This window comes from Mus caroli, unplaced genomic scaffold, assembly GCF_978045245.1.
Source record: "Mus caroli unplaced genomic scaffold, Mus_caroli_1 scaffold_13, whole genome shotgun sequence".
Taxonomy (NCBI): domain Eukaryota; kingdom Metazoa; phylum Chordata; class Mammalia; order Rodentia; family Muridae; genus Mus; species Mus caroli.
This window is the reverse complement of record NW_028227268.1, coordinates 94,317,935-94,390,023: the sequence shown is the minus strand read 5'-3', so window position 1 is coordinate 94,390,023 and position 72,089 is coordinate 94,317,935. Positions and strand designations below refer to the sequence as shown.

General features: G+C 40.1%; 1 pseudogene; it reads left to right on the top strand.

Moving 5' to 3' along the window:
* The first annotated feature begins 16,301 nt into the window (after positions 1 to 16,301).
* LOC110305690 (small ribosomal subunit protein uS2 pseudogene) lies at positions 16,302 to 17,181 on the top strand (annotated as a pseudogene).
* The last annotated feature ends 54,908 nt before the right edge of the window (positions 17,182 to 72,089 follow it).

Below are 72,089 nucleotides of genomic sequence, written 5' to 3'. Positions count from 1 at the left end.
GGCCTCTCATCCCATTGATGACCTATACTCTGCTATACTCTGCTACCTATGCAACTAGAGACACACGCTATGGGGGGTACTGGTTAGTTCATATTGTTTTTCCTCCTAAAGGGTTGCAGACCCCCTTAGCTCCTTGGGTACTTTCTCTAGCTCCTTCATTAAGGGCCTGTGTTCCATTCAATAGATGAGTGTGAACATCCACTTCTGTATTTGCCAGGCACTAGCATAGCCTCATAGAAATACCTATATCAGGGTCCTGTCAGCAAAAGCTTGCTGGCATATGCAATAGTGTCTGGGTTTGGTGGTTCATTATGTGATGTGGCAGTCTCTGGATGGTCCTTCCTTCTGTCTCAGTTCCAGACTTTGTCTCCACAACTCTTTCCATGGGTATTTTGTTCCCCATTCAAAGAAGGAACAAAGTATCCACACTTTGGTCTTCCTTCTTCTGAGTTTCGTGTGTTTTGCAAATTATATCGTGGGTATTCTAAGTTTCTGGGCTAATATCTACTTATTAGTGATATTAGTGACTGCATATAATGTGTGCTCTTTTGTGATTGAGTTACCACACTCAGGATGATATCCTCCAATCTGGATAAGATTCTTGCCTAAGAATTTCATGAATTAGTGAATTAGTTTTTAATAGCAGAGTAGTACTCCATTGTATAAATGTACCACATTTTCTGTATCCATTCCTCTGTTCATCTGGGTTCTTTCCAGCTCCTGGTTACTATAAATAAGGCTGCTATCAACATAGTTAAGCATGTGAGCTTATTACAAGTTGGAACTTCTTCTGGGTATATGCCTAGGAGCAGAATTGCTGGATCTTCCAGTAATACTATGTCCAATTTTCTGAGGAACTGACAAATTGGTTTCCAGAGTGGTTGTACAAGCTTGCAATCACACCAGCAATGGAGGAGTGTTCCTCTTTCTCCACATCCTTGCCAGCATCTGCTGTCACCTGAATTTTTGATCTTAGCCATTCTGCCTGGTGTGAGGTGGAATCTCAAGGTTATTTTGATTTGCATTTCCATGGTGATTAAGAATGTTGAATATTTTTTCAGGTGCTTCTCAGCCATTCAGTATTCCTCAGTTGAGAATTCTTTGTTTAGCTCTGTAACCCATTTTTTAATAGGGTTATTTGATTCTCTGGAGTCTAACTACTGAGTTCTTTGTATATATTGGATATTAGTCCCTTATCAGATTTAGGATTGGTAAAGATCCTTTTCCAATCTGTTGGTGGCTTTTTGTCTTATTGTCTTACAGAAGCTTTGCAATTTTATGAGGTCCCATTTGTATTAAGGAAAAATAATTTTTGCTTCTTGTTATTTTTGTTGTTAGAGTTGGGATTCTGTTCTTTCGGTTATCTTCTTTTAGGTTGGTTGAAGGATTACTTTCTTGCTTTTTCTAGGGCATAATTTCCCTCCTTGCATTGGAGCTTTCTATTTATTGTCCTTTGAAGGGCTGGATTTATGGAAAGATGTCGTATGAATTAGGGATTGTCATGGAATATTTTGGTTTCTCCATCTATAGTAATTGAGAGTTTTGCTGGGTATAGTAGCCTGGACTGACATTTGTGTTCACTTAGGGTCTGTATAACATCTGTCATAGTCTCTGGTGAGAAGTCTGGGGTAATTCTAGTAGGTCTGCCTTTATATGTTAGTTGACTTTTTTCCCTTACTGCTTTTAATATTCTATCTTTATTTAGTGCATTTGTTGTTCTGATTATTATGTGTCAGGAGGAATTTCTTTTTTGGACCAGTCTATTTGGAGTTCTATAGGCTTCTTGTGTGTTCATGGGCATCTTTCTTTAGGTTAGGGAAGTTTTCTTCTATAATTTTGTTGAACATATTTACTGGCCCTTTAAGTTGGAAATCTTCCTTCTCATCTATATCAAGTATCCTTAGGTTTGGTTTTCTCATTGTGTCCTGGATTTCCTGGGTGTATTGAGTTAGGATCTTTTTTTATTTTGCATTTTCTTTGATTGTTTTGTCCATGTTCTCTATGGAATCTTCTGCATCTGAGATTCTCTCTTCCATTTCTTGTACTCTGTTGGTGATGCTTGCGTCTTTGGTTCCTGATTTCTTCCCTAGGGTTTCTATTTCCAGCGTTGTCTCACTTTGGGTTTTCTTTATTGTTTCTACTTCCATTTTTAGATCTTGGATGGTTTTGTTCAATTCCATCACCTGTTTGGTTGTGTTTTCCTGTAATTCTTTAAGGGATTTTTGTGCTTCCTCTTTAAGTACTTCTACCTGTTTAGCAGTATTCTCCTGTATTTCTTTAAGTGAGTTATTAATGCTTTTTTTAATATCCCTTACCAGCATCATGAGGTATGATTTTAAAACCGAATATTGCTTTTCAGGTATGCTGTAGTATCCATGATTCGCTTTGGTGGGCGTACTGGGTTCCGATGATGCCTAGTGGTCTTGATTTCTGTTAGCAAGAGTCTTACGTTTGACTTTCACCATCTGGTAATCTCTGGTGTTAGGTGTTCTAGCTGTTTCTGACTGCAGCTAGTTCCTCCTGTGATTCTTTTCGCCTCTGTCAGCACTCCTGGGAGTCCAACTCTCTCATGAATCCCAGTGGTCAGAGCCCTCTCTGCAGGCATGCTCTCCTCTGGCAGGGAAGGTGTACAGAGGTCTGGAGGTCAGCTCTGCCTCCTGGCTGAAGATGAAAGCCCAAGGGACCCTGTCCAAGAAGCTCTGTTGCTTCTGCGGCCCGCATGCTCTCATGGGAGGACTGGTCTGACAGACGCGGGATACAAGATCTGACTCTTTAACTTTCTCCCATCTTCTTTTGTGGCTTTCCACTCTCTTTCTCTTCTTCTACGAAATTTTCTTCTCCTCCAAGTGTCAACTAGCAAATTAGGCACCATCATGTTCAAGATGATGCCCTGAATTGGGCACAAATGTACCTAAGCAGAAAGTGTAGTGTCATGTGGTATACATGGCATCTATCTTACCTTGAATTCATCCTTAATCCGTGCCATAGAAGAAAAGGGTACTCTTAGATATCAGCTTCAGGGGAGCAAACAACACTGAAGTATTAATAGCACTTGTACTGTCAGCCCTTCCCAGGAAGCTGGAAATGACCCTATCTCTATGTTCACCTGGTCACATGCTCATGGAAATTTGGTAGAAGAAACATACTATAGCTGATTTGTGGCAAGCACTTTTTCTTTTAGATCTGTGTAACATTTCTCTCATGTTACATGGCACTGGGATAGGTCACAAGCATTTTGGGCACAGTTGAAGTAGTAAGAAACATTCAGTATTGTTGTAGGAGGGAGCATTTATATAGTCAACAGTCGTGACAATATACACTAAATGGAGCTCTAATCTGGGTACACATAGTTCCTAGAATATTTATATCTCCTCTTCTGATTATATACTTTATGTAGTATGCACAGTTTTAAATGTACCTCAGGATAAAAATATTGTTCATGTTTTTATAAGATTCCCAGAAACTATTCTGACAATGAAGAATGAACTGCAGTTAAAGAAAGGGAGACAAAAAGAAAAAACAGAGGAAGAGATAGACAGACAAGAAGAAGGAAGGAAGGAAGGAAAGAAGGAAGGAAGGAAGGAAGGAAGGAAGGAAGGAAGGAAGGAAGGAAGGAAGAAAGAAAGAAAGAAAGAAAGAAAGAAAGAAAGAAAGAAAGAAAGAAAGAAAGAAAAGAAAGAAAGAAAAGAAAGAAAGAAAGAAAGAAAGAAAGAAAGAAAGAAAGAAAGAAAGAAGGAAAGAAAGAAAGATTCAGATAATGCCAAATACCAAAAGCTGAAGTTCACTGAAAAAGGAAATAGAGTTTTAAAAAGAAGTCATGACCAGATTCTCGAGTTATCCAACAGTAAAAACTGATGGAGTAGCAAAGGAGAATGGACCAATGGGGACAGCATTTGCTATGCAAGAATTAGGACCTAAGTTTGATCTCTAGCACCTATAAAAAAGGAAGGCCAGGAATGTTGTCTACTGTTGTCAGAGACAGGATGTTAGCTGGTATTTGCTGGCTAGCCAGACTAGTCACATTGGTGAGCCCCAGGTTGCCCCCAAAATCCTGACTCTTGAAGAATAACATCCAAGGTTGGCTTTTGGTTTTGGCCTTCAGATACAGGCATACACACACACACACACACACACACACACACACACTCACACAATATTAATAAAGAGGAATGAATCATGAAACAAGTTGGTGGACAATTTTCAAAATATTTTCTGGATGTCATACCCACTGCATAAGGTATATCATGACTGCATGTTAGGAATCAGATGCTGCTCTAATGTAGACATTAACAAAAGTAAATAGTGACCTAAGACAAAGAACTTGCAGCACTCACCACTAACAAGCCTTGCTATTTCAGAGTGTTCATACGAATTCCTATACAATTAAGTTCACTGTGACTCAAACTCATAGATCATACAAGATAGAAATTTGACAGAGGCATCCCAAATTAGGCAGTATGAAAAAAATGCATGACCTGGGGGCTGGTTAGATGGCTCAGTGGGTAAGAGCACCCGACTGCTCTTCCAAAGGTCCAGAGTTCAAATCCCAGCAACCACATGGTGGCTCACAACCATCCGTAACGAGATCTGGCGCCCTCTTCTGGAGTATCTGAGGACAGCTACAGTGTACTTACATATAATAAATAAATAAATTAAAAAAAAATGCATGACCTGGTAATAACTATTAATGAAGATAAGGAAACTTCTATAAGTATCAATTTAAGAAAATCCCAACCACATGAGAAGCAAGACTTGAGTATCTTGCTATTCTCCTTATACAAATTAACACAAAACTCTGTTCAGATAAAAGTGTTGGGAAACATGTTACAAGAAAGTGCTCAGCTGTTAGCTAGGGAATAGAAGGTATTTTTGCAGACCTTGTGATTTTTGCTATATTTGGCAAATTTTTCATTTGTAATTTCTTTTGTCATTTTAAATAAAAAATCTGTACTTCTTTTACCCTCATGCCCTCATAATGAGCCCCAGATGTGCACACTTTGCTCAAAACTTGAACGCATCCTTGGTAATGAGAGTACAAATCTGTCCTTGTGTTACAGTCATGGGAATTTTATGAGGACTATAAGATATTTCCTTAGTCCATTTTGTTGTTGCTGAAACAAAATTCCTAAGGTTGGACACTTCACAGTAAAAAGAGATCTTTCCCTTTTTTTTTTTTTTTTTTTTTTTTCTGTTTCAGTGGTTCTCAACCTTCCTAATGCTGCTACAAATTTTTAATATAGTTCCTCATATTGTGGTTACTCCCACCCCCAACTATAAATTTATTTTATTGCTACTTCACAACTATAATTTTGCTGCTGTTATTAATCATAATGTGTTTTCTGATTGTCTTAAGTAACTCCTGTGAAAGGGTCATTTGACCACCCCCAAAAGGGGTTACTACCCACAGCTTAAAAACTACTGTCTTAAATTTATAATTTTGGAGGCTGGAAATCTACAACTAGGTAGATCTATCTTTTCAGTATCTGGTGATGGCATTCTATGTCCTAGCATGGCTCGAATATCATATAACATGTATGAATGCAAGAATAATATGGAAGAGGTCATATAGCCAACGAGTTATGGGATCAAGGTGGGACCATGCTTTGCACTCCTATAACAACCTCTCTCTCAGGAACTAATTGATTTCTTCAAAATTCTATGAGTCCAAATTAATCTCTTTATGAGGATGGTTTTTATCCAGTAAACTTCCTCTGTTATTGACTTCTTAATGGCTCAGTACCATTCAATACCCACTATTACTTTTGAAAACATTGTTGTGAGGAGCTTTCAATATTATTATTTTGAGAACCAAGCTTCCATGTAAGTTTTGAGAAGAACTACTTCTAAAACACAAAAGACATTTAATCTGGGTCTTAGAACACTTGAATAAACAGAGAAAGGCACAAGATAAGACCTTCAATTTCAGCCATGCTGACTCCACCTATCAGTGTTATTTAATCTTCTTGGTAACAATTGAAGATTGAAATGTATTCAGCTTTAACTAAAATTCAAAAGTTTAAGATATATTTCGGGGTCTGAGAGATGGCTCAGCAGTTAAGAGCACTGGCTGTTCTTTCAAAGGACTTAGGTTTGATTCTCAGCACCCACATGGAAGTTCACAGCTGTCTGGAACTCCAATCTTGAGTTTCTCTTATGGCCTCCTTAGGAACCAAGAATTAACATTGTGCACAGAAATTCATGCAAGCAGATATGAATGTGTAAGTAGTGTATGCATGAATGTGTATATTGCATAAGTGCAGTGTGTGTGTTACGTGTTTATGTGCATTTGTATGTGTGTATATGTGAGTGCATATGTGTTTGTATGTGTATATGTGTTTGCATGTATGTTTCTATGTGTGTGTATGTGTGTACATGTGTTTGTATGTGTGTATGTGTTTATTTTGTGTGTATGTATGTTTATATGTGTGGATATGTGTTGTGGATATGGTTTAATGCTTATATTATGTTAATTGGGTTCCCAAAATTGCATGAGAATCCCACATGTAAAACACTGAGGGTCTCTGCCCCAGTTTGTTTTGCTTGGTAAATAAAATTTCCTGTGGCTAATGACTGAACAGGGAGACAGAGGTGGGACTTTAGGATTTGCCAGCAAGGGGACTGAGAGAGGAAGGAGGATTTAGAACTGCCATGCCAGGAAAGCAGAAAGATCAGGCCTGAAAAGAGCAGGAAGAGAGAACATACCAAGAAAGAGAGAGAGAAAAGAATTATTAGTAGTAATAATTCAGAAATATAGGAGGAGAGATTGTATTAGCCATGTGGATGTTTGGGAATGGCCCAGCTATTAAGCTGATTAAGGCATATTAAATATAAGGCTGTGTGTGTGTGTGTGTGTGTGTGTGTGTCTTTAATTCAGAAATCAAGAATATTGGGGCAGATACTGAAGAACTCACACTCCTGCCAGGAGGGTTTGAGTAGCATTAATCACCTACTGTAACATATATGTGTGTGCATTTGTGTGTGCTTCTGTTTGTATCTGTTTGTGTGTGTGTGTGTGTGTGCTTGTATGTGCATATATGTGCGCGCATGTGTATGTTAGTGTTTCTGTATGTATGTTTTATGTGCTTATATGTGTGTACATGTGCATGTTTCTATGTGTGTGTATGTGTATACATGTGTGTTTGTATGTATGCATATGTTTGTGTGTATATGTGTGTGTGAGTTTCTGTAGATGGATTCCTTTGAGTATCAATATTCTGTTCACTTGTGTTTTTCCAATGATTAACTGTCTTTGTTTCTTTCTTAATTTTATAAACCAGTTGTTAATGAGAAAGAAAAAGCTTCCAGGCTACATATACTTGGATTATATTTCACCTCTGGATCTTGCCTTATAGTGCTAACATCTTTCACTGGACAAACATCATACATTTCAAACTGGACTAAGTATTAAGGAAGCATATTGCAAATGACATGTAAACACTGGACACAATAAACATAAGATTTGCTTACACAATTGAAGAGAAAATTTTGAGTCTAACATTTTAAAGGGGCTATCATTTCCTGCACACTCATTAATTGACAGGATCTTTCAACTTGCTATTTCAGGCCGTGGGAAGTAATTCACCATTGGAGGGTGTTGGGTGCTTGATTTCACTAATAAAAGGGCAGCTCCAACGATTTGGTTACAGCCAAATATCAGGCATGATAGAAATGGAAACAAGAACCATCTTTCTTCAGAACCTGAATATTAGCCAAGGCAACACAGCTGAGGGCAGCTAATCCAGAGCACAGAGAAAGCCCTTCTGTGCTTTTGAAGATGTTAGAATTGGGTTTCTTCAGGAAAAGGCTGTTTGAGCACAAGGAAGCTTACACAAGACAGCAGAACACAAACACAAGTTAAGAAGCCTCATAAACCTGTGGTTCATAACTCTCAACTAAGGTTCTGACTCCTCCTGCTGACTCATGTGACAGATCCCTCTCCAAACAGCTGTTTAGTCCCCTGCTTTTCTTATTGTTTGCTTATTGTTTTCTCCTGTTTCATTGGTTACATAAGCAGACATCATTCCTAATTTTTTTTTCAAAAATGTATCATTTGTGTGGGTAGGAAAAACATACTAATGAAATAATCTCAAAAATGAATATAATTTGTAAATTGCAGCTGTGCCAACTTCTAAAAAATGTTATGAGATATTACACAAGTCTATAATTGGGAAACATCTTAAAATCTTCTCAGGCCTCCCTAGCAACATGTCTCTTCTTAAACGATTAGTAAGAATTAAGTGAATTTTTAAGGATAATATTTAGAGCAGGATATACATATTCAAATGCCTTTGGGAGGAAAGAATATTTTCTGGAACAAAATAAAAGAAAATAAAATAAAACTGGAACCCCGAGGTGGCTGAATCTAAGAGGTGAAGCCCAAGATACACATAGAATCCACTGAGCTTCTAGCTTTGTTCTTAAAGAAATGAGAAACTATTCAACCATTTTAAAGAGATAAGAATGTCATCAAGGTTCTAATTGAAAATGTTGCAAAGAGGTAGGAGTGGGTGCAGGTAGGATATCCACTGAGAGCACATGGAGCATGGGCAAAGATCATAAAGAGAGGGCAACAGAGTCCACATACCCATGACACAAAATCAAAGACACGATGATGGATCAGTCATTGAGAGTGTAGGAAGATGGGCATGTCAATAATAAATGTGGGTTTCTGGCTTTGTAATCCAACAGCCATTTCTGTGATCATATGTGTGGAATTGTTCATTGGAGCCTGGTAAGCTCACACATGAGTGAAGAGAATTCCTTCTCCCTCCCCCCGCCCCGCCCAAATCTACCTGTTTATTGGGGACTGGGAGGCTTTGTGGACCTATGCAATATCCATGTTTAACTGACAACAGGCCCAGTCATGCACAGACTTAGGAAATCACTCTCTTAATACTATCTCCTTCAATAGACATCCAAGTGTCTACTGTTGTCATGGACTAATTATAGACAACATACAGAGGAAGGACAGAAGCAAAGATAGTCATATTTCTAATATTTATTGAGTTCATTTTAACAAACAAGTAAAAATATAAAAATCATGCATATCAGTGGCAAGCCTAACTAGGCCTGTGAAGTCAGTACCCACAAAGCTAAGCCTACAGCAGTCAAGACCAACCTGAGTAACTTAGTAATATTTACAAACTATATGATTTATAATTAAATACAAAATGATGATGATTTATAATTAAATACAAAACACAATATGTGCCTGTTACTTCCTTGGATTATTGACATGTACTCTTTGGACCAATCAGAGACATTATTAACATAAATATATGTTCTGAAAATTCCTATGCAGGCACACTTTTGTAAGCCCAGCACTAAGGTGGCAAGAGTAGGATGACTATAAGTTTGACGCTAGCCATTGACCATTCATAAATAAAAATAAATAAAATAAAATAAAATATCCTTTATCAGCCAAAAGTTAGCAAGAAATAAAAACAGTGAATACTCTTTTGCTTTGGGATTGATGTAAAACTGTTAAATACCACTTGCCACTGTGTGTGTGTGTGTGTGTGTGTGTGTGTGTGTGTGTGTGTGTGTGTTTTAATTGCTCATGATTTGGCACATTTCTTCTACTGAAAGAGAATTCATGCAATTAACTGTGAAGAGAGCTACAGACATACTAGGACCATTTCACCTTCCCAGAAGTAACTGTTCATGTATTACCAGTTGCTTATTTTCCCGAATTCTAAATCTGTAAAACAACCATAGGGGACAAATATATAGCATTCACTCTTTGTTCCAAGAAACAATAAAGAAAACAGATCTTGAAATGTTATTCCCTTAAGCAGTAGTTCATATAACCACTCTATGATAAAATTAGAGAAAAGGAACAAAGAGATGTCATGGCTATCACTAAATAGCAGTGAGAAGCCTCAAAGTGGCCCATAATCACATTGGAGGAAGGTAAAATTAGACATCTGCTCCAAGACATCACCAAAATTGTGTGGTTCATTTTGCCTTTCAATTGTCTGAGTGCCAGTCAAAAGATCTGGTTTCCAAGTCAATGAAGTCATATGCAGACTCTATTCTTATTTAGTGTAAGTGTTCAAAGGTAGGTAATACAAGTCCATTACAAATTAATTAAAGTAGATGATACATAAGAAGTAAGAAACAAAATAAAGTGACACAGATCTAATTGGTTTTGCAATATGCTTCTGTAGCAAAGGAATCCCAACAAATCAGACATATGGCTTGTTATTGTCCCAGAAATTTCATTAACAAGTTCAAGTCTCAGCTCTTGACAATTTTATAGACCATGGTGAAGCTTTTCAGCAGTGTCTGGGGCAGGCTAGACTATACAAACTAACTTACCACTTGCAGATACATGATACTTACATTTTAGAGTGAGCCACTGAGCTCTCTGACCAATTAGGCCACAGATTCTTTGGGTCTCAGCAAAAGTTGATATGTAAAAGACTGGATGCAAACCACTCAGAACCTATTGGCTAAAAAACTGCCAATGACCAGTAGTCTACTTCATCACAGTTACATGGGAAGGCACAGAGTGCTCTAAGTGGAGAGCTCACCTGTATGGGTTTATGGAGACCTACACACTGGCAATCAATGGGACATTCTTTAGAAGCAGAGGCAGAATTGTGCCAAAGCCTCCTAAATTCCTGTACCCTCCTCATCACTTAACCTGTCATTCAAGCTCATCCACAATTAATAGTTTGGCTCTTTAAAGCAGGCTATCCTTAAATGAGCAGATCTATCCATAGGCATGTGTTGCCCTTCAGTTCCTAATGCCAGAGCCATCATCCTCACATTTCAGCTGGGCCACTAGCTTTGGCCTCTCCTTTCAGATGTCTCACCTTCAGTCACCAGAACTTGTGAATCTGGCATTACTGTATCTCTTGTACCACACAACTTTTCCATTTCCACTGCCAGCATCCTTGCTTAGGCCTTTATTTCCTTGCCTGCACTGTTTTAAAAGTCTCCCACTGGCCTTTCTGAGTCTAGTTTCCCCTCCTCCAATCCAATCCAAACATCCCAACTAGATTAATCTTCCCAATACACTCTGACTCACATTACTTCTCAAAGTAAACACTGGCTATAGTATTCCATAGCCTATCAAATAAAGTATAAATTGCTCATTCTGGCATAAACTAGGCCCAAGGTAATGAATGCTGTGGTATTTTCCTCCTCCCCTTCACACCACGATATTTATTCCCCTTGATGTCAGCAATTCTGGCTACTGACAGGTCACAGTTGAATCCCTTTCCAGAAATTTCCTTTGGCAATAGGAGCTGTTTGTCTCCAGTTCTATCTTCTCCCATGAGGCAGTTTACATGCAATGCTGGCTGTGAGGAACACAAAGGCTAAACTCCCTTGCCTCAATCTCAGACAACTTTGTAGTGCTTTGCCAGCTTCACAGAGGACCAGCTGAAGTTCCTTTTCCAACTGTATCTAGCTCAATGTTTCCTTTGCCCTATCCTGTTTCTTTCATTCCTTCACAGCTATTAATCCCAAGGGAATTCCCCAATAAAAATCCGACATTGGCCTCTTCCTTACAGAACTCGTCTTCAGAAGCTACAACTTCACAACCTCAAATCCTTTCTTTCACAGGGCTTGATTTTATTGTTTCCACAGCCTATGCTCCAGTCACACTGTCTGAGCTACCATTCCAGAAGGATACTTCATGTTCTCGACTGATTTGTTCACCAAAAAGGGAATCTTACTGGCTGTCTAACATGTTACAGAACTTTAAAAAGATTGGTATAATGGGATATAAGAAAGCAAGCAGCCAGCAGAATATAATATGAGCAGTTACTGTGGTTCAAATGTGGTTTCAGTGTCTACTAAAGGTTTCTGCATTGGAAGCATGGTTTCTAATGCGGCAGCATGAAGTAATGAACCATGTAGGATGTGGGGGCTTGCTGCAGGGTAAGTGGATCACTAGAAACAGAGATGACTAAGCTTCTTATGGGATTGCAGTAAGTGTACAGTGAGTGGGTCATTTTTTTGTTCCCAATCTCTATACTATTGTGTTTCTGTGACTTATCCCTCTCAGTTCAACACTCAGCATATTGTGTCAGGACATACCATAAGCTGTCATGACTGAGCTACACAGTCTTGAATTTCCATCCTCAAAACTGAGCATTAAATACGATAACTAAAATTAGTCTTTATAAGTTTCTAACTGTACGTGTTTGTTACAGCGACAGATAATGAATTAATAAAGCATTAATTCTCCAGCCGATTATAGAAAGAACATAGAAGAGTATGCTAAGTAGGGAAGAGCATATCCAGAATTCCAGAAATATGAAAAGTCATCACAAAAACATTCCAGAGTGAGTGAAGCTCAAGGGGTTGAGAATTGGTAGCAGGAGAAGAGGCAAGAGAAATCAACAGAGCCAGAACAAGAAAAGAACAAGCCTTGTAGAGGGATGTAGACATTATCCTTACAACAAGGGGAATGCCACATGACCTGAAGGAAAAAACAACTGAAAATAATATTTGATCTTTTGGGGAAACCTTCTAGGTGCTGTGCAGTGAAAAAAAATAGATGAAATTTGAAGAAAAAAAAAGTGTCTACTGCTGCCATCCAAGCAAAATATTTGTGAACTGGCCCAAAGAGACAACTTTCTCTGTGGAGCTGATGAGAAGGAAGGGGTCAGCATCCCTTCATATGGCTGCTGCCTTTCTGGAATAATTCACTGCATTTTATGCACAGAGATTCAAAACTGAAAAAGAAGGAGCTGTAGAAAGATAATGAGTTCATTTGTAGTTGAACATTACAAACTAGGGAAGAGTCAGCTACAGGAGAGTAGACTGCAGACAGGCATGGACAGCTGGATGCTAGAAGAGCAACCTGGCTGGAGACTGTCCTGCAGCATCAGCACCACATATACAGTCATAGAGAACTGGAGGTGAGACTGCAAAATGCCATCAAGAAAGCAGAGGAGAGAAATCCCAGATGAAAATGAGGCCCCAGAAGCCAAGACAGCACTTCAAGGTGAAGGAAGATGTCAACAGCCTCAGATATTCCTCAGGCCAAATTAAGGAACACTCAAAATGTATCCACTGCTTAGAAAGAGCTCTGTGCTACTGATCCATCTTCTCCCTTCCCCCTAACCAATCTGGAATGCTCTTTCCCACAGTCAGGAACAATTCCATCTCTCAAGGCTGAGTTCTAGTTACCTCACATTTGCCTACTTATGTCCAATATCATTACAGCTTACCTCCCCAACTAAGATTTTTTATTAGATATTTTCTTCATTTACATTTCAAATGCTATCACCTTTCCTAGTTTCCTCTCCAAAAGTCCCTTAAACCCTCCCCCGCCCTACTCCCCAACCCACCCACTCCCACTTCCTGGCCCTGGCATTTCCTTATACTGGGGCATATAATCTTCACAAAACCAAGGGCCTCTCCTCCCATTGATGGCCAACTAGGCCATCCTCTGCTACATATGCAACTAGAGACTCTACATATGCTCTGGGGGGGGGGTACTGATTAGTTCATCTTGTTGTTCCACCTATAGGATTGCAGACCCCTTTAGCTCCTTGGGTACTTTCTCTAACTCCTTCAATGGGGGCCCTGTGTTCCATCCAATAGATGACCAACTAAGATTTTGAGAACTAAAGCTGTCTATACATCTTAGCACCCCTTTAGCTCATTAAGAAGTGGAAACTGTAGGTTCAAAAAAGAAACCAAATTTGTGTGTGGTTGTGCGGGGCAAGGTGCCAAGAAGGAAGAGAACCAGAGAGTGGAAAATGCTAAGGAGGGTTATCTACAAGACAGACATATTGCTGGACTTGTCAGACCAAGCAGAGACAAACCTATGTAAGATGGTCTTCTCCTTACATGTAAATGTGATACATGAAATCCCTGTCTGATTTTTCTCTGTGTTATGACTTTAGTGGCCCAGATTAGTGTCAGGACTGGGGCAAAAAATCTTCATCTTCCAAAGCCTGGCTGACCTCACTAACTCCAAAAGGGAGGCTCTGAATAGCCAGTGATAAGCAGATATTTGCCTTTTACTTTTTATTTTCCTAGAGTGTAAACATCTAAAGAAGAAAGCCTATTTGAATAGGAACAACTGCCAGCTTCATTTACCCTCTTATATTTAATGAGCCTGTTTTGTTTTATGGGTACTTCAAACAAGCTGACAGAGCAGAGGTGGCTGTAAACTGCCAACATGAAGCAACTTGCTGAGCCCTCAATGTGAGGTCAGGGGCTTTACTTCACCCCCCCCCCCACCAGACCTACTTTTCCATGATGCCTTTTTCAAACACAGGTCAAAACCCAAACCAGTAGAGGAGTGTTCTAAAGCAGCATAAAGGATGCAGTTGCCAACACAAAAAAACGGTGAACATGTTGGTCACGTGGTAGTTTTTGGAGACATTCAACTCAGAGCTTCAAAATCTGGCTTCACAGCTCTGTGAACAGGACTTATTCCACCCTTCCCCCACTCTTGCCTAAGCAACATTCCTCTTAAAACTTCAAAACTCCTTGGCATTCTTCTCGAATACTGGCAAATATTTACTCAGTGTTCAGCAAAGCATTTTGAATATGATTAGTGATATTCAAAGCTGGTAACAAATATGACTGTAAGCTATATCTTTTTCTCAATTTTAGGAACAGGATCATGAAAATCAGAATTAAAGGAGATAGAAATTCCAAGCACCCAATGGAGAAGCTAGAGAAAGTACCCAAGGAGCTAAAGGGATCTGCAACCCTATTGTTGGAACAACATGATGTACTAACCAGAACCCCGGAGCTCTTGTCTCTAGCTGCATATGTATCGAAAGATGGCCTAGTCGGCCATCACTGGAAAGAGAGACCCATTGGACTTGCAAACTTTATATGCCCCAATATAGGGGAATGCCAGGGCCAAAAGAATGGGAATGGGTGGGTAGGGAAGTGGGGGGCGCTATGGGGGACTTTTGGGATAGCATTGGAAATGTAATTGAGGAAAATATGTAATAAAAATATTAAAAATTAAAAAAAAAGAAATTCCAAGCAGCTTGAATCTGGAATCTATTGCCTGAAGAAATTTCAGGTCAGTAAGAAGTTACTACGTAGCTGTTAGCATTAAGCTGGCCTCCAGTGGCCTCTCAACTCAGCACCTTGTTTTGTCATTTCACCACTGCTCCTGTAATTAACAGTGCTTATACCACTACATACTTCTCTCCTCAGTGGCTTTACCTTTGTACTGTGGGTTCCAATAACAGTCCCCAGTGGGCAAAATAGTTGATTACCTTTATGCCAGTCTATCTGACAACAGCCCAAGATTATATGACATCATAAAAGTAGAACCAACTGCCAAAGAAGAACTTCATACAGGACAAAGAGTCACATATATCTGGAGCCCTGGAAAGAAACTAGGGATTAAGTCCAATATCAGCATTTACCTGATTGAAACAAGAGAAGACATGGAAAAGCATTACCAAGGTGGCATCCTTACAAGGGCCTTCTCAGAATGGTTCTGTTCTGTGTGTTGCCTCTATTTTTAGTGTCTACAATCTATAACTTGTCACCTTGTCATAATATAATAACATGTTATAGTTAATTATCTTAGTCATCCCAAACTGCAGTCTGCAGAGGTGTAGAACCTTCAAGGGGGAAATGGGTAGAAGTTAAACAGTTGATACAGAAAAGAACATTGACTAAACACCAACTAAACACAAAAATTAAGAAGGTGAGTTTTTTTTGTTTTTGTTTTTGTTTTAATTAAGCCAAAAAACAAAAAAACAAAAACCTAGTGATACTGGTGATAGGTGGAATTATTCGGATGCTTGGTTTACACTGAGTCCTCACAACCTTGTAGTAATTATCCTGTTTGAGAACTGAGGAAACAAGAGCTCAATGGTATTAAGTAATCTCCCAAGGTCCTGCAAGTCCTACAGTTAGTAAAAGGACTTGAGTCCAAGCTGCTCAGGCCCAAGGGCTCCAACCTCCTTGACATGGCACTGCCTATGTAGGCTCAACATGCACAGATTAAACAAATGTGCAAAAGATTGCCTTACAAACTGACCTCCCAGACATACTAAAACTAAAGGGACTTCCTATATACAAAAGGTGGGGCATTCCCTTTCTTGTAATTTGTCATAGAACTACTTACTTAAACTAAAATTAATCAGTATTTTCGTTTTCAAGAGCCTCCTCAACCTACAATTTAATTCACTATTTAATATTTATCTAGTTTACATCATTGTTTCCAGTTTAAGAACTCTAACAATACAAAAATAATATTTTTTCAAGAATTTGGGCTTTTCCATGCTACCCGGAGATGGGTCTATACGATGTTGTTCTCTGTTCCCATCGTAACTTAAAGGGAAACTTACACAATGTCCAGAGCTCTTGACGTCCTGAAGATGAAGGAGGAGGGTGTCCTCAAATTCCTTGCTGCTAGAACCCACTTAGGTGACACCAACCTTGACTTTCAGATGGAGCAGTGCATCTACAAAAGGAAAAGTGACGGTATTTACATCATCAATCTGAAGAGGTCCTGGGAGAAGCTGTTGCTTGCAGCTTGAGCTATTGTTTCCGTTGAGAACCCTGCTGATGTCAGTGTCATCTCCTCCAGGAACACTGGCCAGGGACCTGTGCTTAAGTTTGCTGCTGCCACAGGAGATTGTGAAGCTCCAATCGCTTCCCACCTAGGACTTTCACTAACTAGATCCAAGCAGCCTTCAGGGAGCCACGGCTTCTAGTGGTAACTGATCCCAGGGCTGACCACCAACCCCTCACAGAGGCCTCATATGTCAACCTGCTCACCATTACGCTGTGTAACACAGATTCTCCGCTGTGCTATGTGTCCATTGCCATCCCACGCAACAATGGAGCTCACATTGTGGGTCTGACTTGGTGGATGCTGGCCAGGGAAGTACTCCGCATGTGAGGTACTATCTCCCGTGAGCACCCGTGGGAGGTTATGCCTGACCTTTACTTCTACAGAGACCCAGAGGAGATTGGGAAGGAGGAGCAGGCTGCTGCTGAGAAGGCTGTGACCAAGGAGGAATTCCAGGGTGAATGGACCGCACCAGCTCCTGAGTTCACTGCTGCTCAGCCTGAGGTGGCCAACTGGTCTGAGGGTGTGCAGGTTCCCTCCATGCCCATCCAGCAGTTCCCCACGGAAGACTGGAGAGCACAGCCAGCCACTGAGGACTGGTCAGCAGCTCCCACAGCGCAGGCCCGTGGGTTGGAGCCACCACTGAGTGGTCCTGAGCTGCTCTGCAGACGCCTGAGCAAAGGGGAAAAAGGTGGAAGGAAAATAAAGTTCATAAAAGCTGGGGAAAAAAAAAGAATTTGGATTTTTCTCCTAGATAATTTGTAGGAGTGCGTAATTATTTAATTCATTGATCCTGGGGCGGCGATGGTGTTCCTTGCTACCTGCCCCAATGTTCTAGGTACCCAAATAAAGGACACACATACACACACACAGCCTTTATATTTTTATGTGCCTAAAACAGCTCAATGGCTGGGCTACTTCCTAACCCCCACGTGAACAATCCACCTCCCTCCAATATTCCCAAGTTTTTAGTCACAAAATTCTATATTTCATCTTGGCTGCCCTGGACCCAGTTTGGCAGCCGTCTTGGGGCCGCTATTCCCCAGCTCCTACATGGTGACTATGCAAACAATTTTGGGGACCCAAGTTAACATAATATAAGCAGCCACAATGATTATTTCCTTTTAAAGATTTATTTTTAATAATGGGTACATGTGCATGAGTATATGCCCACAGAGGCTGAAAGAGGAAGCCAGACTCTCTGGATCTGGTGCTATAGGCAGCTGAGAACTACTCTACACAGGTTCCAACAAACTCAGGTCCTCTAGAGGATTAATGTATACTTTAATTATAGTGCCATTTCTCCAGATCCCTGAAGACTTCCTTTTCAGAATTCTAGTCCCAGCATCTGGATCTTTAGGACATTCCTCATAATTTATTTTATTTCCAATAAATTAGTGGAAATTATGCTTAGTTGGAATAAACCAAGTAGGTAGGAAATAAAGATCACGTTCCAATAGTGGCCACTTAATTAACCAGTGGGAAAGAAACTGTAATGTCATGTGAGCCCTTCTGAAACAGAATCCATTTTTTAAATTGGTCAGATTGAGATGGTTTCTTTGTCAAATGTCTGTCCTTTTAAGCTGCTTCCAGGTAAGATGGTGAAACTAGATCCTGTCTCTTTATGATCAAGTGAAGAAAGTCAAAGACAGAAAAGAACAACTCTATTTTGATAAGAGGAACACTATAATAATCACAAAGAAAATGAAAAGTTAAATGGAAGAGCAAAGAGAAAAATCAACACAGAGAGGTCAGTCAGGGAAAGCCTCTGCAGCTTCATGGTGGAAACTTTTTCCCAAAATCGTAGGTTTTCTCCTTGCTGAATTGCTCTTGAATTCAGCCGAGAGTGGGTTGCTCAGTAAAATGATACTCCCACTCCTCGAGAAAACAAAGGTATTTCAGTCAAGAGATACACAAATAGTACCATAGAAACGCACATCATAGAAAACATGCAACATGGAAAGCCAAGAGATGGTTTCAGACTCCTGAAAGAGATGGTAACTCCTTATTGATCTCAAACACAGTTAAATAGGTGACATGCCAGATAATGGTTTTAAAGGTTTTCTGTTACAAAAAAAATAAGTGACATAAATGAGGATACAAACAAGTAGGTGAATTCAGTATAGGATCTGGAGAGAAATGTCTAAAAGGTCAACAGAATGCATGGCAAAAGCAGGATCATGCTAAGGATGAACAGCTTAGCAACATGGGGAAAGTTCAGCAAGGAAGGGGGGTTAGGGAGAAAAAGACAAAAGCACTAGAAGTGAGAAACCCAATGAATCAAATACAAATACACAACAGAGAGAACTGTTCATAGACTTAATATCAAGCATAGAAGTCAAGGTTAAAAATGGGACACTCAGAGGTCAATAAGGGAAATGGTAACAAGTGAATGTAACTAAATCATGCAGAAACTCAAGTGACTAAGAGATCACATCGAAGACCTGGTGGGCCAGAAGTATCTGCAATAAATACTGAACATGTAGAGGATCTATTTAAACAAAAATAGCATTTCATTTTTACAATTGTAGAGAAAGAAATGACATTCAAACAGTAAAGATTTTAAAAACCACAAACACAAATGACCAGAGAAGAAGCTCTCTGTGACACACTATAGCTAAAAAAAAAAAAAAAAAAAAAAAAAGTAAAAAAAAAATATTAAAATGTTGAAAAGGAAAACCACCAGCTCACCTACAAAGGTAGAAACAACAGAATAATGTACAATCTTTCATCAGCAAGTATAAAGTTCAGGGAAGCATGGAATGATATATTAATTATATTTCCTAAGCCCGAAAGTAACTACAAACCAAGATTCTTATGTACATCCAAGACATCTTTTAAAATTGACAGAGAACTAAGGATATTTCAAGTCAAGTATAAACCAAGGTCGTTATTGACTATGGAACCAGCACTGCAAGCAATACTTAAAAGAATATTATACACCTAAGAAGAAGAAAGACAGTATCAAACAAAAGTATACAGTAAAAACTAAATTTTTACTAGAGGAACAGATTAACTAAGAGGAGCTTAGAAGGAGTGCTCCATATACAACAAATTAAGCCAGCAAAACACTAATACTAGAGTCAGGGGAAAGTGAAGAATAAACAACAATTCAACCAAACAAAATAGTCAACAAAATGATACAAACTAGTAAGGGCTCTTCCGGTCTGACCAGCACCGGGGTAGCTAGGATACAGGGTCGGCTGACACCCGCCAGCTGCCCACCACAACTGCCACAGGATCTTGAGACTTCTGGTGAGTGGAACACAGCTTCTGCTCCAGTCCAATCGTGCGGGACCTGAGACTGCTTTGGTTGGGGAGGCAGAAAACTGGCCTGAGTAGGGCCACAAGCCTCTTCCGGTCAGACCAGCACTGGGGTAGCTAGGGTGCAGGGTCGGCTGACACTCACCAGCTACCCACAACATCCGCCACAGGATCTTAAGACTTCTGGTGAGTGGAACACAGCTTCTGCTCCAATCCAATTGCGCGCAGGACCTGAGACTGCATTAGTTAGGGAAGCAGAAAACCGGCCTGAGTAAAGCCACAAGCTTCTTCCGGTCAGACCAGCTCCGGGGTAGCTAGGGCGAAGGGTCAGCTGACACCCACCAGCTAACCACGACACCTGCCACAGGATCTTAAGACTTCTGGTGAGTGGAACACAGCGTCTGCTCCAATCTTTAAACAGTGACAACGATAACAACTAACCCCAGAGATTACCAGATGGTGAAAGGTAAACGTAATAATCTTACTAACAGAAACCAAGACAACTCACCATCATCAGAACCCAGCACTCCCACTTCGCCCAGTCCAGGGCACCCCAACACACCGGAGAAGCTAGACCCGGATCTAAAACCATATCTTATGATGATGGTAGAGGACATCAAGTAGGACTTTAATAACACACTTAAAGAAATACAGGAGAACACTGCTAAACAGGTAGAAGACATTAAAGAGGAAGCACAAAAATCCCTTAAAGAATTGCAGGAAAACCAGACCAAACAGGTGATGGAATTGAATAAAACCATCCAAGACCTAAAAAAGGAAGTAGAGACAATGAAGAAAACCCAAATTGAGGCAACGCTGGAGATAGAAACCCTAGGAAAGAAATCTGAAACCATAGATGCGAGCATCAGCAACAGAATACAAGAGATGGAAGAGAGAATCTCAGGTGCAGAAGACTCCATAGAGAACATCTGCATGACAATCAAAGAAAATACAAAATCCAAAAAGATCCTAACTCAAAACATCCAGGAAATCCAGGACAAAATGAGAAGACCAAACCTACGGATAATAGGAGTAGATGAGAATGAAGATTTTCAACTCAAAGGACCAGCAAATATCTTCAACAAAATTATAGAAAAAACTTCCCAAACCTAAAGAAAGAGATGCCCATGAACATACAAGAAGCTTACAGAACTCCAAATAGACTGGACCAGAAAAGAATTTCCTTCCGACACAGAATAATCAGAACAACAAATGCACTAAATAAAGATAGAATACTAAAAGCAGTAAGGGAGAAAGGTCAAGTAACATATAAAGGCAAGCCTATCAGAATTACACCGGATTTTTCACCAGAGACTATGAAAGCCAGAAGGGCTTGGACAGATGTTATACAGAAACTAAGAGAACACAATTTCCAGCCCAGGCTACTATACCCAGCCAAACTCTCAATTACCATAGATGGAGAAACCAAAGTATTCCACGACAAAACCAAATTCACACATTATCTTTCCACGAATCCAGCCCTTCAAAGGATAATAACAGAAAAAAACCAATACAAGGACGGAAACCACGTCCTAGAAAAAGCAAGAAAGTAATCCCTCAACAAACCTAAAAGAAGACAGCCACAATAACAAAACACCAACTCTAACAACAAAAATAAAAGGAAGCAACAATTAATTCTCCCTAATATCTCTTAATATCAATGGACTCAACTCCCCAATAAAAAGACATAGTCTAACAGACTGGCTACAAAAACATGACCCAACATTTTGCTGCTTACAGGAAACTCATCTCAGAGAAAAAGATAGACACTACCTCAGAATGAAAGGCTGGAAAACAATTTTCCAAGCAAATGGTAGTAAGAAACAAGCTGGAGTAGCCATTATAATATCTGATAAGATTGACTTCCAACCCAAAGTCATCAAAAAAGACAAGGAAGGGCACTTCATTCTCATCAAAGGTAAAATCCTCCAAGAGGAACTATCAATTCTGAATATCTATGCTCCAAATACAAGGGAAGCCACATTCATTAAAGATACTTTAGTAAAGCTCAAAGCACACATTGCACCTCACACAATAATAGTGGGAGACTTCAACACACCACTTTCACCAATGGACAGATCATGGAAGCAGAAACTAAACAGGGACACAGTGAAACTAACAGAGGTTATGAAACAAATGGATCTGACAGATATCTACAGAACATTTTATCCTAAAACAAAAGGATATACCTTCTTCTCAGCACCTCACGGTACCTTCTCCAAAATTGACAACATAATTGGTCACAAAACAAGCCTCAACATATACAAAAATATTGAAATTATCCCATGCATCCTATCAGATCACCATGGACTAAGACTGATCTTCAATAACAAAATAAATAATAGAAAGCCAACACACACGTGGAAACTAAACAACACTCTTCAAAATGATACCTTGGTCAAGGAAGGAATAAAGAAAGAAATTAAGGACTTTCTGGAGTTTAATGAAAATGAAGCCACAACATACCCAAACCTATGAGACACATTGAAAGCATTTCTAAGAGGAAATCTCATAGCTCTGAGTGCCTCCAAAAAGAAACTAGAGAGAGCACACATTAGCAGCTTGACAACACACCTAAAAGCTCTAGAACGAAAGGAAGCAAATTCACCCAAGAGGAGTAGATGGCAAGAAATAATCAAACTCAGGTGTGAAATCAACCAAGTGGAAACAAGAAGAACAATTCAAAGAATCAACCAATCGAGGAGCTGGTTCTTTGAGAAAATCAACAAGATAGATAAACCCTTAGCCAGACTCACTAGAGGGCATAGGGAAAGTATTCTAATTAACAAAATCAGAAATGAAAAGGGAGACATAACAACAGACCCTGAAGAAATCCAAAACACCATCAGATCCTTCTACAAAAGGCTATACTCAACAAAACTGGAGAACCTGGATAAAATGGACAAGTTTCTAGACAGATACCAGGTACCAAAGTTAAATCAAGATCAGGTTAATGATCTAAACAATCCCATATCCCCTAAAGAAATAGAAGCAGTCATTAATAGTCTCCCAACCAAAAGAAGCCCAGGACCAGATGGGTTTAGTGCAGAGTTCTATCAAACCTTCAAAGAAGATCTAATCCCAGTTCTTCACAAACTATTCCACAAAATAGAATCAGAAGGTACTCTACCCAACTCATTCTATGAAGCCACAATTACTCTGATACCTAAACCACATAAAGACTCAACAAAGATAGAGAACTTCAGACCAATTTCCCTTATGAATATTGATGCAAAAATCCTTAATAAAGTACTCGCTAACCGAATTCAAGAACACATCAAAACAATCATCCATCCTGACCAAGTAGGTTTCATCCCAGGCATGCAAGGATGGTTCAATATACGGAAATCCATCAATGTAATCCAGTATATAAACAAACTCAAAGACAAAAACCACATGATCATCTCGTTACATGCTGAAAAAGCATTTGACAAAATCCAACACCCATTCATGATAAAAGTCTTGGAAAGATCAGGAATTCAAGGCCCATACCTAACCATGATAAAATCAATATACAGCAAACCAGTAGCCAACATCAAAGTAAATGGTGAGAAGCTGGAAGAAATCCCACTAAAATCAGGGACTAGACAAGGCTGTCCACTTTCTCCCTACCTATTCAACATTGTACTTGAAGTCCTAGCCAGAGCAATTAGACAACAAAAGGAGATCAAGGGGATACAAATCAGAAAGAAAAAGTCAAAATATCGCTTTTTGCAGATGATATGATAGTATACATAAGTGACCCTAAAAATTCCACCAGAGAACTCCTAAGCCTGATAAATAGCTTCGGTGAAGTAGCTGGATATAAAATTAACTCAAGCAAGTCAATGGCCTTTCTGTATACAAAGGATAAACAGGCAGAGAAGGAAATTAGGGAAACAACACCCTTCTCCATATTCACAAACAATATAAAATACCTTGGCATGACTCTAACTAAGGAAGTGAAAGATCTGTATGACAAGATCTTCAAGTCCCTGAAGAAAGAAATTAAAGAAGATCTCAGAAGATGGAAAGACCTCCCATGCTCATGGATTGGCAGGATCAACATTGTAAAAATGGCTATCTTACCAAAAGCAATCTACAGATTCAATGCAATCCCCATCAAAATTCCAACTCAATTCTTCAACGAATTAGAAAGGGCAATCTGTAAATTCATCTGGAACAACAAAAAACCTAGGATAGCAAAAACTCTTCTCAAGGATAAAAGAACCTCTGGTGGAATCACCATGCCTGACCTAAAGCTGTACTACAGAGCAATTATGATAAAAACTGCATGGTACTGGTATAACGACAGACAAGTAGACCAATGGAACAGAATTGAAGACCCTGAGATCAACCCACATACCTATGGTCAATTGATCTTTGACAAGGGAGCAAAAACCATCCAGTGGAAAAAAGACAGCATTTTCAACAAATGGTGCTGGCACAACTGGTGGTTATCATGTAGAAGAATGCGAATTGATCCATTCCTATCTCCTTGTACCAAGGTCAAATCTAAGTGGATTAAGGAACTCCACATAAAACCAGAGACACTGAAACTTATAGAGGAGAAAGTAGGGAAAAGCCTTGAAGATATGGGTACAGGGGAAAAATTCCCGAATAGAACAGCAAAGGCTTGTGCTGTAAGATCGAGAATCGATAAATGGGACCTCATAAAGTTGCAAAGCTTCTGCAAGGCAAAAGACAACATCAATAAGACAAAAAGACCACCAACAGATTGGGAAAGGATGTTTACCTATCCTAAATCAGATAGGGGACTAATATCCAATATATATAAAGAACTCAAGAAGGTGGACTCCAGAAAATCAAATAACCCCGTTAAAAATTGGGGCTCAGAAATGAACAAAAAATTCTCACCTGAGGAATACCGAATGGCAGAGAAGCACCTGAAAAAAATGTTCAACATCCTTAATCATCAGGGAAATGCAACTCAAAACAACCCTGAAATTTCACCTCACACCAGTCAGAATGGCTAAGATCAAAAATTCAGGTGACAGCAGATGCTGGCGAGGATGTGGAGAAAGAGGAACACTCCTTCATTGTTGGTGGGATTGCAAGCTGGTACAACCACTCTGGAAATCAGTTTGGCGGTTCCTCAGAAAATTGGACATAATACTACCAGAGGATCCAGCAATACCTCTCCTGGGCATATATCCAGAAGATGTTCCAACCAGTAAGAAGGACACATGCTCCTCTATGTTCATAGCAGTCTTATTTATAATAGCCAGAAGCTGGAAAGAACCCAGATGCCCCTCAACAGAGGAATGGATACAGAAAATGTGGTACATTTACACAATGGAGTACTACTCAGCTATTAAAAGGAATGATTTTATGAAATTCCTAGGCAAATGGATGGATCTGGAGGGCATCATCCTGAGTGAGGTAACATATTCACAAAGGAACTCACACAATATGTACTCACTGATAGTGGATATTAGCCCAAAAACTTAGGATACCCAAGATATAAGATACAATTTGTTAAACACATGAAACTCAAGAAGAACGAAGACCAAAGTGTGGACACTGTGCCCCTTCTTGGAATTGGGAACAAAACACCCATGGAAAGAGTTACAGAGATAAAGTTTGGAGCTGTGAAGAAAGGATGGACCATCTAAAGACTGCCATATCCAGGGATCCATCCCATAATCAGCTTCCAAATGCTGACACCATTGCATACACTAGCAAGATTTTGCTGAAAGGACCCAGATATAGCTGTCTCTTGTGAGACAATGCCGGGGCCTCGCAAACACAGAAGTGGATGCTCACAGTCAGCTATTGGATGGATCACAGGGCCCCCAATGGAGGAGCTAGAGAAAGTACCCAAGGAGCTAAAGGGAACTGCAACCCCATAGGTGGAACATTATTATGAACTAACCAGTACCCCAGAGCTCTTGACTCTAGCTGCATTTGTATCAAAAGATGGCCTAGTCGGCCATCACTGGAAAGAGAGGCCCATTGGACTTGCCAACTTTATATGCCCCTGTACAGGGGAATGCCAGAGCCAAGGGGTGGGGGTTGGTGGGTGGGGGACTGGGGGTGGGGAGTGTATTGGGGCCTTTTTGGATAGCATTGGAAATGTAATTGAGGAAAATACCTAATTAAAAAAAATAATTAAAAAAAAAACTAGTAAGGATCTCTCAGTTGTATAGTTAAACATAAATGACCTCAACTCACCACTAAATTCAATCTGGTTGATTTAATTAAAAACTAAACCCAGCTCTCAGTTGTCTTCAAGAAACACATCTCACTAGTGCTAAAATTCAAAAGATAGAAAGCAATTTGTCAAATGAACCAAAGCTGAAAATAAGCTCATGTTTTCTAATAGCTGACAGACTGCAAATAAATAAATAAATAAATAAATAAATAAATAAATAAATAAACAAACAAACAGACTAAGGACATCTATGTCACTGCCTCAGGGAACATCATAAAAGAAGAGGCAGAAAGTAAGAACCCAAAGATGAAGAGATGTACAACAAGGAGAGGTCTTCTGGACATGTCATGGTCAGTACACTCACAAAGATAACACAACTGTGCTCACCTCCACAAAACCTGCACAAGCTTGGGTCTGTTAATACTTTATCATGAATGAGAAAAGGTCCAGGAGGTCCTCCCTGAAGGTCTATCAGTAGTTAATGGTTACTGGGAAAAAGGGAGTCATTTTCTTGAGTAATGTAGCCACTGTTAATTGCTCATGCTCCAGTAAATAATTACACACTCATGCTCATTCAAGCAACCTTAATTAAATTCAATGAGTCACAAATTAATAGACATGAATTAGAAGAGAAATTTGTTCTGGAGAACAGGGGTTTCAGAAGGAATGGGAAGAAGATTTTTTTTTAAAAAGAAAGCATAGAGGGGTGAGTGTGATTAAAAAAATATTACATATATGTAAGAGACTGTCAAGTAATAAAGTTTAATAATAAAAAGGAGGCTACACACACTTTCATCCCTAGATATGTCATCTAGGCTAAAAATCAGCAAACATCAGTGTAAATATAAGGACTTAGTATACACAGACGATTCCATTCAACAAATACATAATACACGTTATCCTCAAAAACTTATCTTCTCTAAAATAGATCAAGCTTTCGGCCACAAATCAAGTCTTACCAAATAAATATTTCAAATAATTACTGTATCATAGTGAAATAAAATTTGAAATAAATAACAAAAACATTAAGGAAGCCAGCAAATACTTAGAGTCTATAAAATGGGTGAAAGCAAAATATTTACTGTACAAGCAAGAGGACATGAGTTTGGGTCCCCCAAACCAATATAAAAATGCAGGTGCATAGCACAAAATATGTATTCTAATGCAAAATACCCAGAAGTTCACAGGCCATCTTGCTCCCAGTCTTTCTGGCATACAAAGCAGAGATCAACAGCGATCATCTTCAAACAAGATGAAAAGTGAGGACTACAGTTCAAAACCACACTTTGACCTCCAACTTGTGATATGGCACACACAGACACAGAAACATACACACATAGGCACATATACACACACACTACTGATGCACAAAAATAGCTAGGAGCTAAGGAGATCTTTTATGTCTCAGTGGGTAAAGTACTTGCTGCTTAAATATGCAGACTTGAATTTGGATCTCCAGAACCCACATAAAAATTGTAGTCCGGTGTAATCTGTGCCTGTAAGCACATTACTTGAAGGACAAAGACTGATACTCAATGGCCAGCTAGTCTAGCTGAAATGATGAATTTCATGTTCATGAAAGAACTATGTCTCAAAATAAAAAATGGAAAGTAAGAAAGACACCAGATGTCAACCTCTGGCCTGCACACCTGCACACATGTGAACACACACACACACACACACACACACACACACACACACACACATGGCCTGCACACCTGCACACATGTGAACACACACACACACACACACACACACACACACAAGATCTCAAATGAATAATCTAATGATGTACCTCCAGGTCCTAGAGAAAGAAGAACAAAAACAAAAACCCAAAACCAGTAGACAGATAGATTCTAAAAATCCTGGCAAAAATTAGTGAGATGAAGACTAAAGCAAGAATACATAGAATCAATCAGTTGCCTCTTCAAAAATAAATAAATAGATAAATAAATAAATAGATAAATAAATAAATAAACAAAGATTTACAAACCTATACCCAACCCAGAAAGAGACAGAGGCAGAGAGAACTCAAAGTCATAAAAATTGGAGATAAAAGGGAGAGTTACCCCAGATTCCAGTGAAGTCCTGTAAACTGTTAGGTAATATTTTGAAAACATATTTTTTAAAAAATGGAAAATCTAAAATAAATTGATAGTTTTACAGATACCAATGACCTATCAAAATTAAATTAAGAGGCTATAAATAATTTATAACAACAATCATTGAGATCAAAGTAGTCATTATATTGTGAGGGCTTTGTTGTATTGGCCCTGTTTTGTTTCTTTTCAAAAAAAATACAGGGCTAACACCTTTTTGGGTTTGGGGGGTTTTTTGTTTTGGTTTGGTTTGGTTTTTTTGACATTTTAAAATATTTCATCAACTAAACCCACCCAGACTGCTATTATATCCCATGTCTCAATGTTCTAAGCAACCACAAACACAGTCTCTGGCATTATGGATTTTCCTACTTTGCACATTTCTTTTTATTCCTTCAATTTTAATTAGATATTTTCTTCATTTACATTTCAAATGCTATTCCAAAAGTCCCCTATGCCCTCCCCCCGCCCTGCTCCCCAACCCACCCATTCCTGCTTCCTGGCCCTGGCATTCCCCTGTACAGGGGCCTATGATCTTCACAAGACCAAGGGCCTCTCCTCTCATTGATGGCCGACTAGGCCATCCTCTGCTACATATGCAACTAGAGACACAGCTCTGGTGGGTACTAGTTAGATCATATTGTTGATCCTTCTATAGGGTTGCAGACCCCTTTATCTCCTTGGATACTGTCTTATTCAGGGTTTCTATTCCTGCATAAACATCATGACCAAGAAGCAATTGGGGAGGAAAGGGTTTATTTGGCTTACACTTCCACATTGTTGTTCATCACTGAAGGAAGTCAGGACTGGAACTCAAGCAGGTCAGAAAGCAGAAGCTGATGCAGAAGCCATGGAGGGATGTTCTTTACTGGCTTGCTTCCCCTGGCTTGCTCAGCCTGCTCTCTTATATAACTCAAGACTACCAGCCCAGGGATGGTCCCACCCACAAGGGGACCTCCCCCCTTGATCACTAATGCCTTACAGCTGGATCTCATGGAGGCATTTCCCCAACTGAAGCTCCTTTCTCTGTGATAACTCCAGCCTGTGTCAAGTTGACACACAAAACCAACCAGTACAGGTACTTTCTATAGATCCTTCATTAGGGGCCCTGTTTCCATCCAATAGATGACTGTGAACATCCACTTCTGTATTTGCCAGGCACTTGTATAGCCTCACAAGAGATAGCTATAACAGGGTCCTGTCAGCAAAATCTTGCTGGCATATGCAATGGTGTCTGGGTTTGGTGGTTGTATATGGGATGTATCCCCAGGTAGGGCAGTCTCTGGATGGTCCTTTCTTGTGTTTCAGCTCTGAACTTTGTCTCTGTGACTCCTTCCATGAGTATTTTGTTCCCCATTCTAAGAAGGAATGAAGTATCCACACCTTTAAAATTCTGTCTATAGTAGTTTTTGAATACTTACTGCTCACATCATTGAATCACTTTGGTAGGGTTGATTAGTCATACTATTTCATTGTCACTTCATTTTTCTCATACATACAGGACTATAATACTGAATCTATCAAACCACTGAGTTATAAGATATATACAGGAGAACACCTGGAAGAGAGATTCGTGCCTGCAATCACTCAAATATTAGCTGTTCTGGTTTCTTTTCCATTCCTGTGACTAGCATCACTAACAAATGCAACATGGGAGGAAACAGCTCATTTGGTTTGCCTTTCCAGTTCACAATCCATCACTGATGGAATTCAGATCAGTAACTCAGGTGGGAACAGTGGAAAAATGCTACTTGCTAGTTTTCTTTTGTTCATGTTCAGCCAGCTTGTTTATACAACCCAGGACCTCATGTCCAGGAAACAATACTACCTGTAGTGCACTGGGCCCTCCTTTATCCATTAACAATCAAGACAATTTCCCACAGACATGCCACAGACCAGCCGAATAGATATAATTTCCCAATTGAGGCTGTTTTTAGGCAATTCAAGACTCAGTCAAATTAATAGTTCATGCTATCTATGACACTATTGGTTGTAGTTTTTACTATTTTTATTAATAGCAGAAAAAGTATAAAGTGAAAGATTTCTTAATGTAAAAATGTTATGAAGTCACATCAAGAAAACAAGATCATCTTCTTAGGGTAGGGAGTACCAAATAATGCTGCCCATCTCTAGAATTCCACAACTATTCTCCACTTCCACTCATTCCAACTGCATTCACTTGGTCCCTTCTCTAGGCAGGCACCAGAGTATACTCATCCCTGTTACCCTAGAACACCTCTCATGGGGGGAGGGGGGTGTGGGCACTATACTACACCAATACCTTGACACACCCCAGAGACTCATCTGAAGCTCAGGAATCCTGCACCTGCCTTCTGCCAACCCATGACTTAGTCCTTTCTTGGTATGGATTCTAGACTTGCATCACCAATTCTGTTAGTACCCATGGCCTGAGGAAAGTCCTGAACATCTGCAGACTTCTGAATATTGATGTTGAGAACATATAACTCTAAAGATCTCTTCCTCAGACATAAAACCTCACTTAATCTAAACTGAACTGGCACTTTGTCTGAGACCCCAAATGGACAACATTGAATTTTTCAAAGACATAACCATAAGCCCAACTTCCCAATAAGTTGGGGTAACAAAAAACAAAGCTCCAAACACCCATTCAACAAAAGAAATAAAATATATACATACCATGAAATACTTCCAGTGATCTAACTGTAGATGCCTAGGATCCATCACAAATATACAAACACAAAGAACCTAAACAATAAGTCACCACCAAAACTTAGTACTTCCCTAATAACATCTTGTAAGAAAAAGTAACTTAGATGACATATAAGATCATAGTAATAAACATGATCCAAGATACATAGAAACTGAAATCACATCCTGTGTTCTATCTAACCACTTCAGATTAAAGTTGGATATCAATAACAAAAGAAAAGGCAGACAAAACAGAAATTCATGGAAATTAAATAACACAGACCTAGACTGAGTGAAGAAAGAAATTAAGAAGGAATATTTCAAAATCCTAGATCGGATGAAAATGAGAATATAACATACCAAGATCTATAGTACACAGTGAGCATACACGTAAAGAGGAAGTTTGCAGCCTTATGAGCATTCATCAAAAAATTGGAGAGATCTCAAATTCATAATCTAGTTATGCATCTGATGGCCATGGAAAAATAAGAGTAATCACCACCCTAAAGGAGTAAATGGAAAGAAATAATCAAAATCAGGCTAAAATGAATAAAATCAATACAAAAACAATATTTAAAAAGTTAATGAAGCAAAGAGTTAGAGCTTTGAAATTAATAACATGATTGGCAAACTTTTCACCAAACTAACCAAAGAAAGAGATGATGTAAATTAAATTAATAATGATAGAAAAGAAAGAAGAGTACAACAGACACTGAGGAAATTTCAGATAATCAAAAATCTACAGTAGATCTTGGGCATGAACTCAGTGGAGGGTCCCAAGGTCCCCAGAGAACTCTCCACACTGCAGGCACCCTGGAACACCCGAGATCTTGAGATCAGTGATGAGTGGAACACAACATCTGTTCTAAAAAACCCAGAGAGTCTTGTGCAAGCAGGAACAGGGACAAAGGAAACCGCCCAACCAGCAGCTGGGATTTGTTCCCATTGGCGACAGCACTGTGCCATCTTGGGCACAAAATCAGTGGAGGGTCCCAAGGTCCCCAGAGGACTCTCCATGCTGAAGACGCCCTAGCACACCCAGGATCTTCAGATCACTGGTGAGTAGAACACAACATCTGTTCCAAAAACCCCGGAGGGTCTTGTGCCAGAAAAAACAGGGACAAAGGAAACCTTCCCAACCAGCAGCTGGGGTTCTCCAGGTCGCATCAGCCCCACACCATATTGGGCACGAACTGGGCAGGCCCTAGCACACCCAGGATCTTGGGATCACTTAGACCAGTCTACACAGGAGAGCATGTGGGCGGCAGAAACAACAGAGCTTATTGGGCAGGGTCTCTTGTGGCCTTCATCCTCAGACAGGAGGGAGAGCTGAGACCCAGACCCCTGGGCACCTTCTCCACCAGAGGAGAGTCAGCCTTCAGGGAGGGGTCTGACCCCAGGACTCAGGTGGTAGATCTGAGCTCCAGACTTCTGTGCACCTTCCCTGCAAGAGGAGAGCTTGCCTGCAGAGAGTGCTCTGACCACTGGGACTCAGGAGAGAGTTGGACTCCCAGGAGTGCTGACAGAAGCTAAAGAATCATAGGAGGAACAAGCTCCAGCTAGAATATCTAACACGTGGGAGTACAAGTTGATGAAAGGCAAACATAAGAATCTTGCTAAGAGAAACCAAGACCACTCGGCATCATCAGAACCCAGTACACCCAACATAGCGAGTCCTGGATACCCCAACACACTCGAAAAACAAGATTCAGATTTAAAATCATATCTCATGATGCTAGTAGAGGATTTTAAGAAAGGCATTAATGACTCATTTAAAGAAATATAGGAAAACACTGCTAAACAGGCAGAAGTCCTTAAAGAATTACAGGAAATCATTGCTAAACAGATAGAAGTCCTTAAAGAGGAAACACAAAAATCCCTTAATGAATTATAGGAAAGCACAACCAAACAGGTGATGGAATTGAAGAAAACCATCCAAGATCTAAAAATGGAAGTAGAAACAATGACAAAAACCCAAGGGGAGACAACTCTGGAGATAGAAACCCTAGGGAAGAAATCAGGAACCATAGATGTGAGCATCGGCAACAGAATACAAGTGATAGAAGAGAGAATCTCAGGTGCAGAGATTCCATAGAAAACATGGACACTACAATTAAAGAAAATGCAAAAAGTTCCTAACCCAAAACATCCAGGAAATCTGGGACACAATGAGAAGACCAAACCTAAGGATAATAGGTATAGATGAGAATGAAGATTTTCAACTTAAAGGGCCAGTAAATATCTTCAACAAAATTATGGAAGAAAACTTCTCTAATCTAAAGAAAGAGGTGCCCATGAACAAGAAGACTACAGAACTCCAAAGAGACTGGGCCAGAAAAGAAATTCCTCCCGACACATAATAATCAGAATAACAAATGCACTAAATAAAGATAGAATATTAAAAGCAGTAAGAGAAAAAGGTCAAGTTACATATAAAGGCAGACCTATTAGAATTACACTAGACTTCCCACCAGAGACTATGAAAGCCTGAAGAATCTGGACAGATGTTATTCAGACCCTAAGAGAACACAAATGCCAGCTCGGGCTACTATACCCAACAAAACTCTCAATTACCATAGATGGAGAAACCAAAGTATTCCATGACAAAACCAAGTTCACACAATATCTTTCCACGAATCCAGCCCTTCAAAGGATAATAAAGGGAAAACACCAACACAAGGGCAGAAATTACACCCTAGAAAAAGCAAGAAAATAACCCTTCAACAAACCTAAAAGAAGACAGCCATAAGAACAGAATCCCAAAAGATGGCCTAGTAGGCCATCACTGGAAAGAGAGGCCCATTGGACACACAAACTTTATATGCCCCAGTACAGGGCAACGCCAGGGCCAAAAAGTGGGAATGGGTGGGTAGGGGAGTGGGGGGAGAGGGTATGGGGGACTTTTGGGATAGCATTGGAAATGTAATTGAGGAAAATACGTAATTAAAAAAAAAAAAAGAACAGAATCCCAACTCTAACACCAAAAATAACAGGAAGCAACAATTACTTTTCCATAATATCTCTTAATATCAATGGATTCAATTACCAAATAAAAAGACATAGACTAACAGAGTGGCTACATAAACAGGACCCAACTTTTTGCTGCTTACAGGAAGCCCACCTCAGGGAAAAAGACAGACACTACCTCAGAGTGAAAGCCTGGAAAACAATTTTCCAAGCAAATGGTCCTAAGAAACAAGCTAGAGTAGCTATTAAAATAGCGAGTAAAATCGACTTCCAGCCCAAAGTTGTCAAAAAAGACAAGGAGGGGCACTTCATACACATCAAAGGTAAAATGTTCCAGGATGAACTCTCAATTCTGAAAATGCTCCAAATGCAAGGACATCCACATTCATTAAATAAACTATAGTAAAGCTCAAAGCACACATTGCACTTCACACAATAATAGTGGGAAATTTCAACACCCCACTCTGGACAGATCCTGAAAACAGAAACTAAACAAAGACACACTAAACTAACAGAAGTTATGAAACAAATGGATTTAACAGATATCTACAGAACATTTTATCCTAAAAAATAGGGATATACCTTCTTCTCAGAACCTCATGATACCTTCTCCAAAACTGACCATATAATTGGTCACAAAAAAGGCCTCAACAGATACAAAAATATTGAAATTGTCCCATGAATCCTATCAGATCACCACGAACTAAGGCTGATCTTCAATAACAACATAAATAATAGAAACCCAACATTAACATGGAAGCTGAATAACACTCTACTCAATGATACCTTAGTCAAAGAAGAAATAAAGAAAGAAATTAAAGACATTGGAGAGTTTAATGAAAATGAAGCCACAGCATACCCAAACTTATGGAACACAATGAAAGCAGTCCTAAGAGGAAAACTCATAGCTCTGAGTGCCTCCAAAAAATATTAGAGAGAGCATACACTAGCAGCTTGACAGCACACCTAAAAGCTCTAGAACACAAGGAAGCAAATAAACCCAAGAGGAGTAGACAGCAGGAAATAATCAAAGTAACTCCACTATGTTCATAGCTGTCTTATTTATAATAGCCAGATGCTGGTAAGAACGCAGATGTCCCTCAACAGAGGAATGGATACAGAAAATGTGGTCCACTGACACAATGGAGTATTACTCAGCAATTAAAAACATGAATTCATGAAATTCTTAGGCAAATGGTTGGATCTGGAGGATGTCATCCTGAGTGAGGTAACCCAATCACAAAAGAACACACATAATATGCACTCACCGCTAAGTGGGTATTAGCCCACAAACTTAGAATACCCAAGATACAATTTGCAAAACACATGAAACTCAAGAAGAAGAAAGTCCAAAGTGTGGATTCTTCTCTCCTTCTTAGAATGGGGAACAAAATGCCCATTGAAGGCATTAGAGAGACAAAGTTCGGGGCTGAGATGGAAGGAAGGACCATCCAGAGACTGCCCCACTTGGGGATCTATCCCATATACAACCACCAAAACCAAACACCATTGCATATGCCAGAAAGTTTTTGCTGACAGGACCCTGATATAGCTATCTCTTGTGAGGCTATGCCAGTGTCTGGCAAATACAGAAGTGGGTGCTCAATCATCTATTGGATGAAACACAGGACCCCTAATGAAGGAGCTAGAGAAAGTACACAAGGAGCTAAAGGGGTCTGCAACCCTATAGGTGGAACAACAATATGAACTAACAAGTACTCCCCAGAGCTGTGTCTCTAGTTGCATATGTAGCAAAGGATGGCCTAGTTGGCCATCAATGGGAGGAGAGGCCCTTGGTCTTGCACAGATCATATGCCCCTGTACAGGGCAATGCCAGGGCCAGGAAGCAGGAGTAGGTAGATTGGAGAGCAGGGTGTGGTGAGGGTTTAGGGTGTTTTAGGGATAGCATTTGAAATGTAAATAAAGAAAATATCTATTAAAAAAGAAAAGAAAACAAAAAGAAAAAGAAAATCTACAGTAAGTGAGATGCTGTGGCATATGCCTTTAATTCTAACAGTTTGGAGGCAGGTGGATTTCTATGAGCTGAGGGCCAGCCTAGTTTACATAGCAAATTTCAGGTCACCCAAGGCTGCATAGTGAGATCCTGTCTCAGAACAAACAAAACCCAAAAATCCTATATTCTGGAAAATTGGAAAATCTAAGAGAAAAGGATAAATTCTTTTCAGATATATACAACATACATTAAACATATACAACATTAAAGCAAGATAAAGTTATTTAAACAGACCTATGACATTCAGTAAGATAAAAACAATAATTAATTTAAAATATCCCAACTAATGCCAAACATAGTGACTTACACTTTTAGTCCTAGCACTCAGAAGCAGAGGCAGGCAGATGTCTAAGTTCAAGTCCAGCCTGTTTCCAGTCAGACTTCCAGGACAGCCAGGGATATGTAGAGAATCCCTGTCTCATATACACTCACTCACACACACACACACACACACACACACACACACACACACACACTTTCTCTATAATCATGAACATTACAAGGGTGTCTGCTCTTTGACTCCTATTTAACACAGTACTCAAAAGTCTTAGCTAGAGCAATATGTATGATACATCAAGGAGATACAACTGAAAAGGAAGAAGTCTAAGCATCTTCTCTGCAGATTATGTAGTTGTATATGCAAAAGACCCTAAAAACTTCATAAGAAAACCACCAGAGCTGATAAACACATGAGATATGTTTGTTAATGGTCCAGCAGTGGTTCGGAGTCCTCTGCTTCCTCCTACTCAAGGAGTCCAGACACTGTTGTACACCTAGAGCAGGCTAAAAGGATGAAGCAGAGTCTGGAATTGTTAGGCCCTGCAGGATCCTGGTCCAACTGGGAGTTGTAGCTGCTTGTATTAAGAATGCTAATCACAGTCCCCCAAAACTGTTTGTAAGAGACACATAGACTCTGGGAACCTACCCCCAGTTGGTTCTGATTGGTAAATAAAGATGCTGGCAGCCACTGGTTGAGCAGGGCAGACAGAGGTGAGACTTGAGAATTTCCAGGGCTTGGGAGCAAGTGAGAGGAGGAGGGAGGACATAGGCCTGCCAGGAGAAAGAGAAGGAGAAGAGAAGAGAATCCAGGCCTAAGAGGAGGGGAGGACAGAGATCTCATTAAAGATGCTTAGACTTCTTCCTTTTCAGTTGTATCTCATTGCTAGCATGTGAAGGAGCCAGGAAAATGCGGCCCAGTTGGGCAGCCCTCTAGGTCCAGGAAAACCAAGGAAGAATGTAGAATTTAGTAAGTGATAACTCAGGATTATCAGTGGGAAGTGGATTAACAACATGGAGGTTAGGTAGTAGCCCAGCTATTGCGCCATTTAAGGCACAGCAAAATATAAAGGCTGTGTGTGTGACTTTCATTCAGAAACCCTGAACATTGGAGTGGGTAGCAAAATCACCCTCTGCCAAGATCTATTTAATTATTTAATTTTACGGAAGTGAGTATCAGGAAACCTGTAGAGAGAAGAGAGAAGACCTTTTCCGGGAATCTTTTAGACGAGGGCTTCTCCGACAGTCTTCAATGAAACATCTCTCTTAGATAGATGATCTTAGCTGTGGACATACCGTTGTTTAGGGCGGGTTCAAATGCCTACATTTTATTTGGGATGAATCAAGGCCTTAAATGGACTTTGAAGACTGAGAAGGAGTTTTCGGTGTAAATGAAAATCATTGGCTAGAGTTTAAAGTTCTGTGAATGCCTCATTTGTGTGGAGTAGTACTCTAGGAATCTCATGTGCTTGCTGGGTGAGAACTAATCAGGAATAGAGGAACAGAGGAAGTTTGTAGGTCTATAAAGGACTACTCAATTTTCCCCAGGTAGAAGATGCGGAGAGGATCTTCCCCAGACAAGGTAGGAGAATGAAAAGCCTTGCTGGTAAAGGGAGTCCTTCATTTTGCACCGAGCTCAAATGAGCTGTCGAGTCATGATAGACCTTGCCCATAATTAGCAGGCTTTTCCCACAAAAATATTCAACAAATAGGCAAGATACAAAATTAGCATAAAACAGTAATGTTCATGAGTACAAATGCAAACACACCAAGAAAGAATTTAAGGAAATAATTTGATTCACAATTGCCTCAAAACAAAACCTTGGAATAAATTTAACCAAAGACATTAGAATCTTGTACAATGAACAAGAAATTTCTTGAGAGAGAAATTGAAGATACCATAAAATGAAAATATTGCCCATGATCATGAATTCTGCAAATAAGTATCATGAAAATAGCTACCTATGAAAAAAATCTCCAGCTTCAAAACAATTCCCATCACAATTTCAATGTAATTCTTCACAGAAATTGAACAAAAAAATAGATTTTATATGGGAATACAATATAAGGCACCTAGGACAGCCAAATTAAATTTCAACAGCAACAAATGCTGAACAAAAAAATCACCCTCCCAGATTTCAAGTTATAACTTATTTTATGTTTTGTTACTGTATTACTAAATGGCATTAATAAAAATCAATCAATAAATAAAGTAGACTTACTGGTCAATGGAATAGAATTGAGGGTCCACATATAAACCCATGTCCCCATAGACACCTGATTTTTGACAAAGAAACCAAAAATATATATTGGAGAAGAAAAAAGCTTCTTTAATAAATGGTGCTGGATCAACCTGGATAACTGTAAATTAAAGAATGAAACTGGCCTTCCGGTCCCGCCAGCACCAGGGTAGCTTGGGCTCAGAGTCTCCTGACACCCGCAAGCTACCCACAAGATCTGCCACGGGATCTTAAGACCTCTGGTGAGTAGAACACAGCTGCTGCTCCAATCCAATCACACAAGACCTGAGACTGCATTAATTAGGGAAGCAGAAAACCCGGCCTGATCAGGGGCACAAGTCCCTTCAGGTCCACGCCAGCACAGGGGTACCTTGGGTGTGGAGTCTGAGGACACCCGTAAGGTATACACAGGACCCTCCATGGGATCTTAAGACCTCTGTGAGTGGATCACAACTTCTGCCAGGAGGCAGGTTCGAACACCAGATATCTGGGCACATTCCCTGCAAGAGGAGAGCCTACCTGCAGAGAGTACTCTGAACACTGAAACTCAGAAGAGAGCTAGTCTCCCATGTCTGCTGATAGAGGCTAACATAAACACCTGAAGAACAAGATCTAACCAGAGACAACTACAACAACTAACCCCAGAGATTACCAGATGGCGAAAGGCAAAAATAAGAATCTTACTAACAGAGACATCTTGGTTCTGGGACTCTGCTGAGAGTAGTCTGCACAGGTGAGAGTGTGCACTACAGAAGCTAACAACTTCTGGGACAGGCCAAAGAAACACAGCTTCTGGGAAATGTCCTGTTTTGGGACTTCATCTTCCGCCAGGAGGGAGGTCTGAACTCCAGATATCTGTGCAACTTCCCTGTAAGAGGAGAGCTTGCCTGCAGAGAGTGTTCTGACCACTGAAACTCAGAGGAGAGAACTAGTCTCCCAGATCTGCTGATAGAGGATAACAGAATCATCAGAGGAACAATCTCTAAACAGAGACAACTATAACAACTAACTCCAGAGATTACCAGATGGCAAAAGGTAAACTTAAGAATCTTACTAACAGAAACCAAGACCACTCACCATCCTCAGAACCCAGCACTCCCACTTCGCCCAATCCAGGCTACCGCAACACACCCAAAAAGCTAGACCCGGATTTAAAAGCATATCTCATGATGATGGTAGAGGACATCAAGAAGGACTTTAATAACTCACTTAAAGAAATAAAGGAGAACACTGCTAAACAGGTAGAAGACCTTAAAGAGGAAGCACAAAAATCCCTTAAAAAATTACAGCAAAACACAACCAAACAGGTGATGGAATTGAATAAAACCATCCAAGATTTAAAAGGGAAATAGACACAATAAAGAAAACCCAAAGTGAGGCAACGCTGGAGATAGAAACCATAGGAAAGAAACCTGGAACCATAGATGCAAGCATCAGCAACAGAATACAAGAGATGGAAGAGAGAATCTCAGGTGTAGAAGATTACATAAAGAACATCGGCACAACAATCAAAGAAAATGGAAAATGCAAAAAGATCCTAAATCAAAACATTCAGGAAATCCAGGACACAATGAGAAGACCAAACCTACTGATAATAGGAGTAGATGAGAATGAAGATTTTCAACTCAAAGGACCGGCAAATATCTTCAACAAAATTATAGAAGAAAACTTCCCAAACCTAAAGAAAGAGATGCCCATGAACATACAAGAAGCCTACAGAACTCCAAATAGACTGGATCAGAAAAGAAATTCCTCCCAACACATAATAATCAGAACAACAAATGCACTAAATAAAGATAGAATATTAAAAGCAGTAAGGGAAAAAGGTCAAGTAACATATAAAGGCAAGCCTATCAGAATTACACCAGATTTTTCACCAGAGATTATGAAAGCCAGAAGAGCCTGGAGAGATGTTATACAGACACTAAGAGAACACAAATACTAGCCCAGGCTACTACATCCAGCCAAACTCTCAATTACCATAGATGGAGAAATTAACTCAAACAAGTAAATGGCCTTCCTCTACACAAAGGATGAACAGGCTGAGAGACAAATTAGGGAAACAACAACCTTCTCAATAGTCACAAATAATATAAAATACCTTGGCGTGACTCTTACTCAGGAAGTGAAAGATCTGTATGATAAGAACTTCAAGTCTCTGAAGAAAGAAATTAAAGATCTCAGAAGATGGAAAGATCTCCCACGCTCATGGATTGGCAGGATCAGCATTGTAAAAATGGCTATCTTGCCAAAAGCAATCTAGAGATTCAATGCAATACCCATCAAAATTCCAACTCAATTCTTCAAGGAATTAGAAAGAGCAATCTGCAAATTCATCTGGAATAACAAAAAACCTAGGATAGCAAAAACTCTTCTCAAGGATAAAAGAACCTCTGGTGGAATCACCATGCCGGACCTAAAGCTTTACTACAGAGCAATTGTGATTAAAAAACAAAAAACAAAAAACAAAAAAAAACAAAAAATGAAAAACGGCATGGTACTGGTATAATGACAGAAAAGTAGACCAATGGAATAGAATTGAAGACCAGAAATGAACCCACACACCTATCAAGGTCACTTGATCTTTTACAAGGGAGCTAAAACCATCCAGTGGAAGAAAGACAGCATTTTCAACAAATGGTGCTGGCACAACTGGTGGTTATCATGTAGAAGAATGCAAATTGATCCATCCCTATCTCCTTGTACTAAGGTCAAATTTAAGTGGATCAAGGAGTTCCACATAAAACCAGAGACACTGAAACTTATAGAGGAGCAAATAGGGGAAAGCCTAGAGGATATTGGCACAGGGGAAAAATTCCTGAATAGAACAGCAATGACTTGTGCTGTAAGATCAAGAATTGACAAATGGGACCTCATGAAACTGCAAAGCTTCTGTAAGGCAAAAAACACTGTCAATAAGACAAAAAGGCCACCAACAGATTGGGAAAGGATCTTTACCTATCCTAAATCAGATAAAGGACTAATATCCAATATACATAAAGAACTCAAGAAGGTGGATTCCAGAAAATCAAATAATCCCATTAAAAAATGGGGCTCAGAGCTAAACAAAGAATTTTCACCTGAGGAATACTGAATGGCAGAGAAGCACCTGAAAAAATGTTCAGCATCCTTAATCATCAAGGAAATACAAATCAAAACAACCCTGAGATTCCATCTCACACCAATCAGAATGGCTAAGATAAAAAATTCAGGTGACTGCAGATGCTGGTGAGGATGTGGAGAAAGAGGATCACTCCTCCACTGTTGGTGGGATTGCAAGCTTGTACAACCACTCTGGAAATCAGTCTGGCGTTTTCTTAGAAAACTGGACATGGTACTACTGGAGGATCCTGCAATACCTCTCCTGGGCATATATCCAGAAGATGTTCCAACTAGTTAGAAAGAAACATGCTCCACTATGTTCATAGCAGCCTTATTTATAATAGCTGGAAGCTGGAAAGAACCCAGATGCTCAACAGAGGAATGGATACAAAAACATATGGTACATTTACACAATGGAGTACTACTCAGCTATTTAAAAGAATGAATTTATGAAATTCCTAGGCAAATGGTTGGACCTGGAGGGTATTATCCTGAGTGATGTAACCCAATCACAGAGGAACTCAAATGATATATACTCACTGATAAGTGGATGTTAGCCCAGAAACTTAGAATACCCAAGATATAATTTACAATTTGCAAAACACATGAAACTCAAGAAGAATGAAGACCAAAGTGTGGACACTTTGCCCCTTCTTAGAACTGGGAACAAAACACCCCTGGAAGGAGTTACAGAGACGAAGTTTGGTCTGAGACAAAAGGATGGACCATCTAGAGACTGCCATATCCAGGGATTCATCCCATAATCAGCCTCCAAATGCTGACACCATTGCATACACTACCAAGATTTTGCTGATAGGACCCTGATATGGCTTTCTCTAGTGAGACTATGCCGGGGCCTAGCAAACACAGAAGTGGATGCTCACAGTCAGCTAGTGGATGGATCATAGGGCCCCCAATGGAGGAGCTAGAGAAAGTACCCAAGGAGCTAAAGTGATCTGCAACCCTATAGGTGGAACAACATTATGAACTAACCAGTACCCCGGAGCTCTTGACTCTAGCTGCATATGTATCAAAAGATGACCTAGTTGGCCATCACTGGAAAGAGAGGCCCATTGGACTTGCAAACTTTATATGCCCCAGTACAGGGGAATGTCAGGGCCAAAAAGTGGGAGTGGGTGGGTAGGGGAGTTGGGGGGGAGGGTATGGGGGACTTTTGGGATGGCATTGGAAATGTAAATGAGGAAAATACCTAATTAAAAATATGTATTGTACCAAACAGAAACACATGAAAGTAATGATTTTTTAAAATATTTAAAACCTATAGAAGTTAAAGCAAAATGAAGTGAGAAGTTTTAAAAAAAAAAATGAAACTGGATCTTCATCTCTCATCCTGCATAAAACTCAACTCTGAATGAATCAAGCACCTCAACATAAGACCTGATACCCTGACTCTGATAGATAGAAAAGTAGAGAGAATACACTTAAACTCCTTGGCACATAAAAGGGCTTTCTGAACAAGATTCTGAACTGGTTGAACAAGTATTAAAAGCACCAATTGAAAAATGGACCCTCATAAAACTAAAAAGTTTCTATACAGCAAAGGACAACATCACTCAAGTGAATAGTCAGCCTACAGAATGAGAAAAAAAATCTTCCAGTTATATACACAACAGATGGTTGAAATCTATAACAAAGAGCTTAAAAATTAAACAGGTAAATAAAGATAGCTATGCCAAATTTTAAGATGGATCATAGAACAAAACAGTTCTCAAAAGATTAAATACAAATGGATGAGAAACACTTTAAGAATGTTTAACATCCTTATTCACCAGAGAAATTCCAATTAAAACTACTTGGACATTTCATCTCACCCCAGCCAGAATAGTTAAGATAAACAAACACACACACACACACACAAATCCTAGTATGGATGTGGGAGAGAAAAGAAACCTTTATTCACTGCTGGTTGGGTGCAAACTGGTTCAGTCACTATAGAAATCAGTATGGAGGTTCTTCAAAAAAACTAGAAATATATATACCCTATGACCCAAGTATACTACTCCTTGTTATGTACCCAAAGAACTCCATTCTCTATTCTACATAAGCCTGTTCATCCATGTTCATTGCTGCTCTATTTACAATATCCATAAAATTGAAACAATCAAGATGTCCATCGTGGCTGGATAATGAAAGCGTGGTATCAGTACCTTGTGACTGAGTCTCAAGGATCAAAATATATAATGCAAAGTCATGCATACTATGAAACTGAAGGACTCCAGGCTTTTGAGCTCAAGAGTAGTGCAAACAAAGCATTTCTCATTTTTATTTTTAAAGCAAGCAAAACATAAAGTGACATTTACAATTAGCTTAAGCAAATACACGTACAGAGAGGGAATACACCTGTAGCTATGTCTAATCATCTTTGGTCTTATGAAAAGAGCCAAGACTATTCCTCCCAGACCTTTATCTTTCCCATATAGATAATGTGGACATGCCAGGGCATTCCTTTCATGTCCTTGCTTTCAAGTGCATTCGTTTACCATAGTTCATGCAAATCTTCCTAGAAGGTCACTTTGTATAAGAACATTCTGCACTCTGTTCCATCCACAGTTCAGAGTAAGTTCACAGCTTTTTTACATAGGTTCCCACATTGAGAGGAATTACACAATAGAATATTATTAGATGTTAGGAAAAATGAAAATTCTGTGTAAATAGATGGTATTAGAAACAGTAATTCTTTTGCTGAAAGGACCCAGATATAGCTGTCCCTTGTGAGACAATGCCGGGGCCTAGCAAACACAGGAGTGGATGCTCACAGTCAGCTATTGGATGTATCACAGGGCTCCCAATGGAGAAGCTAGAGAAAGTACCCAAGGAGCTAAAGGGATCTGCAACCCCATAGGTGGAACAACATTATGAACTAACCAGTACCCCGGAGCTCTTGTCTCTAGCTGCATATGTATCAAAAGATGGCCTAGTCGGCCATCACTGGAAAGAGAGGCCCATTGGACTTGCAAACTTTATATGCCCCAGTACAGGGGAACGCCAGGGCCAAAAAGTGGGAGTGGGTGGGTAGGGGAGTGGGGGGGAGGGTATGGGGGACTTTTGGGGTAGCATTGGAAATGTAAATGAGGAAAATACCTAATAAAAATATTAAAAAAGAAAAGAAAAGAAACTAATTCTGAGTGAGCCAACCCAGACTCAAAGGTAAGTCTGGGTTCGTCTCAAAGGTAAGACTCACAAGTTTTCTCTAACCTGTGGATGTTAGTATTGAATTTTCAGATATGTGTGTTTCATTTGGAATATCCAATAGGACCAAGAAACTACTAATAGGCCATAGGAGATAATACAGAGAAGGGAGTACAAAGAGACCTTTTGAAAGATAGTATGGAAATCTACTACTGTAGATGCTTCACACAGACACATGCAGAGAAAGAGAACGTTAAAACAGTTTCTCTACAATGGGGCAACAGTTCCCCTACTAGACACCAGAGATTAACAAATAAAATATCCAATGCTAACTTGCATCTCATTGGACAGTGAATCCCCCCTAGACCTGGAAACATTAAAGGCTGTTGCCATTTGCTCATGGTTAACCTCAAGAACTTCATGGTAGGACCCTATTGCTTAAGGAACCATATTCTTTTTTTTTTTTTTTTTTTTTTTTTTAATATTTTTATTACATATTTTCCTCAATTACGTTTCCAATGCTATCCCAAAAGTCCCCCATAGCGCCCCCCCACTTCCCTACCCACCCATTCCCATTCTTTTGGCCCTGGCATTCCCCTATATTGGGGCATATAAAGTTTGCAAGTCCAATGGGCCTCTCTTTCCATTGATGGCTGACTAGGCCATCTTTCGATACATATGCAGCTAGAGACAAGAGCTCCGGGGTTCTAGTTAGTACATCATGTTGTTCCAACAATAGGGTTGCAGATCCCTTTAGCTCCTTGGGTACTTACTCTAGCTTCTCCATTGGGAGCCCTGTGATACATCCAATAGCTGACTGTGAACATCCACTCCTGTGTTTGCTAGGCCCCAGCATCGTCTCACAAGAGACAGCTATATTTGGGTCCTTTCAGCAAAATCTTGCTAGTGTATGCAATGGTGTCAGCGTTTAGAAGTTGATTATGGGATGGATCCCTGGATACGGCAGTCTCTAAATGGTCCATCCTTTCATCACCGCTACGAACTTTGTCTCTGTAACTCCTTCCCTGGGTGTTTTGTTCCCAATTCTGAGAAGGTGCACAGTGTCCACACTTTGGTCTTCATTCTTCTTGAGTTTCATGCGTTTAGCAAATTGTATCTTAAATCTTGGGTATCCTAAGTTTTGGGCTAATATCCACTTATCAGTGAGTACATATTGTGTGAGTTCTTTTGTGATTGTGTTACTTCACTCAAGATGATGCCCTCCAGGTCCATCCATTTGGCTAGGAATTTCATAAATTCATTCTTTTTAATAGCTGAGTAGTACTCCATTGTGTAAATGTACCATAATTTCTGTATCCATTCCTCTGTTGAGGGACATCTGGGTTCTTTCCAGCTTCTGGCTATTATAAATAGGGCTGCTATGAACATAGTGGAACATGTGTCCTTTTTACCGGTTGGGACATCTTCTGGATATATGCCCAGGAGAGGTATTGCTGGATCCTCCGGTAGTACTATGTCCAATTTTCTGAGGAACCGCCAGACTGATTTCCAGAGTGGTTGTACAAGCTTGCAATCCCACCAACAATGGAGGAGTGTTCCTCTTTCTCCACATCCTCGCCAGCAACTGCTGTCACCTGAATTTTTGATCTTAGCCATTCTGACTGGTGTGAGGTGGAATCTCAGGGTTGTTTTGATTTGCATTTCCCTGATGATTAAGGATGTTGAACATTTTTTCAGGTGTTTCTCTGCCATTCGGTATTCCTCAGGCGAGAATTCTTTGTTCAGTTCTGAGCCCCATTTTTTAATGGGGTTATTTGACTTTCTGGAGTCCACCTTCTTGAGTTCTTTATATATATTGGATATTAGTCCCTTATCTGATTTAGGATAGGTGAAGATCCTTTCCCAATCTGTTGGTGGTTTTTTTGTCTTATTGATGGTGTCTTTAGCCTTGCAGAAGCTTTGTAGTTTCATGAGGTCCCACTTGTCAATTCTCGATCTTACAGCACAAGCCATTACTGTTCTATTCAGGAATTTTCCCCCTGTGCCCATATCTTCAATGCTTTTCCCCACTTTCTCCTCTATAAGTTTCAGTGTCTCTGGTTTTATGTGAAGTTCCTTGATCCACTTAGACTTGACCTTAGTACAAGGAGATAGGAATGGATCGATTCGCATTCTTCTACATGTTAACAACCAGTTGTGCCAGCACCATTTGTTGAAAATGCTGTCTTTCTTCCACTGGATGTTTTTAGCTCCCTTGTCGAAGATCAAGTGACCGTAGGTGTGTGGGTTCATTTCTGGGTCTTCAATTCTATTCCATTGGTCTATTTGTCTGTCACTATACCAGTACCATGCAGTTTTTATCACAATTGCTCTGTAGTAGAGCTTTAGGTCCGGCATGGTGATTCCACCAGAGGTTCTTTTATCCTTGAGAAGAGTTTTTGCTATCCTAGGTTTTTTGTTATTCCAGATGAATTTGCAGATTGCACTTTCTAATTCGTTGAAGAATTCATTTGGAATTTTGATGGGGATTGCATTGAATCTGTAGATTGCTTTTGGCAAGATAGCCATTTTTACAATGTTGATCCTGCCAATCCATGAGCATGGGAGATCTTTCCATCTTCTGAGATCTTCTATAATTTCTTTCTTCAGAGACTTGAAGTTTTTATTATACAGATCTTTCACTTCCTTAGTTAGAGTCACGCCAAGATATTTTATATTATTTGTGACTATTGAGAAGGGTGTTGTTTCCCTAATTTCTTTCTCAGCCTGTTTATTCTTTGTGTAGAGAAAGGCCATTGATTTGTTTGAGTTAATTTTATATCCAGCTACTTCACCGAAGCTGTTTATCAGGCTTAGGAGTTCTCTGGTGGAATTTTTAGGGTCACTTATATATACTATCATATCATCTGCAAAAAGTGATATTTTGACTTCATCTTTTCCAATTTGTATCCCTTTGATCTCCTTTTGTTGTCGAATTGCTCTGGCTAGGACTTCAAGTACAATGTTGAATAGGTATGGAGAAAGTGGACAGCCTTGTCTAGTCCCTGATTTTAGAGGGATTGCTTCAAGCTTCTGACCATTTACTTTGATGTTGGCTACTGGTTTGCTGTAGATTGCTTTTATCATGTTTAGGTATGGGCCTTGAATTCCTGATCTTTCCAAGACTTTTATCATGAATGGGTGTTGGATCTTGTCAAATGCTTTTTCCGCATCTAACGAGATGACCATGTGGTTTTTGTCTTTGAGTTTGTTTATATACTGGATTACGTTGATGGATTTCCGTATATTGAACCATCCCTGCATCCCTGGGATGAAACCTACTTGGTCAGGATGGATGATTGTTTTGATGTGTTCTTGGATTCGGTTAGCAAGAATTTTATTGAGGATTTTTGCATCAATATTCATAAGGGATATTGGTCTGAAGTTTTCTATCTTTGTTGGGTCTTTTTGTGGTTTAGGTATCAGAGTAATTGTGGCTTCATAGAATGAGTTGGGTAGAGTACCTTCTGTTTCTATTTTGTGGAATAGTTTGTGAAGAACTGGGATTAGATCTTCTTTGAAGGTCTGATAGAACTCTGCACTAAACCCATCTGGTCCTGGGCTTTTTTTCGTTGGGAGACTATTAATGACTGCTTCTATTTCTTTGGGGGATATAGGGCTGTTTAGATCATTAACCTGATCTTGATTCAACTTTGGTACCTGGTATCTGTCTAGGAACTTCTCCATTTCATCCAGGTTCTCCAGTTTTGTTGAGTATAGCCTTTGGTAGAAGGATCTGATGGTGTTTTGGATGTCTTCAGGATCTGTTGTTATGTCTCCTTTTTCATTTCTGATTTTGTTAATTAGGATGCTTTCCCTGTGCCCTCTAGTGAGTCTGGCTAAGGGTTTATCTATCTTGTTGATTTTCTCAAAGAACCAGCTCCTTGATTGGTTGATTCTTTGAATAGTTTTTCTTGTTTCCACTTGGTTGATTTCACCCCTGAGTTTGATTATTTCCTGCCGTCTACTCCTCTTGGGTGAATTTGCTTCCTTTTGTTCTAGTGCTTTTAGGTGTGTTGTCAAGCTGCTAATGTGTGCTCTTTCTAGTTTCCTTTTGGAGGCACTCAGAGCTATGAGTTTTCCTCTTAGAAATGCTTTCATTGCGTCCCATAAGTTTGGGTATGTTGTGGCTTCATTTTCATTGAACTCTAAAAAGTCCTTAATTTCTTTCTTTATTCCTTCCTTGACCAAGGTATCATTGAGAAGAGTGTTGTTCAGTTTCCACGTGAAGGTTGGCTTTTTATTATTTATTTTGTTATTGAAGATCAGCCTTAGTCCATGGTGATCTGATAGGATGCATGGGACAATTTCAATGTTTTTGTATCTGTTGAGTCCTGTTTTGTGCCCAATTACGTGGTCAATTTTGGAGAAGGTACCATGAGGTGCTGAGAAGAAAGTGTATCCTTTTGTTTTAGGGTAAAATGTTCTGTAGATATCTGCCAGATCCATTTGATCCATAACTTCTGTTAGTTTCACTGTGTCCCTGTTTAGTTTCTGTTTCCATGATCTGTCCATTGGTGAAAGTGGTGTGTTGAAGTCTCCCACTATTATTGTATGAGGTGCAATGTGTGCTTTGAGATTTACTAAAGTTTCTTTAATGAATGAGGCTGCCTTTGTATTTGGAGCATAGATATTCAGGATTGATAGTTCCTCTTGGAGGATTTTACCTTTGATGAGTATGAAGTGCCCCTCCCTGTCTTTTTTGATGACTTTGGGTTGGAAGTCAATCTTATCTGATATTAGAATGGCTACTCCAGCTTGTTTCTTCAGACCATTTGCTTGGAAAATTGTTTTCCAGCCTTTCATTCTGAGGTAGTGTCTATCTTTTTCTCTGAGATGAGTTTCTTGTAAGCAGCAAAATGTTGGGTCTTGTTTGTGTAGCCAGTTTGTTAGTCTATGTCTTTTTATCGGGGAGTTGAGTCCATTGATATTAAGAGATATTAAGGAAAAGTAATTGTTGTTTCCTGTTATTTTTGTTGTTAAAGTTGGCATTCTGTTCTTGTGGCTGTCTTCTTTTAGGTTTGTTGAGGGATTATCTTCTTGTTGTTTCTAGGGCGTGGTTCCTGTCCTTGTATTGGTTTTTTTCTGTTATTATCCTTTGAAGGGCTGGATTCGTGGAGAGATAATGTGTGAATTTGGCTTTGTCGTGGAATACTTTGGTTTCTCCATCTATGTTAATTGAGAGTTTGGCTGGGTATAGTAGCTTGGGCTGGAATTTGTGTTCTTTTAGTGTCTGTATAACATCTGTCCAGGATCTTCTAGCTTTCATAGTCTCTGGTGAAAAATCTGGTGTAATTCTGATAGGCTTGCCTTTATATGTTACTTGGCCTTTTTCTCTTACTGCTTTTAGTATTCTATCTTTATTTAGTGCATTTGTTGTTCTGATTATTATGTGTCGGGAGGTATTTCTTTTCTGGTCCAGCCTATTTGGAGTTCTGTAGGCTTCTTGTATGTTCATGGGCATCTCTTTCTTTAGGTTTGGGAAGTTTTCTTCTATAATTTTGTTGAAGATGTTTGGTGGTCCTTTGAGTTGAAAATCTTCATTCTCATCCACTCCTATTATCCGTAGGTTTGGTCTTCTCATTGTGTCCTGTATTTCCTGGATGTTTTGAGTTAGGATCTTTTTGCATTTTCCATTTTCCTTGATTGTTGTGCCCATGTTCTCTATGGAATCTTCTGCACCTGAGATTCTCTCTTCCATCTCTTGTATTCTGTTGCTGATGCTTGCATCTATGGTTCCAGATTTCTTTCCTAGGGTTTCTATCTCCAGTGTTGCCTCATTTTGGGTTTTCTTTATTGTGTCTACTTCCCTTTTTAGGTCTAGTATGGTTTTGTTCATTTCCATCATCTGATTGGATGTGTTTTCCTGTTTCTCTTTAAGGACTTCTACCAGTTTGGTTGTGTTTTCCTGTTTTTCTTTAAGGACTTGTAACTCTTTAGCCATGTTCTCCTGTAGTTCTTTAAAGTCCTTCTTGATGTCCTCTACCATCATCATGAGATATGCTTTTAAATCCAGGTCTAGTTTTTCAGGTGTGTTGGGGTGCCCTGGACTGGGCGAAGTGGGAGTGCTGGGTCCTGATGATGGTGAGTGGTCTTGGTTTCTGTTAGTAAGATTCTTACCTTTACCTCTCGCCATCTGGTAATCTCTGGAGTTGTTATAGTTGTCTCTGTTCAGAGGTTGTTCTTCTGGGGATTCTGAGTATCCTCTGTCAGCAGACCTGTACAGACTAAGTTCGGCGGAGTCCCGGAGCCAAGATGGCGCTCCCTGCAGGGCAGGTCACTGTTCTCCGGCTGGGAGGGTGTCGGATGTCTGCGGCCCCAAAAGGGTGCTGCCTCAGCGGTTCTGTGGCTCCCGCCTGTCCCAGAAGCTGTCTGCCTCTGTGGTCCTCACTCTGACCTGTACAGACTAAGTTCGGTGGAGTCCCGGAGCCAAGATGGCGCTCCCTGCAGGGCAGGTCACTGTCCTCCGACTGGGAGGGTGCCGGATGTCTGCGGCCCCTAAAGGGTGCTGCCTCAGCAGCTCTGTGGCTCCCGCCTGTCCCAGAAGCCGTCTCCCCCCGTGGTCCCCACTCTGACCTGTAGAGACTAAGCTAGGCGGAGTCCCGGAGCCAAGATGGCGCTCCCTGCAGGGCAGGTCACTGTCCTCCGACTGGGAGGGTGCCGGTTGTCTGCGGCCCCAAAAGGGTGCTGCCTCAGCGGTTTTGTGGCTCCCGCCTGTCCCAGAAGCTGTCTGCCTCTGTGGTCCTCACTCTAACCTGTAGACTAAGTTCGGGGAGTCCCGGAGCCAAGATGGCGCTCTCTGCAGGGCAGGTCTCTGTCCTCCGGCTGGGAGGGTGCCGGAAGTCTGCGGTCCCAAAAGGGTGCTGCCTCAGCGGCTCTGTGGCTCCTGCCTGTCCCAGAAGCCGTCTGCCCCCGTGGTCCCCACTCTGACCTGTGGAGACTAAGCTTGGCGGAGTCCCGGAGCCAAGATGGCGCTCCCTGCAGGGCAGGTCACTGTCCTCCGACTGGGAGGGTGCCGGATGTCTGCGGCCCCTAAAGGGTGCTGCCTCAGCAGCTCTGTGGCTCCCGCCTGTCCCAGAAGCCGTCTGCCCCCGTGGTCCCCACTCTGACCTGTAGAGACTAAGCTCGGCGGAGTCCCGGAGCCAAGATGGCACTCTCTGCAGGGCAGGTCTCTGTCCTCCGGCTGGGAGGGTGCCGGAAGTCTGCGGCCCCAAAAGGGTGCTGCCTCAGCGGCTCTGTGGCTCCTGCCTGTCCCAGAAGCCGTCTGCCCCCGTGGCCCCCACTCTGACCTGTAGAGACTAAGCTTGGCGGAGTCCCGGAGCCAAGATGGCGCTCCCTGCAGGGCAGGTCACTGTCCTCCGACTGGGAGGGTGCCGGTTGTCTGCGGCCCCAAAAGGGTGCTGCCTCAGCGGCTCTGTGGCTCCCGCCTGTCCCAGAAGCTGTCTGCCTCTGTGGTCCTCACTCTAACCTGTAGACTAAGTTCGGGGAGTCCCGGAGCCAAGATGGCACTCTCTGCAGGGCAGGTCTCTGTCCTCCGGCTGGGAGGGTGCCGGAAGTCTGCGGTCCCAAAAGGGTGCTGCCTCAGCGGCTCTGTGGCTCCTGCCTGTCCCAGAAGCCGTCTGCCCCCGTGGTCCCCACTCTGACCTGTAGAGACTCAGGAACCATATTCTTGATCATAGAACATTGTGAAGTCAAGCGGACAAAAATCTGGAAGCATTATCCCTATATTAGCTAGCCTTCATAGTGCTAGAATGCTAAAAAGTGCTATGCAGGCTACAGAGGAGTAAAGAAAACACCAATCATACCTAAGTACAAACACTTCACACTACAATAATGAATGGCCTGGAAACACACCCATGGATGCAATGGTGGCATAGACATTACGGGACTGATTGGACCTAATGACCATATCAAAGGATGAAACTCATATCTATCACCACCATGAGACTAAGAATTTATGGCTAAACATGCCATGCAAGTGTTAGGAGCGAGCCTACTACTATTATGCTTCTAAATGGACATAGTATTAAACTGACTCCTAATTATTTGCCACTATGCCTACATAGATCAAGTCAGCTACTTTTTAGTTGAAGACCATTCATCCAAGAATATTTTGGCAGCACAAATTGGTCTTGAAGAATTGTTTTTATAGACACAAAGTTGAGTGAGTAGGGAAAGAAAGGTGAACTGAGGAAGAGTATGAGGGAGGGAGGGGAGTCTGATCAACACATGTTCATGAAACTCTCAAAGAACTAATAAAAACTATTACTGTAAGGGGAAAAAAGGCAGTACTCTTTCTCTTCATCCCCCTACCACCACTCCACCAGGTCCCTCCTGTTCCCATTCCCATGTACCCCCACTCAACCCTTGAGATCAATTCTATTTCCCCTTCCCATGAGATCTATGCACTCCCACCCCACCTTATTTCTTACCCTCTCTAGGTCTGTGGATTTTAGCATGATTATCCTTAACAGTGAATATCCTCTTATATGTGAATACATAACATGTTTGTCTTTCTGGATCTATGTTACTTCACTAGAATGGTTTTTATTTCTAGTTCCATACATTTGCATATGAATTTCATGATGTCATTGGGATTTTTGATGGTGGTGGGTTGTTCGTTGTTTTTGTTCATTTGTTTGTTTGTTTGTTTGTTTGTTTTTTTGTTTGTTTGTTTGAGAAGAGTTTCTCTGTATGTCCCTGGCTGTCTTGGAACTAGTTCTGTAGATCAGGCTGGCCTTGAACTCAGAGATCTGCTAGCCTCTGCCTTTCAAGTCCTGGGATTAAAGATGTGTACCACCAAGCCCAGTCTGATGTCATTGTTTTTAACAGCTGAGTAATACTCCATTGTGTAAATTTACCACATTTTCTTTATCTATTCTTAGGCTCTTTCCAGTTTCTGGCTATTATGAATAAAACTGCTATGAATGTAGTTGAGCAAGTGTCATTGTGGAATGGTGGCATATCCTTTGGGTATATGCTCAGGAGTGATATAGGTGGGTCTTCAGTAGATCAATTAACAATTTTCTGAGGCTACATCATACTGATTTCTATAGTGACTGTACAAGTTTATACTCCCACCAGCAATGGAGTTCCCTCCTTGCTCCATATCCTTAACAGTATGAGCTGTCATTTGTGTATTTTATCTTAGCTATTCAGACATGTGCAAGATGAAATATCAAAGTCATTTTGATTTGCATTTCCCTGATGGCTAAGGATATCAAACATTTCTTTAAGTGTTTCTCAGCCAGTTGAGATTTTTCTGTTGAAAATTATGTTTAGATCTGTATCCTATTTTCTTAATTGGATTATTTGATTTGTTGAGGTTTAGTTTCTTGAGTTTTTTGTATATTTTGAAGATTAGTTGTCTGTCAAATGTGGATTGATGAGAATCTTTCCCCATTCTGTGGGCTGCCATTTCTTCCTATTGACGGTGTTCTTTCTCTTACAGAAGATTTTTAGTTTCATGAGGTTCCAATTATTAATTGTTGATTTTAGTCCCTACATTATCAATGTTCTGTTCAGGAAATTATCTCCTTTTCCAAATTGTTCAAGACTATTTCTCACTTTTTTTCTAAGTTTAGTATATCTGGTTGGATGTTAAGGTCCTTGATCATCTTGGACTTGAGTTTTATGCAGGGTGATAGATAAGGATCTACTTGCATTCTCCTACACGCAGACATTTGGTTAGACCAGAACCATTTGTTGAAGATGCTTTCTTCCATTCTATGTCCATTGGCTTCTTTATAAAAAAAAAAAATCAGTGTCCATAGGTATGTAGATTTATGTCTGGGTCTTTAATTTAATTCCATTGATCAATTTGTCTGTTTTTATGCCAATACCATGCAGTTTTACTATATCTTTGTAGTACAGCTTGAAATCAGAGTTGGTGATACCTCCCAAAGTTCTTTCATTGTACAGGATTATTTTTAATTATTCTGAGATTTTTCTTTCCATATGATGTTGAGTATTTGTCTTAGGGTTTTACTACTCTGAAAAGACACCATGACCAAGGCAACTCCTATAAGGACATTTAATTGGGTCTGACTTACAGGTTCATAGGTTCAATCCATTATCATCAAGGATGGAACATGCCAGCAGCCAGACAGGCATGGTGAAAAAGGAGCTGAAAGTTCTACATCTTCATCTGAAGGCTGCTAGGAGAATGTTGACCCCCAGGCAGCTAGGATGAGGGTCTTAAAGCCACAGTGACATGCCTACTCCAACATGGCCACACCCTCTAATAGTGCCACTTCCAGAGCCAAGCATATACAAACCATCACATTCTACTGCCTGGCCCCCATAGGCTTGTTCAAACATATGAGTCTATGGGGGCCATACCTAAACATAGCATAATGCAAAATACATTTAGTCCAACTTCAAAAGTCCCCATAGTATATAGCAGTCTCAATAATGTTAAAAGTCCAAAGTTCAAAGTCTCTTCTGAGATTTCTCCAGTCACTTAACTGTAATCCCCAAAGCAAGACAGGAAGCCAGCTAGGCAAACACCAACTCTGCATCTCCATACCTAATGTCAAAGAGATTTTTCAGATCCTCAATTCCTTTTTCATCTTTGTTGCCTGCAACTACTTTCTTCTGTTCTGGTTCTACTCCTTGTTAAAGCTTTCCTTAGCAGATAGCCCACAGCTCTGGCATCTTGAACATCTTGGGGTCTCCAAGGCAACTTCAGTGTTACAGCTTTTTGTTTCAATGTTTGGGATCAACACATGATCTTCTAGACTCCTCCTAAGGGCTGGCATCACTTCTCCAGCTCTGCACTCTGTAGCACTCTAAACTTACATTGATCCACTCTACTACGGCTGCTCTATTTCGTGATCATCATATGGTACTGACATCAATTCACTGTGGTCTTCTGCTGCAACTAAGCTTCACCAATAGCTTCTCGTGGGCTTTCTTAATGGTGCTAAGCCTCAAATCCTTTTCATGAACCCTTCAGTCCTGGACCATCCACTGTAACTGAGGCTGCACTTTCACCAGTGGCCTTCCATGGCCTCTCACAGTACCAAGCCTCAGCAGCTCTTCATGACTCTTACACATTATCAAGTATAGCTGCAGCACAAGGTACAACCTCGGCTATCTCTAGAACACAGCTTCTTTGTGCTCTCAGAATACATTTCCCAGATGCAGACACCAAACCCAGACACTATTGCAGATGCCAAGAAGTGTTTGCTGACAGGATACTGATTCAGCTGTCTCCTGAGAGACTCTGCCAGACCCTGACCAATATAGATATGGATGCTCTCGGCCAACTATCGGACTGAGCACAGGGACCCCACTGGAGGAGTTAGAGGAAGGACTGGAGGAGCTGAAGCAGAATTATCTAGCATCAATGGGAGGGAGGCCCTTGGTCCTGTGAAGGCTTGATGCCCCAGTGTAGAGAAATCTTAGGGCAGTTGAGGTGGGAGTGGGTAGGTGGGTGGGGGAGCAACCTCATAGAAGCATTGTAAGGAGATATGGGATAGGGGGGTTGCAAAGGGGAAAACAAGAAAGGGGATAGCATTTGAAATGTAAATAAGTAAAATATCCAATTTTTTAAGAAGAAAAGAAAAGAAAACACTTCCCAGAAGATTTTACCTCAGTGATGCTGGTCTCCTCTTAATCACCACTAATTTCTTAACTCCAGCTTACCAACATCAACTGTCTAGTAGTCCCTTCTATTTTTCACTCTAAAGTCAGAGAGAGCCATATGGCTGAAGCTGCAGAGTTTTGCTGCTTATAGGAGCTGAAACTTGCCTCATTGTTCTTTTACATTATCATCAGCTTTCTGTTTTCCAACTCCTTCACTGCCTAAGCTTGGCTGTCCTGGAACTTCCTTTGAGTTTGAACTCAGAGATCTGCATGCCTAGCTCATAAATACTAGGATTAAAGGTGTGGTCCACCAAACCTAGATTTAAGTTTTTCTTCACCTAGAAGTTGCTCTGTTCTAGGCTGGTCTTGAACTCAGAAATCTGCTCATTTTTGCCTCCTGGGATTAAAGACTTGTACTACCATGCCTGGATCTAAATTTAGCTGGGTGAAATCTTGCCACAATGTCATTACTCCCTTAATCAGTTCAATTTAATATTCCTGAACACAGAATTCAGCTCCATTTCACTTCCTGGTGCTCCTTTAATACTCAAACTATTTATTTTATATTTCGTATTTCTTAGCTTGCTATGCTTGTTTAAAATGTTCTTTATGAGACTTAACCAGAGGACAAAGTCTATGATGGGTGTTTCTGAGACTTCCTTTGTCAATGCCTCAGGCAGACTCTTCAGACAAGGGCAAAAAGTAGTCACATTCTTCACCCAAATACCACAAAAACAGTCACTAGGTCACATATAGAAACTCTCCATTGAAGCCTCTTGGGCCAGGTCTGCACAATTCAAATCATTCTCAGTAACAAAGTCTTCCATATTTGTACTAGGATAGCCCATTAAGTCCTATTTAAAGCATTCCACTGTTTTCAAAATCCACATTCTTCCAAAGAAAAGCATGGTCAGGCCTATCATAGCAATATTCCACTCCTGATACTAACTTCTGTCTTAGGATTTTACTGCTATAAACAAACACCATGACCAAGGCAACTCTTATAAAAACATTTAATTGGGTCTGGCTTACACATTCAGTCCATTATCATCAAAGTTGGAACATGGCAGCATCTGGGTCAAGGTGCAAGAGGAGCTGAGAATTCTACATCTTCATTTGAAGGATGCTAGGAGAATACTGATTCCCAGGCAGCTAGGATGAGGGTCTTAAAGCCATAGTGACAAACCTACTCCAATAGGGACACACCCTCTAAAAGTTCCACTCACCCAGCAGAGAATAAACCATCACAGTATTGTTCTTTCAAGGTCTATAAAGAATTGTGTTGGAATTTTGATGAGAACTGTGTTGAATATGTAGGCTGCTTTAGGTAAAATGGCAATTTTTACCATGTTAATCCTACCTATTCATGAGCACAGGATATCATTTTTTGGGTAACTGTGGTGCAGAAATTTGGGGCATGGCCAATCAATGACTGGTCAAATTTGAGGCCCATCCCTGACACTGGATGGCCAGGAACTAGAGACTCGATAACCCGTAGACCTAGGATAGAACCAAACCCAACTGACTAAAAACAAAATAAATAAATAAATACATAAAGTCAATGAAATGATTCCTAATGATATTCTGCAATAGTCAAAGACCAGAGTGGCTTCATCCAGCACCATATGGGACCAGATAGAGAGACACACAGCCAAATTAAGCAGAGCTTAGTAAACCTTCGGGCAATGGAGGAGGAATGATTATAGGAGCCAGAGAATTCAAGAACATCAGAAGAACACAACTCACAGAATAAACTAAGCAGGAATTATAGGGGCACACAGAGACCAAGACAATTATCAGGGATCTAGATCCTCTGCATGATATAGTTGTGTAGCTTGGGTTTCTTGTGGGACTTGTAAAAGTGGGAGTAGGATGTCTTTGATTCCTTTTTTTTTTTTTTTTTTTGGAACTCCTTGCCTCCTACTGGGTTGCCTCATCCAGGCTTGACATGAGGGGTATGTGCATAATCTTACTGCAATTTGTTATGCCATGTTTGGTTGCTATTCCTATGAAAACTGCTCTTTTCTGAAGGGAAATGAAAGTGTGGATCTGAGGAAGAAGGGAGGTGGGAGAGAGGGATTAAGAAGAGTGGAAAGAGGGAATACTGTGGTTAAGATGTAATACATAAAGAATTTTCATTTTTAAAAAGGCCAAAATGTGGGGTCAAATTTTCCTGTTAAAAGTGTGTATCAGGAGTTGAGTTCTTGCTTAGGATGAGCAAAGACCTGGGTTTTATCCCCATCACTGCCAATAAAAAGGGCATTAAAACTCATGTTTGATTTGCAAGTAATATATCATTCACACATTTCTTTTGCTGGAAGAAGTAAGAAACCTTGCTGCTATCTTCTATCATTATTTAGCAATTAGCTGATTTTAAAAATAACTCTATACTGAATTCATTATGTTAAAAATATAACATAATGCTACAAAATTTCTATCAAAGAGTATCTCTTCATACTTTGCTTTTTCTGTAATAATTCTTTGTGGTTTCTAAAATTTATAACATTAAAGTCTATTTATTTTGCAGCCTATTCTCAATGTTTTTTCACAGCCATTGCTTCTACTGAGCCTCACAGCTATCTAGAAAATTTGGTTAAGGTATTATATATGTGGTAATGTATTTTAGCTTGTGAAAAAAATTTAAATATTCTTTTCAAGGTATGCAGTCACAGAGAAAGTAAGATACAACAATAAATATGTTGGTTTTAAGTATTTGGGGTCATTTAATACTTTATATGATGCTTATTATATCAAATTTAAATATCTTTAATCTGGTCTGATCTCGTCCCAAACATTTTGGATGTTTCCTTTTAAAGTAAATTAAAAGCAAAATTATCTATGTCCTCACCTTTGTGCCTCTGGGTAGTCGGTTTGCGACTTATACCATCTATGACAGCCTCCTTTTATCTCATATCTCTGTCCAAACCACCTAATGTACATTTTAATAATTCCATATACTTTTATTCCAGGTACTTTTATTGATGTAATTTTAATGTTTTGGGGTGATTATGTCATAACTGCCTGCCTTTCCCACTTGCTTCATTCCACAAAGCAGGAGCTCCATGTCTTTCCTCATCAGGGATCATCTCTGTTGAACAATGTACTCAAATAGAGAAGTTACTATGAAATGAATGAATAGCTCAATAACATCTGTAAAACAGTAGGAGTTGAATTTAGTCATGAATTTCTTGTTACAAACAACTCTATAAGCTCCCTTGTAAGGAGAGCTCTCCTTTGGCATGATTTCACAGGGGAAGCAACTTCTTCACTAGGAATAAAGTCCTTAGTATATGTGTGTTGATGTCAGGGAACTCTTGTTCCTGGGAAAGGTTTAACAGTTATCATGCTGTCAAGAAGAGCCAAGATGTGGGAAAGAACAGTGCAGTAATAATTAACCTCTCCAAAGTTATTGTCTCTCTTTGAGACCTAATCTACTCTCAGATAGTAGATAAACTTTTAGCCATGTGACAGCAGTGGCCTTTCAGACTCTTGGAACAAGAGCTAAATCTTTTTATGATTTGAAAATATTCTTGTCTGTTATTCAGCTCAGTGTGATTTATTAAGTTCAATGATAATATTTGAGTTGGAGAATCTAAACCTATACGGAGCACTTACATGATCCACCAGTCCCAGGGACCTCCATCTAGTCATGGAGCCATGACATCCTCAGAGCACTAAGAGCATAACATAAACCATCATGCATCTTTTCACACTCAAGACTGCAAATCATTCCGTATTTCTCACTGGAGTGTGCATGAGTACCCCTGAGTTAAGATAAGCTAGTCTTATAGGAACTTGAGGAAAACAAAAACAGAAAAAACAATTTCACCTCCCCGTTGAGACCTAGAGAAATAAGAAGAAAGTGGTGGAAAAATGTGGGAGGCCAAATTAAGAAAACAAAACAACAAAAAATTAAACACAAGAAGCAAATGTAAATTGAGATAGACAAGGATATGAGTCAGCAGAAGCTTAGTCAAAAAATAAATAAATAATACAACCAAAGAAAACTAGGAGAAATGAGATACCATAGAAGTTATTGTTGCTGATGTATAAATATAATTTTATAGCTACTAAACAAACAAAAACTTGAGTTACCACAATGAAGGAAGAAAATGTTTAGATAAAACCATACCATGTATTTGTTCTTAAAAGAACTCACATTAAGGCATTGGAAGAGCTTTCTCAAGATGTTTCATTTTCGTTCTCTATACTGGCTTTCACACAATGTGTTCATTCACACACCCTAATGTTACTGGAACATAAATCAAATCTTTGGTAAAAAAAAAAAATGAGGAATAAAAATATATGAGCACATGAGGTTCCTGATACTGGCAAGACCCCAATCTACATACACCCTGGGCTGGGCTGACCTGCCTATCATTCTTGAAGAAGTCTGTTCTACTGCCAGCCTTAATTTTGTATATATTAGTGTGCTTTCCTTAAAGAGCAAAACTTTGCCAACAAATTGTCACAGATGATGCTTCATAGTATATTAACTGCCTCACTTCTCATTCTCACCAAGGCAGTTAATGAGCATAGACCATTCAGAAAATCTGGTTCAATGTATTTATGACTAGGAGTAGTAAAAGCCTATGAATAGATGTGCCTATGGGTTCATGATACCCATAGAGGAGGATATCATAAGAGTGGAACCATCACATGTGAGGCTATGCCAGTGCCTGGCAAATACAGAAGTGGATGCTCACAGTCATCTATTGAATGGAACACAGGGCCCCCAATAGAGGAGCTAGAGAAAGTACCCAAAGAGCTGAAGGAGTCTGTAACCCTATAGGAAGAACAATAACATGAACTAACCAGTACCCTCTGAGCTCATGTCTCTAGCTGCATATGTAGCAGAAGATGGCCTAGTTAGCCATCATTGGGAGGAGAGGCCCTTGGTATTGCAAAGATTATATGCCCCAGTACAGGGGAATGCCAGGGCCAGGAAGCAGGAGTGGGTGGGTTGGGGAGCAGGGCGGGGGGAGGGTATAGGGGACTTTCAGGATAGCATTTGAAATGTAAATGAAGAAAATATCTAATAAAAAGAAAATATTAAAGAAAAAAAGAAAAAGAAAAATTTACATGCACAATGAACTATACCCCAGGGAGAGCTAATATAGTCAAAAATAAAAGGTTCCAGTTCCCCCCGCCCCCTCCAAAAAAAAAAAAACTATTTGAAGTAGACTACTACAGGCTATATAGAGCAATCCTAACTGAAAAAAATATTCAAAATGAGGCACAGTAACTCCCTTTGGGTCAGAAGTCTAGTCCCAGGGAGGGGCTCAGAGAATAGTCCTCATGTCTGTTGACTTGTTTTTTCAAGCTGTTAGTGTAACTCTGGTTTGTTTTGTTGTTGTGACATCGTCTCCATAGATGTGCATTGAAATTGTGCCCAGCTGCACTAAAGCCAAGAACTATGCAATCTGGAAGTTGTGTAAGCAAGATTACAAGGCTCCGAGGTATCCAGGGCCAATCCTGCTCATCCCTCTGCTTACCTTCAGGCTCTGCTAAAACAGCATGGACAATTAATTGCTGTGTTGGGAGCAGATCCAAATGCTGTAGTAAAATGTGGCAGAAAAGACACAGCTTCATCTTCACATCAGTACTTGATTTACACACTCAGGAAACAGTCACTGATAACTAGAACCAATCTGGGGCTTGATTTTTCTGCTTGCTTTTCCCCTTTGATGCATAACCCAACTTACTTTATTCATGTCAGAAGAAACCCCCTTCATATTTTCTTTTTTTTTAATTTTTAATATTTTTATTACATATTTTCCTTAATTACATTTCCAATGTTATCCCAAAAGTCCCCCATAGCGCCCCCCACTTCCCTACCCACCCATTCCCATTCTTTTGGCCCTGGCATTCCCCTATATTGGGGCATATAAAGTTTGCAAGTCCAATGGGCCTCTCTTTCCATTGATGGCCGACTAGACCATCTTTCGATACATATGCAGCTAGAGACAAGAGCTCCGGGGTTCTGGTTAGTAGATCATGTTGTTCCAACAATAGGGTTGCAGATCCCTTTAGCTCCTTGGGTACTTTCTCTAGCTTCTCCATTGGGAGCCCTGTGATACATCCAATAGCTGACTGTGAACATCCACTCCTGTGTTTGCTAGGCCCCGGCATCTTATCACAAGAGACAGCTATATTTGGGTCCTTTCAGCAAAATCTTGCTAGTGTATGCAATGGTGTCAGCGTTTAGAAGCTGCTTATGGGATGGATCCCTGGATACGGCAGTCTCTAAATGGTCCATCCTTTCATCACAGCTACGAACTTTGTCTCTGTAACTCCTTCCCTGGGTGTTTTGTTCCCAATTCTAAGAAGGGGCACAGTGTCCACACTTTGAGAAACCCCCTTCATATTTTCTTAAACTCTCTGTCCCTTTAAAGAAATAGATTCTCAAGAAGTAAGTCTATCAACTCAATCACACCAGACTACCAAACACAAATACAGGCCATCCATAACTTTTTTTAGAATAAGTAATAATGCAATATTTGGAAATTTCTTATACTATGTTAAATATTCTTATAACTACATCAAAATTAGTCATTGTTTATTTGAAATTCATATTGAACTTCTGTATTTTATGTGGATGCCCTGCATTGAAGACTATTTGACTTACATTTTATCTCTCCTAAAGATATGGGCTAAGTCAAAGTTTCCATACTCTAAGTCAAATTAATAATTAGCATACTTTTAGCATTGTAGCAAAAGAACAAATATATCAAGTAAGCAAGCTTTTCTTATTCCCTGTCCAACTGGAATCACCACTTTTTAAATTTGAAGACCTCACCTCCAAAGACAATAGTCATAGTAATTTTTACCTGCTTGCAACTAAAGCTACTTATCAATATCCACTTCAAATCAGATCATGTAATTATATTAATTTGTACTCTGTACTTTAGATAGAAAAAAATATTGTTCAAAGATCAAACCTCAGTCCCAAATTCCCAAAGTGTATCAGAGACACCAGGGATGACAGTTGGATGTCCTAGGACTCAGCTTATATCTCACCAACAGAGAGACCGTCACATGCCATAGCCTTAACAGAGCCAAGTATGAAGTGTATGTTTTTCAAATCCCAAGAAAATCTGTATGTAGAAGCAGGAAGAGAAAGAGTGTGGAAAGAACAGTAATGAAAAGAAAGTAGGCAAGGAATAAAGGGAAATTAGCCCTATTCAATGTTTTTAAAGATGTATATAGGGAAAGAAGACACTTTGTCCATAACAGTTACCCAGAATAGGTTCTAACTATTGCAAAAAGCTTGTAGATGTTCAAAATGGATTCATTTAAAATCCACTCTAATCTTCTTCCTCTCTTCCTTCCTTTCTTATGCAAATACACTGTTGCTTTCTTCAATCAAGCACACCAGAAGAGGGCATCAGATCCTCATTAACAATGGTTGTGAGCCATCATGTGGGTGCTGGGAATTGAACACAGGACCTCTGGAAGAGCAATCAGTGCTCTTAACCACTGAGCCATATCGCCATTCCTTCCTTCCTTCCTTCCTTCCTTCCTTCCTTCCTTCCTTCCTTCCTTCCTTCCTTCCTTCCTTCCTTCCTTCCTTTGGTTTTGGTTGGTTGTTTGGTTAGTTGGTTGGTTGATTGGTTAGATGGATGGTTTTGATTTTGGTTTGTTTGCTTGCTTGCTTGCTTGGTTTCTGACAAAATATTATATGCTGGGCTGGCCTCAATCCATGACCCTCTGCCTTTGCAGCAAAGCACTTAGACTACAGGCATTTTTTCACTGTGCTTGACTGGAGATTTTTTTATACAGAGACTAGTAAACTAAAGCCTACCTTTTTCCAGACTCCCCTTGAACTCTGGCAATGATCAGTCTCTATTATCAAATACTCTTTTATAGCTTGAATTTAGAACAATGAAGTGAGTAAAGAGGCTAGTACAGGGATATCCTTCTACTCCTGCAGGTGATGTATCAAGTCTCATTCATCAGAAGTGGCACCTAGGCCCCAGACAAAGACACTAGAAATATGTCTTTGGTCCAGCCATTAAGATGCTTCAGGAACCACTTGGGACACTCATCCCTAAAGTTTGTTTACTTAGTCCACAGACCCAGCCACTAATACATCTCAGAATAATCCAGCTACAGTAGAGCATGCTCCATATATTTGGACCTGAAGTGATACAAGAGGATCCCCTAGACATGTGTGCCAGCAGCTGACTGGTCCTAAGCCAGAGATGATCATGGATAATTTTATCATCTTCCAGAACACAGTTGACAGGGTATGGCAATATTGTTGTTTGTCATTATTTGGGTAAAAGGTGAGAGCAATAAATATTGCCTGCTTCTAGTGAGTAGAGTCCCAGGAAATTACTGAAAATCCTACTACCACCCCCTATACACCCACACATACACACTAGTACCCACACCAAGGAACCATCCCACGACAAGTGTCATTAGTGCCAAGATGCCGAACCCTTCCCTAATACAATACCCATTTTGAATTTTTTGCAATATTTTGAATTTTAAAGATGTATTTGCATGTATCCCTGCATACATGCTTGTGTGTGTGTGTGTGTGTGTGTGTGTGTGTGTGTGTGTGTGTGTGTGTGTGTGTAGTGTGAGTTACAGGCAGTTGTAATCCATTCAGTATGGAAAATGGGAGCAAAATCCAGGTCCTCTACATGAGAAGAAAGTTGTCTTAATCACTTAGCAATCTCTCTAGACCCAGGACTTTGATTTTAAAATTATCCTCTGTTGCAATTCAAATTGCCTTGTGAAACATGTGTATAAATATACATACATATATATACATATATATATAATATTACAGTTTATTTACATGATTTTCACATTTTAATGCTTTCTGAAACCATGTTATAACCTAAAATAAGCATGTACTTTAATGTGATAGTTTTCGTTATTTTTTTTATTTTAAATGCTATAGTTAATCTAGTAATTTATCTTTTAAAACTAGTGGCATCTTGCTATCAAGGAACTAGGATCATTTTAACATGCTCATTTGTGTATAGAAGAGGATCCTGGAGGTGACCACATAGTGTCTTGGCCTTAGTCTCAGGTTTAGCATACAGCTATACTTTTCACTGATTTTGGTTCAGGTATCAATGATGTTTTAAGGCCATAATCAGTGGGGTCAAGAACAGCTAATTCAGAGTCCTCTGAAGTTGAGATGGAGAACAGGAAATAAATCCGTGAATAATAGGTGTCACTGTAAAGAAACATAAGTAAAAAAGTAACAGCAGAGAATGAGATTCCAAAACGTCATCCATTTCCCCAGGCCAGGCCTCCTTTACTACCACAAAACAATTTGCTGTCACACTAGCCTAACAGATCTTTAGTAGCTATCCCAAGCTTTCAAGGCCTCAAAGGGCATCACCACAGGAGAAGTTAACAAAAAGTACATCCTGACAGGAAAAACAGAATATGCTTTCATCTACTCCAAATATCTTGTTCACAAGCAAAATCTGTGTTTTCTAGGTGCATTTCCCTGTGCTTATGAACACCACACGCCATTTCTTCTACAGTCTAGCCCCTGCCTTGGGTGTGAAAAGGTGCTCAATATTTGCTAACTTGGATTAAATGCACTCAATAGGGCTAGTGCCACGCTGGGGAAAGAACTTCCATTGAAAGTATGAGAACCTGTGTTTGAGTTCCTACCACTCACATAAGCCTGTTATAGCAGATACTTGGAAGCCTAGCACTGGAGACTGATATAGGAGGGATCAGGGACTCACTAGCAAGCCATCCCAGCCCAAATGGGGCAGTTTCACTAAGCAAAAGATCCAGGTCTAGTAGAGAACCTTTGTCAAAAAAATAAGGAAGAGAGTGATCAAGGAACACAATTCCAAATGCCATCTTCTGGCCTTCATGAGCCCTACCCAGGCAAATAAATAACTAACACACACACACACACACACACACCCCACATACCATACTAAACCATACACACACACCACATACCACACTAAACCATACACACACATCACATACCACACCAAACCACACACACACACACAAAACACACATACATGCATACCACAAACACAACACATAACACACATATATACACACAACACACATACCACGCACTCACAAAACGACACACACATACAACACATATAACACACACCACACACACACATACATCAGTGCTACTGAGATATACACACTCCTCTTAAAGGAGGGGGCAAAATCCAAGAAAAAAAAAAAACATAGGAGACAGAGATACCACACACACACACACACTCCAATGTCTTTTTCTATCTGGCAAGAGGAGATCTACCCAGATGCAAGTAAATGTTTCCTATTATTCATTTGTTAGATGTTTATAAATGCCAAACTCAACACAATTCTACCATTCCCAAGCACCTTAAGACACATGCTTCTGACTTCTGAGCCTAAGCAGGCATGCAATCCTGACACATGACCTCTATACCCAAAGGGCTTAGGACCATCTTTGCAGCTGAAGGTTCTGTTTCAGGCAATCAAGTCTGCAACAATCTTTTTCCTAATTCCAGCAGTAAGTTGTCTTTGTTTTACATTTATTTATTCAAAGATGTCTAAATATATGCTGGTCTGTTGAAACAGCCTCTGGGCTGAAGTACAATAAAAACATTAATTAAAACAGCAGATTAGAAACACCCAGTGGAGTGAATGGAACAGCATCAAATGAGTCTGCCGTTTAAGCATCACCCAGGGAAGATGCAGCCCCTTCAGGTGACCTGCCATATGCCTAACTGGCTTCTAAGAGATTTCTGTCTATGCTGAGGTATGTGCTCCCTGACCACAGATACCCATGGCCAATTAGTCCATTTGTTTCCAGCCCCCTGAGTTGGTACTGTCTCTGCCACTCCTTTTATTCTACAGTTGACTGGGGACACATCTTCAGAATTCTCAAGGTTGGCAAGGATCTATGCAAGGGAATCTTACATAACAGCTGGGTTTTGTCCAGGCAATACCAGAGAAGCCAGGTGCCCTCAGCTGAAATGTGTCTGGCACTTTATGGGCAATAGCACTTTCTCTCCAATGGCCCACCCACTTCTGGACCCAAAATCTATAGCAGGATTTAATGAGGTATACAGTGTCACCTCAAGAATAGTATCATTTCAGATACTGCAAGCTTCAGATTGAGGGCATGGCAAGCATCTACCAAAGAGAGTAAGTGAATGAGCCTTAATTCTCGTGTGACAGAAAATTCCCTAAATTCCAATTTTGTTTACACAGCTAATTAGGCATGAACTTTAAAAATCCAGCTCAGGCCTGTTAAGAAGTAAAATCTTGCTCTATGCAGGCATGTTCTGTCAAGGACTAACATCCTGTAAGAGATGCCATCAGTAGGAAATATGACTTTATAATAACGCCTATAATTTTCTTAAATGCTCACAAGCAAAACAAAAGCAAGTAACCTTTTTAAAAAGTTTTTGGCTTCTTTCTTGTGTATATAATTTTCCCACAAACCTCCCAACTTAGGGAAACAAAGAGATTTAAGAAGAAAATGATAGCATATAAACACTAGGTAGGAGCAGGGTTTGCATATATGATAGGATCATTTTATTTACTATTCCACTGAATTCTGCATTATTCATTCCTCTTTATTTTTCCTGACAAATGTGCCAATATCATATTACAAAGAGACTACCACCAAAGTAAATAGAACTGCCTTTTATCAGGCATCTGGCCTTAATTAAGTTTCTACAATCCCTTTTAAATTAATTATGGGGTGTGGGGGGAGGGGTAATAGTGTGCGTAATTTTATGATATCACTGACCTGGCTAAGTCTCATGAGCAGCCTGCTACTACATTCTAAAGTGCCAGGCTATTACCTAAAAGAAGAAAACACTACTTTTCTTCACTTGTAACCCATACTCTGACTTTTCATGCTAAATTCAATCCCCAACTAATTAGTTCAAGAGCATGCAACTTTAACTGAGATTTAGTGTTACATGCCTGTTTCTGAAAGTTGGGCTTTCCAAGTATGAAGCTCTCCTGTTACCCTTTGCAATTTAAATGAGCGATTTTGGAACATGGTTCATGTTTCTTCATTAATATATGCAGCCCTTGCGGCTACACTTGTGATGGCTCTGTGCAGTCAGGGCAGCATAATGACTGCAAGATTGGCTTTTTCCTGCAGGTGGTGTCCACTGTGCAGCCCCAGTCCAACAAGGAGATTGCAATTCAATGTTCTCAGCCATGGAGGATGGCTGGTACCCTGAAGTAGAGGGTCTTGTTTCACTGAGGTCACCCCGTTTTATTTTTGCCTTCAAAAGCATTCCATGGGTCAGGGTTTCAGATAACTAAATACTGTTAATACAAATCCAATGGAAATGCTTTCCAATATCTCTTAAACTAAACAAGCTATGCTAATGAATTTTATCTTCTCTCTGTGACTCAGAATCATCTTTAAATTGTTAGTTATTACATCTGAGTGAACAAAAGCATAGAATGTGTTGCCCTTCCATCAAAAATCACTAAACTAACAGGCTTTCATTGTAATTTTGTATTTTTCTTTTTCATTTTGGTTTTGTCTCCTTCCATAAGGTCAAATAATCAGTGCTCACCTTGCCTGGGTGTTCATGTCAGCCTTTCAAAGGAAACAAGGAGGGTTCATCCACTGTCAGTTTGCAGACAAATAACTCTACAGTGGCATCTACACTGAAAGTTAATTAGTTCTGGATGGTAGGCAGGGGCCTCTGCCCTTGGCTACAAATGTAGGAGTATCAGGAATGAACCTGCAGCATTCTCTCTAGATACACAGGGACCTATACAGTTCACCTCCAGCTAATCTGACTCCCACAGGAGAGATCACCTGAGACTTGTCCTCTTTCTGGCACAGTCAGTAATCAATCTGTTCACCCTTGAGATTCCTCTCTTTCCTTCTTCTGTGTCTCTTCTCAGCATCTGGCCCATTTCAGTTAGGATTGCATCATTTACCCAAAGGAAAAGAGTCATAGAAAAAGAGTAGAACATGTTAATGCATGTAAGCTGAATTCTTAATGTGTTTTTGTTTTGAATTAAGATAAATTTTAAATTACATGAACATTTTTATTTTCAAATTTGCTTCTCGTCAAAATGGAAACACAAAAGTTGGCTATGTTCACACAAGTCCACTCATATGTGCTGTCTCCACCAATTATAACTCCTCAGCTTCTGGAACCCCATAACAGTGAGTGTTTCAAGTCTGTCCCAGATGATCCCAGCCAAAATAACTTAGAGCTGTGGTTTAGATATGAAATATCCACAGAAAACCTGTGTATTGAAAGCCTAGTTCCCAGTCATGGCTGCCATCAAAATGCAAATAGATCATGAAAGAACTAACTAAGCTCATCAATGGATGAGTTTGTGGCTCAATGGGCTATTTGGAGATAGGTAAGCCTAGTTGGAGGAAATAGGTTAGAAGGTCACTAAGGGCAGGTTTTTGAACGATTATCTTTTCTCCTGTCCCTTCTCACAAACTCTATTTTCCAGTTGCTATATGGTAAGTCACATCTATTAACCCTCCTCTCACCACAGGCCCACAGCAAAGAAGCAAGCTAAGCAGTCACAAAATCTTTAGAATCATAAACCAAGACAAAATTTCTTCTTTCTCAGTCTTTAGTTGTTTGCGTGTTTGTTTTGAAACAGCGCATCAGTATTGAGGCTGATCTTGAATGCTGAATCTTCGATTCACTACTTCTTGAATGCTGAGATTTAGGCATGGGTCACTGTGATGGTTTATATATGCTTGGCCCAGGGAGTGGCACTATCAGGAAGTGTGGCCTTGTTGGAGTAGGTATGTCACTATGAAGGGGAGCTTTAAGACCCTCATCCTAGCTGCCTAGAACTCAGTCTTCTCCTAGCTACCTTCAGAACAAAATGTGGGACTCTCAGATCCTCGAGCTCCATATCTGACTGAACACTGCCATGCTCCCACCTCAAAGATAATGGACTGAAACCTTTAACCTGTAAATCAACCCCAATTAAATGTTGTCCTTAAAGAGTTACCTTGGTCGTGGTGTATATTCACAGCAGTAAAAACCTAAGAAAGCCACTATGTCTGACTAACCCTTTCATCCATTAAGCTGGATTCCACTGAGTATTTTGTCACAGCACAGAAAGCTAACTGGCATATTCAAAGTAGCTAAGAAAACCCTGCAAAAGCCAAAGCTCTCATTCAACATTAGGCTAGATGCTGGCATTGATTGGAGATGCATCAGACACCTCTTTCTGGTAGGCTAAGTCAAGACTACAAGCCCTCAGCTCTAAAAACAATATCAGGCCTAGGACAATTGGGCCAACTAGTTACCTTAGGCTCTGAGAACATTCTCAGGCCTAGGACAATTGGGGCAACTACTCACCCAACTAGGCAGTGACTCACTGAGAGGTTTCCCATGGTGTCCCCAAAATGACCTTTTGTCTTGAAAACATCCCTAAGGATTCCAAGACTGATTCTTCCTTTTTCTTTCTTCCAGTCTGGCAAATTATTTCCTAGTGATATTCCTAGCATGCAGTTCTTCTTTTCTTATTTCCATCAATTGGGATATTTGTCTTCTAGTAGTAGGCTATTATAAAACATCAGAAAGTAACTTTCCTTCACTCAAAGGTATGTACCATTTTGTATAAATCTTCCGAAAGCTTTTGAACTTTGATACAAACTTGAGTTAGAAGATCTTTTTCACCACAAAGTCTGGCAAATTACCTGGGTTTAAAAAAATGAATGATCATGATGGAAGAGGACAGAGGCAGGAGGCTTCTCAGTTCCAGTTCCAACTCAATTCTTCATAGAGTTAGAAAGAGCAATTCTCAAATTCATTGGAATAACAAATGCTCAGGATTGTGAAACTATTCTCAACAATAAAAGAACTTCTGGGAAAATCACTATCTCTGACCACAAGCTGTACTACAGAGCAATAGTGATAAAAACTGCATGGAATTGGTACAGTGACAGGCAGGAAGATCAATGGAATAGAATTGAAAACCCAGAAATGAACCCACACAACTATGGTCATTGATCTTTGACAAAGGAGTTAAAACCATCCAGTGTAAACAAAACAGCATTTCCAACAAATGATGCTGGGTTCAACTGGCAGTCAACAATAGAAGAATGGAAATTGATCCATTCTTATCTCTCTGTAAAAACCTCAAGTCCAAGTGAATCAAGGACTTCCACATAAAATCAGATACACTGAATCTAATAGAAGAGAAAGTGGGGAAAAGTTCTGTAAGGCAAAGGACACTGTCAATAAGACAAAACAGTGACCAACAGATTAGGAAAAGATCTTTACCAATCCTACATCTGATAGAGGGCTAATATGCAATATATACAAAGAACTCAAGAAGGTAGACTCCAGAGAACCAAATAACCCTGTTAAAAAATGGGGTACAGAGCTAAACAAAGAATTCTCAACTGAGGAATATCGAATGGCCAGGAAACAACTAAAGAAATGTTCAACGTCCTTAGTCATCAAGGAAATGTAAATCAAAACAACCCTGAGATTCCACCTCACACCAGTCAGAATGGCTAAGATCAAAAACACAGGTTAACAGCAGAGGCTGGTGAGAATGTGGAGAAAGAGGAATACTCCTCCATTGTTGGTGGGATTGCAAGCTGGTACCACCACTTTGGAAATCAGTCTGGTAGTTCCTCAGAAAACTGGACCTAGCTATACCACTCCTGGGCATATACCCACAAGATGCTCAAACATTTAATAAGGACACATGCACGACTATGTTCATAGCAGCCATATTTATAATAGCCAGAAGCTGGAAACAACCCAGATGTCCCTCAACAGAGGAATGGATACAGAAAATGTGGTATATTTACACAATGGACTACTACTCAGCTATTAAAAACAATGATGTCATGAAATTTGCAGGCAAGTGGATGGAACTAGAAAATATCCTGAGTAAGGTAACCCAGTAACAAAAGAACAAACACGGTACGTACTCACTGATAAATGGATATTAACCCAAAAGTTTGGGATATCCAAGCAGGATACAATTCACAGACCATATGAAGCTCAAGAAGAAGAAAGACCAAAGTGTGGATGCTTTACTCCTTCTTAGAAGGGGGAAC